The 72,089-nt window shown below is 42.1% G+C and overlaps 2 protein-coding genes across 2 annotated transcripts; both read right to left on the reverse strand.

Moving 5' to 3' along the window:
• Nucleotides 1-5,043: 5,043 nt before the first annotated feature.
• LOC149284678 (zinc finger protein 106-like) lies at nt 5,044-20,774 on the reverse strand. Its single transcript, XM_089496308.1, has 21 exons — nt 20,721-20,774; nt 20,173-20,234; nt 17,929-18,123; nt 15,237-17,198; nt 14,357-14,930; nt 13,949-14,021; nt 13,396-13,550; nt 12,999-13,062; nt 12,105-12,419; nt 11,105-11,825; nt 10,736-10,767; nt 10,477-10,622; nt 9,689-9,823; nt 9,022-9,138; nt 8,441-8,632; nt 7,817-7,879; nt 7,359-7,478; nt 6,718-6,789; nt 6,077-6,148; nt 5,617-5,763; nt 5,044-5,100 (listed from the first exon to the last, which is right to left on the reverse strand). Exons 1-21 carry the CDS (start codon nt 20,772-20,774, stop codon nt 5,044-5,046), a joined length of 5,328 nt encoding a protein of 1,775 aa, XP_089352434.1.
• An 11,525-nt stretch (nt 20,775-32,299) lies between these two features.
• Nucleotides 32,300-58,568, reverse strand: LOC149284679 (inositol-trisphosphate 3-kinase A-like). Its single transcript, XM_089496309.1, has 7 exons — nt 58,092-58,568; nt 39,229-39,319; nt 36,750-36,963; nt 34,756-34,960; nt 33,146-33,247; nt 32,959-33,030; nt 32,300-32,500 (listed from the first exon to the last, which is right to left on the reverse strand). The coding sequence occupies exons 1-7, from the start codon at nt 58,566-58,568 to the stop codon at nt 32,300-32,302; spliced, it is 1,362 nt and encodes a 453-aa protein (XP_089352435.1).
• Between the last annotated feature and the right edge of the window lie 13,521 nt (nt 58,569-72,089).

Consider the following 72,089-nt stretch of genomic DNA (forward strand, 5'->3'; position numbering starts at 1 on the left):
TTTTGCTGTGGTCTTCTTGAGCAACAGCAAGGTTATAACAGGATGATAAATAAGGAAATAATTACAAAGGGCCCTTGAAACTGAATTTATTAACATCGTATTTCCCTGTAGCCTTATGCCTGTCCCTCTTTGTATTAATTTATTATTTGGTGACTTTGTAAGCATAGTATCACCATCGTACAATGTTAAACATTGGAGTAAGTAATCGAACAAAATACCCCGGGACTTGGAAGGCTGGCAGCAAAATACAAAAAAACCCCCACAGAAACACAAAAACGTACGTGCAGATACAAATTGTAGTTTTTATTGCTTGACTTTTATATAGTTTTTTTTTTTTTTTTTTTTTAAATGTTAACACTTACTGAGTTTAATGTTCACAGTCTGCATAATACTGAGAGAACAGTCAGCATTGCTATTAAACATGATGGATTATTCACAAACACTGGGATGCTACAACACAATCCAGATTTGATGAGCGCTGTAAGAAGTGTAATGTATAGAAACCGTTAAAAGTTACACTCGGGTAAAAAATAATAATGCAAAAGAAAACGAAAATGTTTTATTTTGATTTGTTCCTCCCCGTTAGACAGCTGTTTCCTGGGAAGAGAGTTGGCAACATAAAAGACGTAATGTGATCCTTGTAGAGCTGATGATGAGACATTTTTAATTTCTTAACAGTGGGCCTTACTCACTAAAATGTGACCCGTGGTTTGTTGGCGGCACAGAATCTGAGTAATAGTTGGAGTTTCTAATGGTTATTTAAATATCTAAATACTCGCGGCCAACTCTGCCCTTTAACGTTAAGACATTCAGATGTCTGCTGGCCCCCCTTTTGGACTCTAGTTCAATAACAAGGTGAGAGCTCCACATACATGTTACCCCCCTCTTACTAGGAAGCTCTGAGGGCCTTGGTGCGGAGGGCTGTATGTTCTCAACAGACAGCGTCTTAGAGTATTCACTAAGATGGAAAGTAACCCGGCTTAAGTCTGTGACTTTACAGCAATATGCCCAGCAGAGAGGGCGCGTAACCCTGGGGTAGTAGTGTGGGAGCTTGCGAGCAGCACTGAAGATAGGCTCTGCAGAAGGTAAAAGGGAAAGAAAATGGGTGTGTGTGTAAGTGTACAGTGTTAGAGAGTGTGTGTAAGTGTATGGTGTATTGTGTTAGAGGGTGTGTGTGTAAGTGTATGGTGTATTGTGTTAGAGGGTGTGTGTGTAAGTGTATGGTGTGTTGTGTTAGAGGGTGTGTAAGTGTATGGTGTTAGAGGGTGTGTGTGTGTGTGTGTAAGTGTATGGTGTATTGTGTTAGAGTGTGTGTGAATATACGCCATAGCGGCTGTTTTCACGCATGGTACAAATGTTAGCTCTCCGTGACACTGGAGTTACATTTTGATGGCTAAGTAACTCCTGAAGCGGCTGATGTGTGCATATTCTGCTGGATCTGCTTGTCGTGTAGGTCCTAAAGCAGAGCTATCCGGCTGTGGCCCTTACCCTGTTACTAAGTTAGCCCCAAAAAAGATGGGGATGAGTTTTGTAAAGCAGGAGAGAGGAGAAGAAGACATTAGGGGGTTTTTTTCCCCCAACCACACAAATATTATAAAAAATAAATAAAAAACAAGGCAAACAAAACACCTCGCCGTACGACGAGACCCAACAGAAGCTGATACTGCATGTTCAAACATGGAGAGTAAAGGGCAAGGTGCGGGCATAGAATACACACAGGCTGAACCAGAACCATGTACGTACTTCATATCATACGCAGAAGTCATGGAACCACCAGCCAGAAGAAAAACACATTAACGGGAGAGGCGGCCTGAGCGCACCATTTATACGCTTATCATCTGGCCTATATCATCAGTTTAACCAAGTGGGGGCCAGAGGAGTAAATATTGCATTGTCTTCTTCATCGAATAAAGGCCAAAACATAATGGGTCGGAGAGAGAGATGCTATGAAAACAAACAGGTAGTAAAAAATGAAATTGTGTTTGGCCGGAAGCAATCTCTCTCCGCATTCTCGTGCGATCTTACACTGTTACGCGCTCACCTACTCTGAATAAACCTATAAAAAACCGTATGGTTTCATTACAACCACAACCAATCTTATTTTTCTGAAGACTTGTACTTTAGAACATTTAGCAACTGTCCTAACGCCATGCAGAATGGACTGGGGGGGTTTACAAAACATAACTAACCCCCCCCTATATGTGAACATTATAGTTGTTACAGCTATAAATCACTCAAACAAACCACTTGCAAATGTGAGCATTTCTATATATTTAAGGCAAACTGCCTTAAAAGAACAGTCAGAAGCGATACTCCCAGACTACCTGTATGTCTTACTATATCCTTAGAGCACGTCAACATAACACATGCCACAGCACACACGTATGATCTCAATACCCGAATGGACCGCTAGCGTGTCAGGACCTGGTACCGGCACCTGGGCTCGGACCCTATTCCTCACGGGATAAAGCATAGAAACCCGCGCTGGCAGCGACTGATGGACCGAGAGTTACCTAGCCTGTCTTCACCATCGTTACCGTCCTTCCATACCAAGGGATGGTAACCAAACCCTGGCCTGTGATTTTATTATAGACCCCTTGCCTTTGAAGTAACTCTTAGAAAGGTCCGGGGGGGGTGAGAAGCTGGGCGACAGCAGCTCTTTTGCCAACAGTGATGGTATTTAACCCGATCTGCCGAACAGAAGGAATAAAAGGAACTTTGGATGGCGGCGGGTCTGCAACAAAACATCCGAACAATGTGTGAACTTCTCAAACAATACAACAACCCAAAAGTTCACTTAAATTTCACTAGGGAGAGAAAAAAAAAAAAAAAAAAAAAAAAAAGACCACCTTACAATTGGAAGACACATTAAAAGAACTAAAATACAACCCAAACTTACACACCAGTCACACATAACCCCTTAATAACAAAATCTGATCACGTCACGACTATCTTGCTAGACTTCAGTAAATACGATTAATAATAGTTTGTAGCCTCCTTCAAGGGATCCCGACTGCACCTGATCGTTAACGTTACGGGATATGCATTCCCCGGGGTTAATGCCCACAGTAACTGCCCCCCCTGAAGCGGCCGATAATACTTTGTTTTTGGAGATGGGCGGCTTTTGTTCAGCTCTACACAGAAACGCCGCACCCAGCGGAAAATTAAATGTCAATTAAATTAAACTAATAAACATTTAAATAAAAAAAAACAGAGGCCCTTAACGAACACATCGTTTTACATGAAATGTATATAGTTTGATTAAAATGAGGCAAAAAAATAATAAAAAAAAATGTTAAACGGTTAACTTGGGGTCTTAGGTGGGAAGAAGAACCTGCCATTTAATCCAAGCGGCAGGTAATTATGAAAACACAGACACACCTTTTGCACACTCTTACAAACCAAACTCAAAAAAAATAAGCACCCTTATCTGAATAAAAACTCATGTTTCTGCGGATGTTTTGTAACAATTGAATGCCTTCCTTTTGAACATGCCGTACCGTCAGCTTCTGGTTGGTGTCCCACCGCCCGGTATTGAGCTACAAGACAAACCGGCATTCACCCGTCTCCTGACATGCGGTTAAGCAAACGGTCATCGGAAGACAAAGGAATACAAGTAGATATCCAAGCTACCCCATGCCGAGGAAATGATTTAACACTCAAAATCCGCTACCTGCCCGTGATGGCCTCCTCTTTCTGAAGACAGGGGGCGGCCATTTAAAATGGTATAGTAGCGATACCCACGCTGGTCAGTGGTGCTGGGGAAAGTCTTGTAACGATAAATGTATGTGCCCACAGGGAAAAAAAACAACACGCAAACAACAAAAACTCAAACAGGTATTTAGGAGTCGCTCTTATGACAAAAAAACAGCGGCCATTTTTTAAATGGAAGCGCCGTCTGGCTTTTTTTCAGTACTGCAATGATCGGTGAAGGGTGGGTTCTCCCCTTTACTCAAGATATGAGCAGACAAATCAATAGTACCAGATGCAACCCAAGCGGTGAGAGAGGCCCGAGACAAAACTCACCCTCACGTCATCACCACTCGGTTTAGAGTCACGCATGCGTTCCCAGCCTTCTAAACAGCTGCGAAGCAGGTCATCTGGTCAGTTTCAAAGAGTGTTCCCCTCCACCAATCTAACATAATTATCACTTGGAGTACCTATACTTAGCAGGTACTTGGGTACTTGGGTCTCTCTTGAGATGCCCACGTGCCTTGTTATTCTTGGGGGCTTGACATCAGGTTGTTTCAAACACAAAGCTACAGCCATGTCCTCAGAAGCCCGATACTTCCGTTAACCAATATTCTGTTTTGTTACCCATTCTTTCATTATCGAGGCAAACTAAAAGGTGTCATGTTCTAAGTTTTCTTTAACAGAGAACCAGTGGTATGCATAGTACAAACATTTCACACTCAAGGAGGGGGAAACATTACCACATCATTTTTTGCTTGTTTTTTTTTTTTTTTAGATTTCCAGCCATTTATACATTAATGAAAAAAAAAAAAAAGGAAATATTGAGAAGGTCCTGTGAGAATAAACAAAACTTCTAACAAAAAGTATTAGCAGGACTGCTCTTAAGCCCACCAGTTAGTAACATCATATATATATATATATATAAACGGATAACAGTACCCTTCTAAAGCTAACCTTAGAAAAATGGTGGAGAAGTGGTTTGTTTTTTTAAACATTGCTAAGGCAATCAGTTTAAAAAAAATGTGTTTTTTTTCCCCATGCTGTGCCCATGAAAAGAAAAAAAAAATGAAATTAAATGAGATATTTTTGGTCAGCTGCTTTAGAACAAGGTTGTGTAACAGAACAATGGATTTTCAAAGCTTACCAACAACGGAACCAGTTGGCGCTTTGGAAGCTGTTGCTTTGTGCGGCGATTGGCATATAGATCGGGGCCGTGACTTGCGAGTTTTCCCGTCGACGAGGGAATGTTTGCGAATCACAAGACGGCCAAGGTCTGTAAAACAGCTCGACGCTTTTTTTTTTTTTTTGTTTAAATACAAAACTTCCCAATATGGGAGGAGATGCGCTTGATTAAATGTTTAATCTGCTGTCCTCGTCTGCATGACGTTCCATGTGTCCTACCGCATCCTGCCGAGAGAAGACGTCCGTTGGGGGTTAGATACGCAGACAAAGGCGTTCCGAGTTATAGATTCACATAAAAACCATGTCTTACATGTCTGGTACAGGAGAGCCCTCCAGTAACGCATTGGGGGTCCCAGCTAGAAAGTAAGTGCAGCCCCGTTGCTATTTTTTGACCATTGGACTTGGTGCTGTGGTGGGCAATAAGATCACTTTTCAATCTTTGGCTCGAGAATCCTTTTTTTTTTTCTTTTTCTTTTACTAAACACATTTGGGTTTATTTACCCCAAAGGGAGACTTTGCAGGAGAATTACTATTCATTATGAAGGAACGTCACTGGCAAGAGCTGGCTGAGCTGGTCCTGCATAATGTATAATTTAGGTCTGAAGAAATAATGTTTAACTACACATTGCACAGGGCCAGGCAAGCTCTCTTGGTCCTTGGGGTTGGCCCTTTACTATGTATAATGAAGCTAACGAGCTGGAATCCAACTAGAGCGGGCTACATTTCATTGTGAATTCCTACCTGCTTGGAGCCCCTTCGAGCCGTGAAGAAGGCATCACAGTTTTTCCATCGGCATTTCAGCGTCTGGAAGTTGGGGTTGGTGTGATCAGTAAGCAGATGCTGCTTCAGGTGGTCCACAACACCAAATATAAGGGAGCAGCCGTGCCACTACCAAAAAAAAAAAAAGAAGAACTCACGCTAGTAACGTCTTACATGCTGGGGGTTCTTTTTTCTTGGCTTTAAAGGTCACTTTTGTCGCCCCGTGTATTTGTATTTCTGAACATAAATGGTTTCATAAACGTCATCACAAACACTTTGGTTAATTCATATGTTTTCTTTAACCCAAGCAAAAACAAAACTTAATCTAAAATATTTCTAACATGATGACTAGAAAATGTGATTTTTTTTTTGAAGGAGAGACATCACGTGTCCAGGAACCCTGCGTGCTCCGTCACAGATGTTTCTACGAGATTAGCCTTACCCCGCAGCGGTAATTCTGCATTAGGTTCAGGCGCACAGCTTGCACACTGCCGTCGTAACAACCGGTGTAGATCTACAAGAAAGGAGGAATTGGTAAAAGCAGAAATACGCATAACATTAAAACACACAACGACACACACTATCCCCCTCTACCGTGCACCACTAACCTAACCCCAACCCCTAACCTAACCCCAATTAACACACACACTAACACCATACACACGCATGCTTACATCACACACTAACACCATACACACGCATGCTTACATCACACACACTAATACCATACACACGCATGCTTACATCACACACTAATACCATTTCCCCATAAGCCCTGGCATCTGTAGGAGGTAAGTCCTTTCATAGAAAAGGATGTAGAATCACAGAACATTAGGACCCTCGGATGTCTCTTGTGAAGTCACAAATGCCCTTGAGACTCTACATATTCGTTTATATTGTCCCAATAAAAGTTATCCTCGTGGACCAGTGAGGCTATATCTGTTTTCCTATAAGCCCGGTTAGCCAGGGTAAATTTGCAACTCTAAGGGTACATTATATTATGAACAAAAATGTGTACGTATTTATGCGTGTACCAAAACAACGTGAAAACAAACAAAAAAAAAATACAAATAAGTCACCTACCATGCTTTTGTGAATCACCATACACATGATCATGTCTGAATGTCCACCGTATACTTGTAATCGATCATGGGACTTGTGGAGAGAAAGACAAATCATTTTACCACCAGGCACAAGTCAAAGCGAGTTACACTATTTTGGGTAGAAATGATATTAAATATATATTATATCATATAGTTCATGTCCTTAGGCCTGTATGATGCGTCCACAACATTTATATGCAATCAAGAGTTGCTGCTGTATTTATAAACAGGTCTAGGGCAGCAAAGCCCATAAATATATCACTGACCGGTTGGCCTTTCGCTTGCCGAGTACACTCATTACAGCTTAAGTGTTATAAATAAATGCTTGCTAGCCAGAAGTAAGCATTTTGAAGCACCCTCCACCTCGTGCAGAGGTGAAAACATTAGTCAGCGTGACTAGGACCGTAAGGTTTCCATTGCTTTCTACGAAGAGAAGCGATTTTCTGTAAAGCATGCCAGCTATTTAAAGGTAAGGGGCTCAAAGCATCCTCGTGCAGCGGCCCCTTGGCAGAATCCAACCCTACGGGAAAGGGCATTTAAAAACGCACAGAGTATTTTAAATGCATTTACAGGGTGGAATACCGAGAGAGAGTAACACGGACATAGAGCCATCCTCTTTACCTGCAGCTCATAGACACGAACAAGTTTATCCAAGCAGGCTGTCACCATGACCTTCCCCAAGATATTGACCACCGTCACGGCATGATTGTGCCCTTTATAAATGCGCACCAACTCCCCGGTCTGAGACAAAAAGAAATGGATGAAAATTAGGATGAAAAGTCATCTAATTATAGATGCCAGCAAATGTCACAACTCATCGGAGATCTGTTGAGAAGGAAGAGGAGCACTTGTCCAAAGGCTCATATCAGATGTTAACATTTCATCTTATTTACGCAGTTCAAGGTCAATAAATACACCCACGAAACATTACCGAAGCCAGCTTCTAACTGCCTACTCGGAGCACTCAATGCTATGATCAACACAATTCATTAGCGTGTAACAAATAATAGAGGGCCACAGTAGCTTTATTTAGGTCTAGGTGTCTGGAACACGTCTCAGTGCGTGATCCATATACTTACATGGATGTTGTGGGCATGAACCGTCTGGTCGCTGGATCCGCTGAACACGAGATCATTGACGACCTGTAAGAACGAAACCGTTCTGAAAAACGCCTTTTCTTATGTGCGTAACAGGCAAGATTTATAAATGTATATATTCTTATTGGATAAAGATATACAATCCATATGTGTAAGCAAAGAAAAATGACACCTCTATTCATCCATTCTTTTAAACTGCCCTACGATAAAGAAAATGTCATTAAACATGAGTCGTAGTCCTCAGATGTTGCGCCACGCGAACGGGAATATACTTAGATTGATGTATCTGGGCTTTATCGGCTAAACTAAGAGTCTGTAGACAAGCAAAGCGTTTCAAGCCTCCGACTTGTAGGGGCGGCCTCTCATGGAGACCTTGAGCCGACACCACGTAGTACCATGGGTAAATCTGACAGCATATCTAATAGCTCTCGCGTATTATTCTATGCGACAGGACAAATGGCTCGCCCACCCTGTTACCGCATAGCGACAAACACTTGAGCATGAAAGCATTTAAAAGCCGAGATCAATACGCGACATCATGCGGCATAACAGGCCATAGTCTGGATAATGTGCAGGGAAAAGCCAGCAAGCGCCAGCGCTCCTCACCTTCATGCAGAGGACGGTCTTTGTATGTCCTTCAAGAGTTCGAAGTAGGAGACCATTCCGAGCATCTCTGACGCTGATGGTACAATCGTAGGATCCCACGAGCAGCAGTCGACGAGCCCCCTCTTGTGCCGTTGCCAAGCAGCTAACCGCCCGGGGGCCGTGACACTCAAATACATCAATCTGCTTGTTGTTCTTGAAAGACAAAGAAAGAAAAGTAATTGATTTTATCCCCTCTTCTGCTCAAAGGCACAGGCGTTCAGTACCGCATCAACATCAAGGCCTCCTGTACACAAACTGTAGTCTTCCTCCCCCCTGCACATCTCTGATGGCGTTTCAAGGGAGGTCACTTTTTCTTTGGCCCGTTTTGTCCATTGATAAAACCTCACCGGCTTCCTTCACAATCCCGTTGTCTTTGAGCTCTTCCATGAAACCACCAGCACCTTCCCGCTTGCTTCCATCGAACATTCAGTACTTACTCCCTTTTCAGCAGCATCAAGAAGGCTCCTTACAGCAAGTACTACATCTTACGTCGCTGATCACAAAGGCGCTTGTACGTTTCTTCTGCCACGAGAGCTACTCACCTTAAGGGAAAAAGTAACCACGGTCCCGTTGGCAAGGCCCGCATAAAGGATTCTCCATCGCACGTGCAGACAGAGGACTCGTTCCCCGAGCTCGATCTGCTCGACAAACTTGTGAGTCTACAGAAGATGGAAATCCAGGTCAACAAAGAAACAAATTCACCCAACGACTCAAATTCACAAAAGGGGCCACAAAAACATCCTAACGCGGGGGGACTGGCTCCTACCTTTGAGACCCAACACTAGTCAATTGACACAAAACCAGATGTTTGGTCACAATAATAATGCAGCCGACATACTATCCTACTTGGATCAAACCACTAAACAACTAGTAAGAAGCTGGCACAGACAATGTCTTTCGCCTTAAGACGCCTCTTCTCACGGGCGGCCATGTATAAGTATAATGTGGATCTAAAGCAAAGAGGCCACTGGTTTGGTTAAGCATATTAAGGTAGAAAATGGAAATACGGTGCGGGTGACAGGTCCACGTTAAGTGGAGATTTTATTGTAGTTCCTTAAAAAATACTTTAATTTTTACATTTAGCAATGAGCTGCTTTATGGAGCGGGACCGAATAGGATTTAAATTAACAGTAACAGGAAAAAAAAAAAAAAAAGCCATCTATATTGTGCAAGAGGATCCAAATATAACAGCGGCAGGAGAAAGAATACCTTGACGGAGTAGCAGCGGACAGTGCAGTCGCTAGAACCTGTAAAGAGCATCGCAGACTTTCCGTAAGTGTGCGTTACCAGAAGACAGTTCACTTTCGATGTGTGGCCTTCAAAGACACCCACGCACTGCCGATTCTGAAATTCAAACAGATTAAGAAACACGACTGAAGATGTCGCAAGAGACATTAGCACAATATACCTACTGATCAGATTATTTTAATGAAAAAACAGATATATATTATATATGCTACCATCAGCCCATTTGGCAGCCATATTTTTTAATGCTTATCAGCTGGACAGCAGCATAGAAACAAACTCAGTTTAACTTTTTAAAGGTAAACTTTTTTTTTTTTTTTTTTTTTTTTTTAACTATTTAAGATATGCGAGCTCAGCTTTTCGTAAAAATCTCTTCCACGCACAGGACAGGCTACTGTTTATTTTTAAATTACCTATATTCATCAGTTTTTGTTTTTTTTTTTGTTTTTTTGTTTTTTAAAAGTCTTAGCCGTTGATTTTTCCTTCAACATCCTGATTTATTGGCAATAAAACAACAAAATAAAAAAAATAACATACAAAATCAGAACTCTGATTAAGACTTTACCCAAATACATCTTGCTTTATAGCAATGTTGCAAACTAAGGGGATGCCCATCGGACCCCATCTATGTTTCTCATTATGGGTGCCATGAATTTACTATGGTTGGGGGGGGGGGGGCAAACACGATTTGCTTCGCTGATGAGCAAGCTTACTGAAATCCTATTATTACGCAGAATTCTGTTCTAACCCACCACAAGGTTATAAGCGCGGACAGTTTTGTCCGCAGAGCAGGTATAAAGCAAGCCTTCGAATATCTGGATGGCGTTAACAGAAGCATGGTGTCCTTCAAAGCGGCCTTCTGTAGGATCGTCGTCTTCTCCGGGTTCTGATGATACGTCTGCGAAAAAGAACGTAGATTTACTAAGAGGGATGGTTAAAAAAAAAACTAAAACAAAAAAAAAACAAACCCCCTTAGATCTTTAAAGACTTGTGTTTGAACAAAATACTAACCCGAGGAATTCTTTGCCCTGGTGAGCGATACTCTTCGATTATTGGGCGCACTGCAAAAAGTTACAGAAGAATAAAGAAATCTGGTTACCGGTCATATGAAATAAATGCCAGTATAAGAAGCCATTGAAAGGAAGAAACAAACTAAAAAGAATATTGGTTTTTGTTAATATATTTTTTATCACTTCAGTTGGTAGTCAGTGGGTGCGTCGAAGATCTTTTAAATATGATCAAAAGACACACGTACATAATAGTTATGAAAAGCTCATAGGAGATACTAATATCAAGTCAAACGGGGCGCACGGAAGTACCGGAGGAGCTGCACGCAGGCGGTAGATAAGCTATAAGTGTGGGATTTATACTCGTACTCACTTGGGTTCCTCCGTGTAATTTGAGCCGAACTCACTGGTGGACGTCACTTCGTCATTCGCCTCTGTACTCCTGCCCATTGAACCCACGACGTCCATTTTGAACGGGCTGTCTGGTTTGTCGTCGTCGTCAGAATGAGAGTCTATCGGCACCACTTCCAACTGCTGACTTGGAATCTCCACCAGCTGGACGCTGGAATCGCTGTCACAGTTCCCTCCACCCTTCTCCGATATACGTCCAAGCTCTTGGCCTAGGGGCGTCGAAGTGCTGACCGCAGTCTCCTTTGAAAGTTTCCAGCCCCTAATCTTCCGTATTGGTTTACTGGTACAGGTGTCTTGCTCGGTGTCGCTGTTTTCAGGAACATGCGCGGCTCTCAACGTCTTCTTCTTGCGCAGTTTCTTTTTTTTCTTGCCCGCTTTATTCTTGGTCCTGTTAAAAGTTGATTCTGCTCGTGGCTCTTCGGGCGGACGTGGCGAGCAGCTGTTTGCTTCTTGCGGCTGGCTACGAGAAGGTCTTTTCGGGAAGACCGACTGGATTTCAGAGCTGCACATTGCTTGTTCTATGTTGGTTGATGAACAGGACATGGAAGTCGTCGGGACATCGGAACTTGTAGGCCGATCGACGGACAGAGGCATATCGAGTTGGGGAAAACCTCTGGTTAGCTCCGAAATAGACATGGTAGCCGTAATGATCGGATATACGGAAGAGTTCCGACAAGCTTCACCTAGTAAAGGGAAAGAACGTGGCCCAAAATTAACACAAAAGGAAGAAATCTCACCCAAGAAACACATTTCTTATTTAATTAAAAAGGAGAAAAGGTGACAAGCTGTCAGAACAAACTACTGAGGGCTAGATATTGGCTGGACAGATTATTTTTTATTATGAATAAGCATTTGCTATGATATGAGAGGAAGCCGCTTCGGTTAGCAGGACCCATTTTTGCCTAAAATGATCCTTCCGCATTTCCGCACGTATGTTAAAACGTTTCATGAGAACGCCATACCATCGCTTTCACATGGTGGGTCAGCTTGATCTGGGCTTGTGACCATGTTGTCTTCCTCCATTTCAGGTGCGCCTGGCTCCTGTTTTATGGATCCCGATGAATCGGGGAACGTGTCAGCGACAGAGGACGCCTGGGGCGTAGGTGGTGTGAACGCGCGGCCTGGATCTAGAAGGGCCGAACCTGATAGTGATGCCTGGGGAGCAACGTACGGCGTCTCCAGGAGAAAAGAAAAGAAACTTCCAGGAGAGACAACTGGTGTTGCTGGTTCTTGGCTGGTAACTTGCTTTGATATTTTGCTGGCTGGTTCAGAAGATCCTGTTTAAAGATAAAAAAAAAAAAAGGAAGTTTTATGGGTCTACACAAAAAATACTATTATTGGTTTACATAGCATCATTATATACCACACGCAACTGGAAAACAGGACACAATAAGCACAGTATTATTTACGGACACGATAGGCGCTCAAGTGAGCTTGCAATCTAAAAACACATTCTTAAATAACGATGCAATATATTTTAAACTAACATGAGCGTTAAAAATGAAGCCTCGCTTTGAAATGTAGTTACAGTAACAAGTAAGACAGGCAGCTGGAAGTCCTGATTACATGAAATCAATCTGAAGACGTTTAGACTTTTCTTAATGGAGAAATGGCACACTAGGACCACTGAGCATGGAAACACAGAGAGGAGCGGCAGTAGAGTTTGCAGGGGGGCTGAGGTTTCATCTTCCTGACATAATTAAAAGGCCCCGCAGCTTGGATAGCCTTGCATAAAGCAAAGGGAGACTATGGGGGGGGGGGACCAACAATATTTAAAGCCTTTTCCAAATAAATGACATCTTCCCGCCGAGCAGACCTCGGCACGCACACACATGCGATTCTAAGTACAGTCTCACCTTGCTGAAGTCCCTGCAGGATCTGTATTCTCTGCGTCCTCATGGTGCTCATTTCCAAAGCCAGCTGCGCAGAAGACAGAAAGCGGGGAGAACGGTTATTTATTTGACGTGCGTTTTAAGGGAGCGACAGGAAAAATTCAGGATGACGGAATCAATTCCCACATTCGATATACACTTACTGCATAAAATTTACCCCATGGCTTGACCCATTTGTGTTATATATATATATATATATATATATATATATATATATATATATATATATATATATATATATATATATATTCAGCAGCCCTGTACAATGGGTGCCCTGGTTGACAGTGGTTTGTGTTCTAATGTAACTAACATTACTAAAGGCATATATTGTTGGATAGACAAAATAAAGACAACACCATACCGTCTGTTTTGCGACCATTAGGCGCTGGACTTCTATATATGCATTTTGCAGAGCAGTACGAGCCTGTTGAAGACTATTTTCCACACCCAACAGAGAGTTGTTGAGTTCTTCTTCTCTTAAGGAGATACTTAAAAGCTGGTCCACTTGAGAGCGTTCTTTAGAAATAAAAAGCAACACGTAAGGAGATGTCACAATAAAAAAAAAAATAAAAAAAAATATATATTATATATATATATATATATATATATATATATATATACATACATATACATACACACACACAGACACACCACCAAAATAAAATTGAAATATTTACCATAAGCGTGCCAAAAGCGTGTTGGTAATGGGGGGGGGGGGGGACAGTAAGCACGCTAGTGATGGCCAGTTTGGTTTAATAAAATAGTAAATGGGAATTCTGTATTACTTTAATACAGGGCCACATACATGCCCCAGGGCCAAAAAAAAACCCCCAAACATCCAATTCAGCGCTTTTTCAAATTAAACAACCAGAGGAAGTTACGGATTGAAAACATGAAATTTAGGAACAGCTTACCTTTTCTCCTTTTGATTTTTCTTTTTTTACCGTTTCTCTCCAAACTGGGAATTTCTGGACAGGAGGAACCATCCTTCAAAAAAAAAAAAAAAAAACCAAAAAAAAAAAAACCACAACATTTGAACAGGCTTCATCAATGCGAATGAATTAAAGGCCAGCTGTATTCACTAGCACATGGGCTGCAGCCTGCCTGCTTACACATGGATCCTTTTACATGTGTAAAATACAAATTACATTCTAAAGTAAGATATGACTCTAAAGTGTATCCTTCATAAAACTGTCTATTAACCCCCGGGATAACGGCGACTGCCATACAAAGCGATGAAAACCAAGCTCACCGACTAGTGCGGGTCACGAGCTATCATTAGACAGAGGCTAAAGCGCTCCAATGAGCAGTATGTCTCTTACCCCGGTTGCCCTTCTCTTCTTTCCAGCCCCTTGTCCATCATTCTGTTCAGTGGAAGATGCACAGCTATCTGTAGCTACATCCACCGGCGTGCTGGTTGTAAAGCCACCGGCTGCACCGAAATCCACATCTTCGCTAACACCCTGCGACACGTGTGGACCGTCCGAGGCGGTATGAGTTTTAACGTCTTCCATTTGATTTTGAGATGTCTCAGCTAGTGGCAGGTCAGAAAGAACAGTAGCATTGGGTGCCTCAGGAGGTGCTATGGGGACGCTCTCCTCCTCCTGTTTTGAGGGCCGCGTCACGGGGGAACTCTCATTCCGTCCCGACGGCGCTGGTGTCGAATGGGTTGTTGGACTGCTCCGCTCGATACGCGTGTCAGAGCCGTGGCCGGTAAAAATATACACGGAAGCCTTGTCAGTGACGCTGCTCTCAGAAAGGCTCCGCTTCCGTGTTGACAGAGGACACGTAGAGGTTCCTTCCCAGTGGAAGCTTTCAATACCCAAGTCTGCTTCTTCATCAAAGTCAAGACCTTCTTGTTCACTTTGAACCTGTGCCACCATTTCTATACCAAACCTAGAATAAAAGCAAATAGTATATATCAGACCAGATCAAAAAGTTACTTTTTACATATACACAAGTACCTCGAGAACAGTTATGTATTTGGGCAATTTTCCACTGTCACTAAATGGACATTTCCAGGACAGCTGGGGTCACCCAAGCTTCTTATATAGATGTCAATACATATTTGACATTATCAAGGCCTATACTAAGTAGTGTTTTAGAGCAGATAACACATATAGAGTGAAACTATTTATAGAGAGTAACTGCAGGAAGGAAGGAAAAAGGATGGAAGGATGGGAGGAAGGAAGCGTTACAAACCTTGGCAGACCTTTTCCCGACTCTTGCTTCTTCTTCATCACATGATGCATGACCTGTTCCCAGTTTATATTCCTCCGAGACGCGTTCAGAATGTGCCTCAGAGTTGGTTTTATTCCAGAATCCTTGTCCGTTTCGCTTTTTCGATGGCCGCTCACGTTTCGGATTCGCCTTGCGTTGTTAAGGTTAGGCTCCGGAAGATGCGCTCCTGTTTTGCTTCGCGAGCTAATGTGTCTGCTCAGATCTCTTTGGAGGGACGCGGGAAGCCCAAGCTTGCTTAGCTCGGGTAAAATCGCGCCGGAGGAAGAAGTTGCCCCTTTCTGCAGCTCAGATTCGGAAACGGTTTCTGTTCTTCCAGGTTCGCGGAAATCTTGACTTTCATGAGTAATTCTGCTGCCTTCCGCATCAAGATGCTCGGTGCTGTTCTCTGTACCTGTGGATTCTGTTTGATAGGCATCAGGTACGGTGTTGGGGACAACTTGTTCCAGAGAGCTTTCACTATTGCTAGGAGAATGTACAGCAGACTCCAAGGTGCTTTTAGCCTGTAATACATTATCCATCTTTGTCCCATCATGGTCGGCCGTCGGTGCGGTCGGCTGTACCGGATCCTTGGCAGAAGAATTATCTCTGTGGTCGGTAGGCGAGTTCTCCAGACCTACCCCTGCATCCTTCATAGAAGGAAAGTAAGGACTTTGAAGGCACTGACTATTTTCCAGCATTTCCTTGGCTTTTCGGAGCACATCGCCGAGAGTTTCAGCCAGCTCGTTTTGGCCGTTCTCTTGGTTGAAATCAGATGTGTTTTGAGAAGCGCCGTGTAAATCTAAATTTGGGGCATTCGGTTTGTCCTGCCTCTCGCCAACAGGGGACTGGAGTTTTACGCCTTTCAAAGGATTTCTTTGATCTCCTTTGATTGCTGAAGGCTTTGGGTCTGGCACATGGCGAGGTGGCGGTTTTAAAGATGGCATCCTGGGTCTCTTTGGCTCACTTTGTTGAGCCTTTTTTCCGGACACGTCACGTGTTTTGGGGATAACTTTATCTTTCGCTTTGGGAACATTTTGGGTTTGGTCTGGCTTTTTTTCACCGTTTCTTGATGCCGTGACTTGCGATTGGAGGTCCGGTTCTGGAGTGTGCGACGTTTCTGCTCCCTTTTGCTGTGGATATGGAGTCCATCGATGGGTCTTGTCCTTTGTGGCGTTGCTGCCCTTCCCAAGGCAAGTTGGTTTCGCTGTAGAAGAGTTACTGGATTTTTCTAGTGTTTTTGTTTTCGAAAGACTGCCTTCCGGAACCTTTTTACTGCTATGATTCCCTGGCTTCTCAGAGGAAACTTTACTTGAAAGTGTGTGGTGCGGAGCACCAGCGCTGCTCTTAGCGTCTGTATTTTTCCGAGCGAACTTCTCCTTACTGAACGTATTATTTGTTTTATTCCAGCTTTTCTCTTTATCCTGAGTTGAACCGCAATGTCTCACAGGCCTGTTTCGTCCTTGTGGGAAACTCTCAGCAGCGTTACTAAAATTCCACTGGTTGCCGTGGTATGGATTTGGTTGCCAGTTTCCGCCACAGGTTCTAGGATGCATCATCGACGCAAGGTTTCCATTCCCCTCCTGGTGCCAATGGTAGTTTCTGGCCGAGCCGCTATGGTGCCAACTGGTAGAGCCTCCAGCATTTGAGTGCCATGATCCGCCAAGGTTTCCATGGTGAGCAAGATGATTTGGTAGACCATTTAAATGCCAACCGGCACTGCCTCTAGGTCCAGGAAGGTGCAAGTTGTGACCGAGCTTCAGAGAAGGATGCAGTAAATTAACCGGCATTGCGTTAAAACAATCGTTTGGCCATTGCCAGGGCATCTGCGATGGATCACAATGCCAGTTTTGTGGGGCCATCTCCTGAAACACAGGACGCTCATCTCGTCTTTTCTGGTATCTCTCCGCTTCTTGATCTTTGGTGGAGCTGCACTCCTCCTTTTTCCTAAAATAGAAATATATATGATTGAAAATAAGGCTAAACCAGACCATGAACAAGTCTATAAACTCGACCGTCACATATAAAGCGCATATATTAGTGCTGCAGCCACGACAATCATTAGAAAATGCCAAGAACCGTTAGCGCAAAGCGTTAAAATGAAACTTCTTTTGTAAGCATTTAATAATTGTAAGCCTATTTTGGGAAACGGCCCCAAAAATACACGTACAAAACTAGCCCAGGATCCTGCGATTGTCTTGCCGAGTCCATACCCGGGGCTATTACCTAATCAGATACAGCCATGTGCATTCGGGCTTCGAGAGGCTCTGATCTTTATGCTACGCAAGCGGATTCGGAGTCATTAAACAGCATAGGTCCTTTTGACAATAAATGGTGCGTGACTATATGATACAGACGCACACCGGTAACAGACAAATCAATATAAGGCTCGGAAACACCAAGAGGGAAATCTATACTTCAGAGAAAGGAACATGCTGCAATGAGAAGAAAGTCTAACACGAGGTAACATGACACTTTTAGAGCTAAAGACTGCATTAGGAAAAGGTTTTCTAGTATTCTGCCCTATTTACAGACAAGTAACCGCCATCGTCATGTGTTATTTTTGGCATTTGCGGATAATTAAATATTGAATTCCCCAGCCGCTTTCAGTAGGCTAGCGTGCCGACGGCACGGCCGCTCCGGGCTGGGCTCTATCTTAATCTTGTTGCCGACTTACCGGCTCTGTTCTTTCCTTTTGTTTATTAGCTGGATGAGTTCCTTGTCGAAATACACCTCCTCGGCCTCCTCCGCGTCGTCCTCTTTGTCTAGCGCATTGACGTTGGCTTTGTGCAGCTGGCTGGAGATGTGTTTGGCGTACGTCGAGAGCCCCACCACCGTCACTCGGCACACCCGGCACTCGTGGTCGCAGTCTCTGGGGAGAGAGGCAGAAAGTGGGCACTCGATGCTTCCCGCGGGCATTCTAACCTATGCTGTGTCTCCTCCAAGGGCAGGGTCTCCTTTAAGTATAAAACCGAGAAAGCTTCCGGCACAGAAGAAGTTTTATCAGAGTTTACTTTTTGACCAAATTCAGACGAAGTCTCGTGATTTTTTTTTTTTTGAGGATAGATTTTTCTCCAACAATTAAGAGGCAAAAAAACTTACTAAAAAAATAATTAAATAATAAATTTGGGGTTTCTTCTTGAATTGTTGTAGTAAAAATCAGGCCCGAGGAGGAGAACACACAGCATAGAGGAAGAAGGCTTGGAGAGCTAGCGGCACCAGCTCTGAAGCTCACGCATGGTGCCGGCTGCTGTGGCCAGCCTCGGTGACGCGTTCTACTTTTATTCCCCCTCCCTAGAGCTCGCTCCCCGCACGGAGAAGCGGCACGGAGGGGGGTGGGAGACGCGGCCAATCGCCGGCGAGTAAGACGACCCGGGACAGCTGAAGCCTGGGTTGGGAATGTGAAGACTCCAGCCTCGCAGCAGATGACCGGAGAGAGCTGCCCGGGTATATCAGGCGCTCTTATTATAGCTACGAGAGATATGCAGCGAGACCTATTCGCTGGGGGGGGGGGGGGGGGGGGGGAAATCAGCCACACTGGACAAATGTTTGCATCTGTGCAAACCTTCACATAATACGCGTCCTAATGTAAATATGCCGCATGGAACAGTTGTTTTAACACCGACGTAGTGAGAAGTCTATCATGCACCTCGATCGGTGATCTTCTACGCCTGGTCTAAACAGGACCCATTGTACTGCACTACGGAATCTGACGGCGCTATATAAAACTATAAATAATAATCACACGGGGCGGGGGCAAAATGGATATTTTTTACATGAAGAATAATAATACATATTAATAAATGTTTCCGAAATTAAGCGAGTACCCCGCTGGGCAGCTGATTGCCGACTGCAAAGAGATCACAACTTCAAGTGCATTTTAGGACAAATTTACTAAATGTGCGTCTGAATGCATAATTTGACAGATAATGCCTGGATGTTCGCAACGTGGAGCCAATACAGGCCAAAAAAAGCTACTTTCAACTTAATATGTAAATTAGCGATTTAAATACAAATATAACAATACTAGAACTTCTTAGTGAGACGTGGAAAAAACGAAATCTGTACGGAAAATGCTAAAAACAAAGCTTATTTGTCTGTTACGTGTGATGTCATAAGTCAGCGTGACGGTATACACCAGGAGCAAAAATGGTGAGCACATTGCCGATGTTTTTTTTCTTCCTAGAAACGTTTGTATTTGACGAAGGGCTGTATGACGGGTGTATAAAAGTAACCGATTCCCTAGTGAGGAAACTAGTACATCCCCCAGCATCAGGTGGAATATTTATGTGCCCAGGAGAAAAATATTATATATGTTATATAGACTATATTGCTGTTTTGCTAGCAGAAATGTGCCCATTAGGATACTATTTAAATTCATGGAAACCCAGAGTTCATGGCAGAGGTCATATCGGCTGGATGAAGATCACACATCCACATGGGTGCATTCCACCGGGACCGGCCCTATCCAATATGTCGTCCCGGGTGATTTATTTGGAGGCTGTTCCAGATGGGCTGCGTGGGTTCTTTATGAAAGAATGCTGGAGAATTGAATAAACATATAGACGGCAACGGGATACTTCACACTTCTTAAATGCAAGTTGGGACAGGGCAGTACCGCCTGCGCCCACCCTCAATTCTTTCTTGGGAGCATCTCGGGGAATATGATACACTAAAAGATTTTTAGATTTAGAGAATAAGCCCCTTTGATTGTGCTTTGTTCTTGCTTTAGGCACACTTACTCTGCAAATTAGAAGCTGCTCATGAACTGGATTCACCTTCGAGCATTATGTATCGTCATACAATAAATAATTGTTAAAAAAAAATAAAAAAATCTATGTTTTCCCCCAAGAAATCTTATTTTTTTCCCCATGACACAATAAAGAAATGATGCAACGTAAAAACAATACGAGATTATTACCTGCCCGTCAAGTTCTCCAGTTCCCTGTGATGTAGCATGCTGCGCATGTGTGCGTCCATTTCCTAGGAGAATCACAAAAAGGAAAAATGGCTATTTAAAAGCACTCATGTTTTTTTTTTTTTTTGTTATAAGAGGTCAGAATATTCTCCAACCAGGCACAAAGGGTTAAATTATTGAAATTGTCCTCAAAAGAGGGACTTTGGGGTGTCTGCTCAGGTCTACAAATCCCTAGAGCAAGGGTTTCCAACCCGAGGCCCCACAGCTGCAGCAGGACTACATCTCCCATACTCCTCTCCTTTGCCATACCCAAGGCTGAAAGAGCATTATGGGAGATGTAGTCCTGCAGCAGCTGGAGGGCCACAGGCTGGACACCCCTGCCCTAGAGTTTTTACTCCCTGAGTAAACTAAACTGGCACGGCGAATAGTGACGGATCTGGTAAATACCCACCTTTGTCTACACAAAAAAATAATAATTAAATATCTATATTATTGTATAAAAGGGTAATTTTAGGATGAAAAAGTATCCAATATTCCAGTGTATAAGTTACCTTTTTGGAGCTGTACACGATGTGGCACAGGATGCATTTTCGTTCCCGCGCCATTGTTAACACTTAGTGGAAACCTCAAGTCATACCTGCGGAATAAAACAAACGAGAATCGGTTAGAGATGCGGGGCTCGGCAGGGGCAAGCGCGCCGGGGCACCAATTTCAGCCCTCAATGCCATAAAAAGGGTTATCTACTATTATACTATATTTCCTACAACCAATTGGAATCATATAAAGTAATAAAATCTTATCCTAGATGCAAAAAGATCGTTAGGATGATGCAGAAGTATAGCATTGTTTCATCATGATTGTTGATGAGGTCATTCCTCTTAGGATCGGCACTCAGAGGTTAGGAATACATGTAAAGGCACGCGTGAGAGCTAAATCCTGCCACCCATCAATGCTATTTAAAGAGACAGCTGGAAGGAAACTGGTGGTGGGTGGAAGGGATCCACATGCCGCCCGCTTCAAAGAACCCCAGGCCTCGCTAGACAGAATTTTCTCTGCTAAGGGAATAAGAAAACGGACGTTCCTGGTTCTGGGTTTAAAATGTACTAAATGGAAGGCATACGAGTAACTCGGGACACCTTATACAGGTGTGCACATACATGGCACATCACAATGAGTTTGGATGCAGTGCGTGCCAGTCATTATTACTTATGGATTTATATCATGGTCGCCATGGCGATCAGAGACAACTTCCTGGTACCTAGTGTCTTGAGTAGCACTCGGCTGTCAAATACCACGATGGGCACGTCACCAGGACCGTGGAAAGCGTACTCGTAAAGTTAGCGCCACCGAAACCCCTCAACCCTGGGCTGCACTCACTCAGTCCCTGCACGCGGACCGAGTGCGAGGATATGACGTCAATTCTAATCACTCGACCACGCGACCAGCATGAGGGTTCGCGCAAGGGCTGGTGACTTCCCCTTCCTGAGTAAGCAAAAGCAGATTCAAAAAAAATGTATGCGAGTGTAAGTATGTATGTTGTGTGCGTGTTTTTCTAACATACATACTTGCACACATAGAAAAACACGCACACAGTAACACACTATGTATGCAAGTATGTATGTTAGTGTGTTACTGTGTGCGTGTTTTTCTATGTATGCAAGTGTAAGTATGTATGTATGTGTGTTACTGTGTGCGTGTTTTTCTATGTATGCAAGTATAAGTATGTATGTTACTGAGTTACTGTGTGTGTGTTTTTCTATGTATGTATACATGTATGTATACATGTATGTATGTGTTACTGTGTGCGTGTTTTTCTAACATACATACATAGAAAAACATGCACACAGTAACACTAACATACATACTTACACTTGCATACATAGAAAAACACGCACACAGTAACACTAACATACATACATAGAAAAACATGCACACAGTAACATACATACTTACACTTGCATACATAGTGTTACTGTGTGCGTGTTTTTCTATGTATACAAGTATAAGTATGTATGTTAGTGTGTTACTGTGTGCGTGTTTTTCTATGTATGTATGTTAGAAAAACACGCACACAGTAACACACTAACATACATACATGTATACATACATAGAAAAACACGCACACAGTAACACACTATGTATGTATGTGTGTATGTGTGTAACGTTACTGAGAGCGTGTAATATCGGACTTTCAGAAACAAAAGGTAAAGGAGGCAATCATTGCTACAACGGCGCTTGACCACTTGTGAGGAGCTTTGGCGTTTACTTTTGAACATTTTCCTAGCCAATAAAAGGCCCAATGGCCGATTCCAGGCGCCCTCTAGTGGTTCCGCACAGAAGCAGCAGCAGCAAAGTTACAGCTTTCTAAACAAGCTCAATGTTACCAAACAAACGTCATTTTCAAACAAACATTCTAGAACATCCCTAATCATTACTTTATATACAAACGAAGAATGGAATCGAAATATGAAAACAGCCCAAACTCTTACTAGGTTGGTTATGTCCACTACAACTTTATATTTGACCAGCCGTGGCACTAAAAGAGTTAATGCGGCACCTAATGGGAATATCACGAGAGGGAACACTTTTCATTTCTAATGTGCCGTGCGCTACAGGGGAAGAAGCTCTCTCTTATTGATGCAAACACTTTGCCATCATCCTTTGCCCTTTTAATGCATATGATAGTTGAGAGGTCCCTTTAAATTTACATGGAGTGCCTTTTTGTAACGTAAGCATCATTGCTACAAAGAGGGGTCTATTTACACCCCCCCCCCCCGTAAAGCGCTCCCACTGATTTCAATGGGAACCCATTACAACACTGATTGGCAGACCTTGGAGGAAGAGGGCAGCTGCAGGGCTGCAGCTTCTTTCTCGGGTAAGCCAGCCTCCTGCTTTAGCGGGCCATTTAGGGAAGGTAAACCGTTCCAAGTTATAATTCCATCACAAAGACAAATATAGCATGTATGTTGCTGTGTTCTTGGGCCCCAAATCAGATCCTATTCAGAGTTACTGTAACATCCAGTGCTGTGTGCCGGAAGCTTCCACGCCGGAAGCATCAGAAACGCTGCGACTTTTAGCTTAACATTGAGAAACGGCAACATTTCACACGCTGCCACGAGGGTATTAGGGCTCCAAAAGAGGAATCGGAATGGAGCGGTTATGCTATTTCTGTACGTAGTGCACACAGTTTGCTGCCAAGGATTCAGCCAGCAATCTATATCATGAGCGCTCTAAATATATCAAACATCTGCTTGAAACACAAGCAGCAGCGGGCTAATCACCGGCCGCTGCCCCTGGGATCAGGAATAGAAAGAAAAGAAAAAAGGGAAAAGAAAAGAAAAGGGGGGGGGGAAGAAAAAGGAAAGAAGAAAGAAAGATAGCAGCTTGTTGTGCTCTTTTAGAGTCACGGTGACTTCAGTACTGGTTCTCTAATACTGTTATAGAATCCCCAGTACGCTTGATAAACCCGTTACACGGTGTTTTCATATTAAGACATCGATGCATTGAAGACACACCATATATCACATGATTTGCGTGTTTATTCCTCCCCTAGAAAGCACCAGCTATAGTATGCTAAGACAATGCATTGAATGGCGATGAAGTTCCCCGGTGAAATCTCGGTCTCTCTGGGCTCCAATTACTGACATCTTTAATAAAATGAACTGTTATGACATCATCCACCAGCTCCTCGACATGAAGCGCAATCCGATTGGGTGTTGCCATAAAGGCGTTTCTGTTTACATTATGACTTAAATAAGCAGCTCTATCCTTAAATCGCACACTTTTGTTAACAGCACAAATAAGTACCCGAAGGGCAGGTGAACCATCACGCCGCGAGCTTCTCCCGAATCTTAATGGATTAAAGGACATTCTAATGGTATAATCACTTGAGACGCACAGACTTTGTGAAGATCTTCGCGCGCTTGCAGGTTGTGTAAAGTTTTTATAGGACTAACATGTCGTGACCCGGGCAAAGCGAGCGCATCCTCTCAGACAATGAGGACGTTGTCATGCAGTACTTGTGTCAGTCGTATAGCCCTAATGCGCGACTTATGTTTGGGACCGATCTGCTTCTTCTATTCTGCGGGAGAGAAATCCACATTTTTGTTTTTCACTTAGCTTGTGGCCCGCGCTTTATCCTACGTGGACAGAGGGGTATTTCTACAACCAAGACCAGATATGTATATTTTATTTATTATTATTTTTAGGTGCATATGATGACCAGGGTGTCCCTTTATGTGGCTATTTTTTTTTTGTTTATTATTATTTATTTAAAGTGCATATGATAAACAGGGTGTCCCTTTATGTGGCTATATATATATATATTATATATTTAATTATTTATTTTAAGTGCATATGATAAACAGGGTGTCCCTTTATGTGGCTATATATTTAATTTTTTATTATTTATTTATTTTAAGTGGATATGATAAACAGGGTGTCCCTTTATGTGGCTATATATATATATTTTTTTTTATTATTATTATTTATTTATTTTAACGTGCATATGATAAACAGGGTGTCACTTTATGTGGCTCAGACAGCCACAGACCACCACTTATGCCAACTTCAAAAAGTTGAAAATAAATCAAATATCCCAAAATGGACAACGAAAACGCAACAGGTAACAATCAGGCCATGGCTGTCCAGTAAACCCCGACAATTCTTTAAAGGATGAGCCGGCTGTTTCACTTTTGGGAACTTTGCCTAAAAGCAACATGGCGGAGGTCGGCGTCCACTCGCTGGGAACAGAACGATGTTTGAAAAGTCAGTAAAATGTATATTTTACTTTTACGAAGAGCCTGAGAGCATTAATATATTTCCAAAAATAAAAGGGCAAATGCACCAAATGTTTCTCACGTACCAACACATCAACCAATGGATTCCATTAGGGTTACTAAGAGACAAGTGAAATATAAAAGGGTTCTAGCCGTGGTCACAAGAGCTGACAATCTAGTACCTGGCTGAGATCCAAGATCGCCAAGACAAGCAAATGAAAAATTCCCAGGAAATATTTAATTTTGTCATAGAAAAAAAAACTAAAAACTGATGACTCCAGCATTTTTTTGGGTGTACCACTAGACTCATATACACAAAATGTTTTTTTATTTTATTTAAAAAAATATCACTTTTAATTCTAATTAAAAATATTGATATAATTAACAACTAAAACCGACAACTGAATGGTATAAAAAAAGAGCTTTCAAACGGAACCATTTCTTAGAAAATAAAGGCCAATTAGCGAATCGATCCCCCCCATGAAATAAAAATTATATAATATTTTTGCAGATACTGGCTTATCTTATCACATGAGATCAATGCCAGGCAACCAAGTCTACGGAACAAAAGAAATGACCACGAGAGAGAATAAGAGGCTGTGTTTACACCGTGACTAGTCCATGTGTACAGTCCTATCGAATTCTTTTCACAGAGAATGTTTTCTATTGTATTTCTAATTCACTTTACATCGCTCGCTCTGCATATGATCAGCTACGAGGCGATGCGTTTATCGAGACGGAGTATTAATGCGTTCGTTTCCTTTTAAACCAACCAAAAAATTATGGGGCGCAGATACATATAAAGGAAAAAAACTTTATTTAGCCCACGCACCCAAAGTGCATAAAAGCGGGTGCATGGACTAAATGCGAGTGCATCTTTACCGGTGAACTTGATTTTTTACCCAAGATATTGCACTACTTTAGTTTATTTTCTAGATTCAACACGAAGATTATTAAAGATATTATTGCATTCTACTTGGATGGCTCTGAATCATCTATTCCACTTGTGAGTGCAACACTTCACTTTCACCTAAAATTGATCTTACACTCTACACTATATTGTTATGTTTTTTTTCCTTATATGTATCTGCGCCCCATAATTTTTTGGTTGGTTTGAATTTCTACACCCTGAGGAAGGGTGTCTTTTTTGGGCAGCTGCGGTCTTATTTGGGAAGTATTATTTGCATTTACTATTTACTATTTTTATTTTAGCACATGATTTCAGGTTATCTCACGGTTTTCCTTTCCTTTGGAATGACACATTGAATTGTTAAAGTGTGATGCGGAATAACAATACATGATAAATTAACACAAAACATGCGCGTTTACCAATCAGCCGGATCCGGAAAATTCACACAATGCCAAAAATGGGGATTATCATCACCTATATTTAATCTAATTATACACACATTATATATATAATAGATATATATATATATACACACATACACACGCACTTATATAGATCAAATTAGTGATCAGTAACTTAGATGCCTGCTTAATAACAATATATATATATATATATATATATATATATATATAGTGATGAGTAATTTAAATAACATAACTTTAATAACACATACACAACTTAGTGACCAGTAAGTAATGTTTAATAACATTATATATACACACACACACACAACCGTGATCAAAGATGTTGTATTAACACACACACACACACACACACACACACACACACACACACACACACACACACACACACACACACACACACACACACACACACACAACAAATTGGGGCTGAGTAGCCAAATACCAAATGACTATAATATAAACACAAAAGCGAAGCAATAGTTATATCACAATGCAAAGAACATATTACGTAAAATATTGTGTGAGGAATGTATGTCAAAACTAGCGACATAGAGCAATGACAACATACAGAGGACAATAACGACATAAAGCCGAGTAACTCACAGAGCAGCACATTCCTGCCAGTTATAGTTCATGCTGAGGGAGCACATTACATAAACGATTATTAACCCGCCTCGGCCGGCACTCACCTGCACGCCACGACTCATGGATCTTTCTGTTTCTTTTTCTCCTGATGATTTCCCTTTACTCCCGCCAGCCCGACCCGTACGTTTTTCCCACCGCGCACTTCCGCTTCCGGTAACGCGAGGAATCGACGGTTTGTGCAGGGTACAGTTGCCATGGTGACGATGAGTTGAAGCGGAAACAGCGAGGGGAATAATAATAATCAGTTACCGTCAATGCCCTCCTTAACGGCCCCTTCTGATGCCCCTCTTTTCATTTGTCCCTCAATGTTTGCAGGGTATGGGGGCAATAAAGGACACTGTAATTATGTGCATAAGAACACGTGTGTATGAATTAAACTGTGTGTGTATGTATATATATATATATATATATATATATATATATATATATATATATATATATATATACTGTAGTTTGTATATGCCACTATTTACCACCCTCTTAGTTTTTTGTCTGCAAATTCTCTACCTTGTTGTTTTAACCCCTGTTTTAACCCTGTATCAGAACATGTACTGGTTAGTTTTAAACTGTGTTTTTCAGTTGCTTGGTCAGAAATGCGTTTGACTTTATAAAAGGAGGACTCCCGAAAGCTCGTCTATAATTTTAAATACTGTTAGTCCAATAAAAAAGGTATTACAAGATTCTGCAACATTCTGGGTTTTTTTTTGCATTCTTATATATAAGCTCCCCAGGGTCTGCGGGTGAAGAGCTGCTCCCCAGGGTCTGCGGGTGAAGAGCTGCTCCCCAGGGTCTGCGGGTGAAGAGCTGCTCCCCGGGGTCTGCGGGTGAAGAGCTGCTCCCCGTGGTCTGCGGGTGAAGAGCTGCTCCCCCGGGGTCTGCGGGTGAAGAGCTGCTCCCCGGGGTTTGCGGGTGAAGAGCTGCTCCCCGGGGTCTGCGGGTCACTCTTCTCTTTATCCGAGGAAGGAGATCGGCCGTTACCAACCCCGCCACCTAATCCCACTCCTAGCCATTTTAATGTTATTTGTGGCTAGCTAAAATAAGCTTCGCTATCAATGTATCCATCTTTATTACAGCAAAGCATAGGAGTGTTTTTTACGCAGACTACTTAATACTAATCTTCGGAGAGCCGCAAGTAGTGGTTATTCGTTCACAGATAATTCTCTGAGAACGTTGTGGTTCTTCACTAAAGACGGCAGATGTAAAGTGTTTATCTTGTGAAGATCACCAGCAGCGTGGCACAGCTAAATATTAAAGCTCAGACTAAGGTGTTTACCCCAAACCTTTTAACTGAGCCCCAGCGCACAAAGCAAGCTCTATAAAAGACATGGTTGGATGAGTTTGGTTTGGAAGAACTTAACCGGCCGCACAGAGCCCTGACTTCAACCCCTTCGAGATGAACTGGAATGGAGATTGTGAGCCGAACCTTCTCGTTCTCTACAAGTGCTCTACTGGATGAATAGGCTAAAATTCTCACAGAAGCTCCCCAAAATCTTGTGGAAAGCCTTCCCAGAAGAGCGGAAGTGGTTATGGGGACCAACTACATATTAATGTCTATGTATTTGTAATGTGATGTCATTAAAGTACCTGCTGGTGTGATGGCCAGGTGTCCCAATACTTTTGTCCATATAGTTGATTGGTAAGTCCCTATACGCTGTGCAAACCGATACACAATCCACTGTAGCTGTAGACTTTCTTGCAGCAATCGGGTATGAATCACTTCTAACATCTGACTTTTGCATTAATAATATCTTTATAAAAATATATAACTAATTCCACAAAATCAAAAACAGAAATCAAACATTTCTAAAATAAAAAAAAGTTTTATTCTGTTTACATTTAGTGCAAATGTATATATTTCCAGCATTGGACAGCGTTGCTCTTGCCTGTCAGCAGAAGGAACAAAAACAGCTGCAAATATTGACAAGCAACACATAAAAATTACAGTCGTGAAGCAGTTATCTTGGAACATCTGAACCCATTGTGGCAATAACACAGGTATGCATTTAAAACAAGAATATTGTCACTATATAAAATGTAAATGTTGTGATTATAGGGGATACAGTAACTGGGGTTTAGTGTTCGGAAACCATACAGATCCTAGACAATGAACATTAGCAACTGAATTATCCAACGGCTCTTTATTTGAGGCCAAGAAGACAATTTACACGTCAGGCATCGCCAGATTTCACACCCAAAAATTGCACTTTTTTTAAGAATCCGGACCACCAAACGGATCGTTTTTGACCATGTCTGTTTTTTACACCGGTGTCCGTGGCAAGGTTTGTGAAGGTCCACAGAACATCCTTCAATAGACCACCACAGACCCAAGTAAATGGCCACCATGAGCAATGTTGGCACCGACCCCTGTATCAAATCCATCAAAGGGGATTAGCCTCCCTTTTCGAGAGTCTTGCCTCGCTTTATCTTCCTTAAGAAATAAGCGCCATATGTTGTGTGATTTTAGAGGGTAACCATTTTGAAGACCTCAAGCTCGCATGCCCAGATGCGTAATTATTCCCGCGTTAATCCTCCGTTTACCTCTAGCCTTCTCATTCCTATCATTGACGCCACTATGATCTCATCGTTAATTATTAGGTCTGTTGACTTATAAACTCCTAATTCCTTAATAGCTAATACATCAACTACCAATGCAAATGGTAACTTCATTTCCAATTAGAAATAGATCTGGGAGGCGATGCTATGATGGAGGCCACTGGCTAATGAAATAGCGTGCTCGATATGGAAAAAACGTTAACAGACCGTAAGAAATAAACACACGCTAGACTCGGGAGTAAATCTAGAATTCACCAACGTCTGGTTTCTGTGGTTCAAGATCCCATTGAGTTAACCCTGAACGCAAACGCCCCTGAGCTTCACAAATTACCTTTACATGGAACGCACAAAGTTGCCTTTTCAAGTAATTATATATAAATAAATATAATATCCACCTTTTATATTCTCTATTGACTAGACAACTCTTCTATGTCTCATATAGGCACCAAACCGCCATGTTTTTTTCATGCAGACGTGGCAGCAGGTAATAGTTACACAATGAAAACACACTCAGCCGGCCGGACCATAAGACAAGACCAAGGTCCCAGTATGGTTCATATCTTATAAGGTAGCATCAAGGGGGTTTATTCACTTATGAGAGATGTTTTTGATGCCACTATGCACTATGAAGGTCCAATCCCAGTGAACTGCTGCAGAAAGAGCTTGGTTGGCCATGTATAATGTACAATTAAGTGAATGAGATCTCACATGTTGAATTATACATTATACAGGGCCAGCTCAGCCCTTCTTGCTGGAGTAACCTGAAAGCACAACTCTCCCTTTAGTGAATAAACCCCAACGTGCACGACTGCCAGCCTCATTTTGGGTAATAAATCCATATGCTGGAAAAGAAGAATAAGGTGAATTTTAGGATTCCTCATGTTTAGGTAACCCGCCGTCTTGCAGTTGTAGTGTATTCCTGTAACAGCCCCAGCTCACCCTCTCATCTATTCAGTAGAACCATGGGTTCCACACGATAAAGTAGAATCCCGGAGTGTTAGGAGGTATCTTGTTTGCTGGCCTTATGGGACAGCAGGCTCTGAAACGTCAAACATAGAGCTGTCTAGATCATAAGGCAGTTCTTAGATGACATCACAGCTTTGTTTGGTCATTGAACCCATCCACTAAATCTTCTTCTATCTTTCTTTTTTTATATACCTTTGTACAATTTAATGAGAAAAAAAAAATTTAAAGACAATCACAAAAAAAAAAATGCGCATAAAAAAACCCTGTAAAACCTTTTTAAATGTAGATAGCAAGTTAGGTGTGTTTAGGATTACGCTCCCGCTCAGTTTGTTGTCCATGCAACCACATAATCAGTAGTTTGAAGAGCACATAAAATAACAATAGTTTCTTTGTGTCTATAGGTTTAAAACTGTTTGTTCTGAAGCTTCCACAAAAAAAAAAAAAAACAACAAAAACAACCCCAGAAAACAAATGTTTGCAAAACAAAACAAATATACAAACCAAGAGTTATCACTGGCAAAGAAATGCGGAACATGCTATTTTTAAACGTAGAACAGAATAGAATGGCTTTTACAATTATATTGTATTATGCCGTAAATAATGTTCAGTTTCGCCTGATATTTAACCCCTTAATGACAAAGCCCGTACATGTACGGGCTCAAAATGCATTGTTTTCAATGGGTTTAGGGACCCCCCCATTGTCCTTAAGGGGTTTAAAGGGTCTTGCACCCCACTTGGGATCCTCGACTCATTACTACAATGCACTATTTATTGGCGTTGCCAAAGAACGAACCGTCTGTGGTTTCCTTACCGACCTTAGCTTCCCCAGCCACTGCCGCCCCTTGGGGTTGCGGGTAAAATAGCGCGGAAGACCTGAGCTTTCTAGGGACCGAAAAGGTTGAATATTAGTGACAGACGCTCATGGGAAGTTCCCGCTGCCATTTTACGCAGAGAGGAGACCGCTATGGCGAGCATGCAATGAGTGTCCTTAGCTGTTCCTCATTAAAGAGACACTCCAGCCATCCTATGCACTTTACTGTATATGTGTCCCCCTTTAAATTAACATTTTCCCCCTTATGAATGCATGAGGGCATTAATCAGAATCCCCCCTATGCCACTGTTCCCTACCTGCCAGCCTCTTAGCTTGCAGGTGGCCTAAGGAGACCCCCATACACGTATGTGCCCTCCTACATGCGATTGGCTGCTTCGAGCCAAAACTAACATCAATCCCGGACAACGGAGGGGGCAATGTTCTCCTAAAAGTGTGTTCTTTAAGCTAAAGAATGCATGTTGAAGTATTTACAAAGTACTTTAATATGCATTCTCTGCTGATGAGGTTGCATGGCGTGCTGGAGAGTCCCTTTAAGTTGCTGGCTGCTGTAAAACATGTCATGCATTTACTGCACGCTCTAATGATGATGTCGTAAGCCCAGGTTCACGACCCCGTAACAAAAGAGATGTACTGCCGACGTGTAGTCATGTTGTTATACAAGTTCTTATGATGAGAACTATCGTGGTCTTCAAACATCACCATCTCAGAACCTTCACAGTTGGAACAGGGACACTTTCACTCGCATTTGTGGATTATCGATATATAAAATAATCCAGAGTGTTAACGTTCGGTGTGAATGATTTGGTTGTAAATGAAGTCCATACTGTACTAGGTGTCTGTATGGAAAAGTTGTACATCGTAAGCAATTGCGATTCCTCATTTAAAAGCGTCTTCAGTTCCACCACCGTAATGTAAAATCCATGGCTTAATTCACCCCCCCCCACCCCTCCCCGGTTTGCAGCAAAATGTTAAGATGAAACATCTTAATGTAGTGGTCAGTTTCTTCGGTGGAGGATTCTCATCAGGATGCAATGCCGGATAAGATATCAATGAGGTTGTCAAATCCATACAGATAGCCATCCTCGCGGTTCCCCTCTTGCCAGGGGATGCGGTGGTCCAGTGTCTGCCCTTTAGGCAAACCAGTTGTTTTCCCAAAATCAATTAGCCACACATTAGACTTGCCGTTTTTGTCGTGCACAAACAATAAGGAACTTCCGATTACCTAATAAGAAATAAAAGCGATGCTGGTTAGATTAGAAGGAGACATAATATGAGATTATTTTGAGATTAGGTTAAGTATAACAAAATCAACAAAGCCGTCAGGAACTATAGAATGGTACCACCATATCATCATCTCAGCCTAGGATTCTGAGTTGTGTGAGAGCCTCCAGAGGAAAGAGCCGGACATCACTTGTAGCTCATTAACATACCTGCAAAATCCCCAAGGCTGGCTGCCCATGCTTTGCCCCGTCGGCTTCTTAAGGTCGGTAACAGAGCGAGGCTTGGGTGGAGGGGAAAAATGCCAACAGATGTCAGACCCCAATAGACACCAAAAGGGTATAGGAACGGGCAGTGCTGACCCCTTACACATAAAGCCACTTTATCCCCGCTAGACATATGACATAAGCAGATGAACAGAGACCTAATGTAACGTTTTGCAGCTGGAAACCCGTTACCCACCTCATGTTGTTTAAAGAATTCTGACGACTCGACCACAGCTCGGATTTCTTTCAGTCTGCGCAGGTAGTTACTCTGCATAAAAGATGAAAAGGCATCAGGGGTGATTCCGCACAGTCAGTGGAGTTAACCGCTGGCTGGAATAACTGGGATGCAAACATTTTGAAAGCCATCAAATGTTTCCACATACCAGTATCTTCTTGTTGCCATCGATAAACTCAAAGAATGCTTTGTGGATTTGGTCCAGGGTTTTCGTTGTTTTGAAGTTCGTGTTGCACGTCCCATCACCTTTCTAGGTAAGTGCAGAGAGTTATTTCGCACCGCAACCGGTTAGCAAAAACAGCAATTTATACATCAGAAAAACAATGAAACACAACAAAAAAGAGGTGAGCACATTCTCACGTTATTAAAATATACCAATAGGACAGCTATCGGAGACGGCACGGCGACACACGCTGGTTAAAAATGTTATTTATTTTTATTTATTATTTAGATCTGGTCCCTAATGGATGTTTTTTCCTCTTTTTTAATTCTTCCATGTTTCCCAATCTGGTTGCAAAATGTCTTTGCATAATTCCCTACACTATAATTGTATGTCTGCCATTAATTCAGTCGATCACTTGCATTGGGAGAGCAAATTCCATGTTTTCCCAAACCTGCCCTGCGAGTGGCAACCGGCATTTGCATGTCTGCGTCTGTGATCCCAAAACCACCCTGTCGAGGCATCGCCTGCATTTCCTAACATTTTCCTTTACAAAGGGTTACTTGTTCTCCACCCCATTCCCAGAAACATTGGCATTGGGAACCCACCTGCCATGGGACTGATTAAAACCATTTGGCAAATCTATAAGAAGAAAAAAAAAAAAAAGCATGTTTTACGAACAAAACAATGTACCTAGATATAGCTATCTATCTATCTATTTAGATATCTATCTATTTAGATATCTATCTATTTAGATATCTAGATAGATAGATATATCTTGGTACATTGTTTTTGTTCCAGAAGCAGTAATCAAGATGTCTAGTTTCGGATGAAAGTGCCATTTTTTTGCAGCTTGGTGAATTATTAATCACGGTCTTTTCACAAAGGGGGTGATGACGTTTCCAGCTCTGTTTTATGGACAACTAACGGGAAGGAAAGGTGTTGTTGTCCGGTGAAACGTTGTATAGTATTGCATTCACCGCCGTGAGCTCAGGGCTTACTGTTGGGCATGCCAACTGCCAAGGTCATAAAGCACGCGTGAAAAACCACAGACTGAGTTTACCGGCATTGCTTACTCGTCCGGATAAGCAGACAGGGATTTGTCTGGGCATAACGATAATTAACCTCTCTCTATCAAGTAGTTTTCATGACCGAGCGCTTATAAAACTTGTGTATGCAAAATTATTTCCGTGTAAGCTGCAGCTAAACAGAAATGCACGTCTGCATGGATCTTCATATATACCGATATGCTTTTACAAGCCTTTAAAACGTACCCGATCAGGATTATGATTGGTGCGCCACCACTCAACGAGGGGTGATGCCAATACAAAAACAGGTCCAACGTGTTTCTTACAGCGGATAAACACTTAACTGCATGGTGCCAAAAATAAAGAACAGGCAATCTTTTTCCCCCCTTTTTCCCTTAAAATGAAGAATCCAAGATAGTTATTCTTCGGAAACCCAAAGGGTTTTGTTTAAAAGAGGAATGAGAATGTGCTCAACAGTCTCCCCGATATAAACTCTGGACGGAGCGGCAAATTGCCATCATGGGTTGTGCCCCCATATTGAGATTTAAGTGGAGCCTTAAAATCCCTCACCTTTATACCCTCTATCCTAAAGCCCAAGGTTGACGTTGAACTGATGGTCTCTCTCCATTGCATGTATCGTGGCTTTGTCACTGCTTGCTGAGTATGTTCCTCTGGCGTAGGAGCCTCTGGATCCACCTCGATCATTTTCTTGTACATATCCTTCCTCAGTTTTGGCTTTCCGCGGGCCTTTGTCAACTCTTCTTCCAAGTACGTCCTGAAAAATATAAACGTGGACATGAGGTCAGCAGTACTGTTATGTACTTCTATGAAACAGAGTAGTCTCCAGAAGTCAGTTCCTTATGGTGAGAACGCCAACACTTTCAGGGACCTGACCCAAGCTTAAGAGCGATTGGGGCTAATATTCCTCATCATGAAGTTATACATCCTCCGCTAAATATGAATAGCTGTTACTGCGAGACCGGACGGAGCTTTGGTCCAAATGGGTAGATTGAAATCCTCTCTAGGATTGAGACCTGTAGCTGGCTCAAGAGAACTAAGGCATGAGAAAGCTGCGTTAATACAAGTCAAACAGCAGATGGCTGTCTAACACAGCGACACACCAAATACAAAGATGTAGCCCTTTAACAATCAGAACACTGCTTCATTTTAAGTTCCGTTATAGTCAAGTGGGGTCAAGCGTGTTTTTGGAGCCCTAAGCCAAAAGATTTATCGGACTCCAAAAGTTATTTTGAAACCAAATGTATTATAAAGATATCATTTTACAAGCAATCTCTGCCCCACTTTTTTAAGTAAGTCCCCTTCAACCTATTGGATCCTAGGGGCCCTGGGCAGATGCTTAACCTGTTAAACGGCACAAAGGCTACAAAGGATGTGATCAAGCATGGAACTGGTGGAAATGTGGTCTGGTGACCGTAGACAAGCGACTTGGGCATTTAGAATGTAATGGAAAACGCATAGAGCCATCATTAGTTAGAAGGCGTGAGAGGGTTGAAGGTTGGCTCCTTGAAAGGATGGAAAACGGCCGGTTAAAGTGGAGAGCGATGGCTGGACAGGTGAGATGGTGAATGCTTACAAATGCCGCTGTGTCACGCGTGTTGTGGAGGTCGGAGGATTACTAGCCTAAACAAAATTGTTTGAGGAAGAGAACAGTAGAGCTATCTTTGTATGTGGACGAGATATTCATTGAAAAAGTACAGTGCTGCTTCCTTTTTAAGAACATTTAATTCCTAACACGGATGTGAAAGAAGCAGTCACATCATTCTTACTCACTTCCTAATATAACCATTCCCTCAAACTACGGCTTGTACTGAACTCGGCTCGCCCAAAAGCACAAGGAACTCCCCAAGCTGAAGTTGCTTTACTGGACCCTCAAGTCAAGTGACCATCAACCTACTTGTCTCAACCGTCCCGTCTACGCGTTCCTCGTATTTAGAAAATAATTACATGCCTAATACATGCAGCGCGACGCAGATTTCAGAAATTAAATAGATGTCTTATCAAGTCTGATCTTGTACGTCTGCCCTTAGTTAACGCTCCTGGGTTAATTAGTTTGTAGGTGAAGCCACACCACTCCCAAACATAAAACCCTCTAATTACTTAAATTTAACACCATTTTACATATGTTTTGCAGCCCGCGCCCATATTAGCCACGGGACGTGCCGCACCAGGAAAATATTTCTTTTCCTGTTGGTTAGATTTCGTTTAAGGAGGCATCTGACCGGTAATATAACTAGACTCTGGGTCATAGGCGTTTACTGTCATCAGTCCGATCGCCTGGCCTCACACCTTAAACAAGTTTAGACCCACTGGAGGCATAAATCCCCCCCCCCCCCCCCGGGCCCACCGACCGGCCGTCAGATACCAGGGTGGCAGAGCTGCCAGGCCACGAGAGACTCTGGTTCCAGCTGCAGCTTGTATGCAACCGTGGCACGTATTCACAGCCGGGAAAGCATATTATGAAGGATATACTTTTGGGCGGCTGGTAAACAGATGTCATAACACAGATTTTTGGTATTTAACATGCTATATCCATACTATCTCACCTGACCCCCATTTTACAGTCCATAACACACGGCTCCTCGAAGTTGTTGAGCAAGTCATCCAGCTGAATATAACTTTCCCCATCTCGTTCCACCACGCCATGGAACGTGGGAACGCAGCAGCCCAGGGAGTCATTCATCAGCCCCTCGAAGCAGTTCTTCTCGTTCTCAGAATAGCGCTTCAGAATCGTACCTCCCGCCGCCGCTTTAAAGCTTCCTGTGAATGAGAAAAGTAATGTTTTGTTTAACTTTGTGCCAATAAATATCTGCTAACGCAGAACCGGTTCCTAAAATCAGTATCATTGTAAGTTACTCCAACGTAGAATCCCCAATATCAGTTTCAGCTGACCTAGTTCTTACACTAAAGATATGGTTATTGACCCGGGGATAAAAGCAAGGAGGCTTCTGGTGACTTTCCCTTTGAACACCCCCAGGACCCAGCGCAGTCGTGTTGGCAGCTTTAATTATCTTGCGCTAGAATGTGGAATTTTCCCTCCTTTGGAAAAAAAAAAAAAAAAGACTCACTTTTCGTTTAAGTTCCGTTTTCCAGGGGAACACGAAAATACATTCTTCTTCTGATTGTCGTATTCTCTTAGGTCCGACAGACCATATCAGGTAAGTTAAGTTACTGATTACTGCGTTCTGTTCCATGACACGTACAAGACCAAGAGCATAATTAACGCTCGCGTTACCGAGCAAGTCATCCAGAAAACCTAAAATGTTCGTCGTACATTGCGGGCTAGTATCACAAATTGGATGGCAGATCAGACCCGTTCAGCCCATCTAATCTGCCTATTTTGTTATTGTTATTTGAAGCACGTAAAGATCGCATACAATGATGTCTCGTAAGCATACAAATTGCTAGTCCCAGATAAGTAATCATGGTTATAGGCCCGTGGCAGGCTATCGCCGACAGATTATTAGCACTTGCTCCATTTACCTTACAATTCTAAGTAGCCCGTATGACCTCGAGCGTGGACTGTCCCAGTAAATATCTCGTCTTACTGGTTTGCTTCACCAGTAATTGTGAAATAGGAAAACACAGCAATACAAAGCACTTTGTGAGCAATGCGGAAAGGCTTGTGGATAACATTATAAGAACATTACCTAATATTAGGAAACTGTAGCTTACACAAATCAATGCTCTGGCATAGGTCTTGCCCCATAACATAGCTGCATATGAGCCGTTTGTAGGAGTTCTCGCTTCTATTGGACAAACACCCTGACAACAGAATGCCTCCGTCTTATTCACACAGTCGGACACTCTGACTCATCTAAGTTTATGGAGAAACTGACTTCATTAGCATTGCCATAGAGCATCGGCTCAGTGTGGTGCTTCAGTAGGGAATGTCACAGATCTGACAACAATGGCGACCTCCAGGTCTGCAGATAAAGTGAGTTTATTGGTACAAAATGACTGACACTACTGGATACAGCGCTGGGGGTTATTACTGGATACAGCGCTAGGGGTTATTACTGGATACAGCGCTGGGGGTTATACAGAACGGTTTTATGCTAAAGGAGAATACATATTTTTCTATAGGACTTCCCCTTTAGGAGTAGTTTGTTTTTCCCCTTCATCTACAGTCAAGATTAATTGTCTTAGTTTCCTCATTATACCTGTCGAACCCTGGCCAATCATTAACAGGAATCCAAGGTTAGACAGTACGGCTTCTGAACACCAGGTGTTCCCTAGGAACGCTTAATCCATAAAAAGGAAGCCGCGCATATACAAAGCAGACCCATAGCAGTTAGCAAATCATGGCTTACAGCTAATCTCCGAAAGGCAAGGAGCTATGCAAAATGATGGAATCTTCACCTCGGCCAATTAAAGGGTTAATATTCAAAACGAGAGGGTAGGAGTATAGACCGACTGGTTAAGCTGCTATTGGCATTAATAATTAGACTATTATACTACAGAGAGGGGTTCCCTGGTGGTCATTTGGACTAGTGCACTTTACAGCGGTTTGGGTTGAGGGGGAAAGCACCTAAAGTTCCATGGGTTCCTAAAGTAGTAATTTGGAACTTTTGACTTCAAAGGAATTACTTATATTAATTTGGGGGTTTTACATGCATATTTATTTATATAAGTCTTGCGGAAAAAAAAACCCAAAAAACTTTGAGCAGAAAGGAAAAGGAAGCAATGGTGATTCTCCCTACTCTTCAATGAAACTACAGACACCGTTTAACATGCTTGAATTCCGGTTCTGACCCTACGGCATATTCCTTTAGAAGGACGTAGCGTGTCATGGAGAAAAAACACATCAAAATCCATCAAACCTCGTGATTCAAGGTTATAGGGGGAAAAAAAAAATGCCTTTTTCTACGTATAAAACATCAGCAGTGGATAAATGATTTGGTTCGTGACTCACTCGTAAGTCTTAGAGCTCTTGTTAAATAGAGGTGTCCGGGACCGGAAATAAATAAGTCAAGGTCAGGCGCATCTCCCTCGTTGCTTTTATTACACAATGCGCTCACTCACCTGTGTGGCCAGCTAGCTGCACCCAGCGTCTCTTGAATGGACTGATGACGGGGATATTCACAATGGTCCTTATCTTCTGCCAGGATTTACTCTGCAATGTTTGTAAAAAGAAAATTTAATACGAAAAATAAATGTAGGTACAATTACACAAAGTCAGGGATGTTGTAGGCATACAGTTACGTAGGTGTATGAATAATCTATTAAATCTAACAGGTGCTGATGATCACCAATTTAATATGCAAGTTGAGGCGCAATCATTAACTGAAACAGAAACAGGTAGGAGGAATAAAACTGGAAGAAGAACCGCCAAGCTCACTAACACGGTACGGTCGCTGAAGACAGTTTAATGTCAAAGTCTTCCACCATGACAAGACCGAGCACAGCAACAACACACAGGGTATTTATACTGCATCAGCAAGATATCCCCCAGGCAGATATCCAAGCTCATTTGAAGAAGCACAAAGAAAGGGTCAATGTTGAGGACCGTAGACGCAGCGGTTGGCTAATTTAACTCAGTGCAGTTGATGAAAGATACAGCTTGTGTACCTTCCTTCACAATGGGAAGATGCCCGGCAGTGCCATCAGCTCAGCATTGGCATAAAACAGGACCCTGGTACACCCATCTACTGCCTGGAAAAGTCTGGTCAAAGGTGGTCTCCACGGAAGACTTGCGTCCAAAAAGCCATACCTCCCACAGGGAAACAAGCCCAAGGGACTCAACTATTCCTAAAAACACAGGAACCAGGGTGCAGAAAAATGGCAGCAGGCTCTCCGAAGCTGGAGAGCAGTACAAGAATGAGTGTTTGCAGGCAACGTTAAAGCATGGTGGAGGTTTGAGGCTGCATTTCTGCAAATTTATTCTGCAGAATGACAATGACCCCAAACAAATTCTTTAAGAACTATCTTCAACATCAAGACGAACAAGGAGTCCTGGAAGTGATCATATGCCCCCCAGGGTGCCCTGATCTTTACAACATTGCTTAAATTAGCAAACGCAGAGCACCATTGGAACACAGGAGTGATAAAGGGCCATTGGAACCCAGGAGTGATGGGAGTGATAAAGGGCCATTGGAACCCAGGAGTGATGGGAGTGATAAAGGGCCATTGGAACCCAGGAGTGATGAAGGGCCATTGGAACCCAGGAGTGATGATAGTGATAAAGGGCCATTGGAACCCAGGAGTGATGGGAGTGATAAAGGGCTATTGGAACAGATATTAATATCTATTAAGATATCCCATTAAAAATCATCCTTTTCCAGCTACAACAATATACAAAGTTATCATGTTTGTGTGTGCGTGTATATGTATATATCTATTGCATGTGTTTTTAGAAATACATATAATGCCGTGAAAGCAAACAGAAGAAAGGCATTCAAATGTTCCAAAACATATTAAACAACTAATTTGTTACGCTGTATTTTTCTCCCTATTAGTAAATGCTTGTACTGCTGTTGCCTAGGTAACAATACACAGATCTCTATATCTCACTGCGTGACAATAAGGTAATACGAGTTATCTGCAAACCTGACTCATAGAAATGGGAACAACATATTAATGTGCGGACTGGAATAAGCCAAGAGAACCCCTTTTTTGTCAGTATTATTTCATAGAGTTGGAACGATGGACAGCTCCAGATATAAGAATTGTAATTATAGGTTCTAAGGGTAGTAGGGTTCAAGTCCATATTCCCAATCATAAAACCACTGTCGATACAGCTACATACTTTTTACCCGACGCGTGTATGGGGTAAGAATGTGTAATTTATTCCTAAATTTTAATTGTTAATTTAATTTGTTGTTTTTTTTTATCAGAATTTTTATTCTACCGATGCTTTTCCATACTTTCCTCCCACATCGGAAGAGGTCAGGTAAAGTATGCTATTGTCTTTTTTTTATTTTTTTAAAATCACTATTACATTAAATGAAGCAAATACCCACAAGTTCTAATAATATCGGTATTTAGAAATTAATGAAAAATACAAAAAATAAACTAAATTACTGCCGCAGCAAAAAAAAACAAAAGAAAAAAAAAGCCATGCTGTACTTGGCCATTGTCTACCAAGTGTTTGAACAAATATTTCTGTGGTTTTAATACAATAACTGGCATTTCAAGCTATACTTTTAGTGGGCGGGCGGCCTCTTTCATATTGGTATTATTACATGTGTAATTCAAATATTCGCTCTTAAGAGTCACTTTATGGAACAATCAATGCACTCGCTTACAAACCGACCTGAAACAATAGAGAATGGCCTTAAATACAATCCCCGGCATCATGCATCCTCTATCCATTGTTAATGATGTGTGAAAGATGTGAGGCAGGAGACCTGCCAACATTAACAGCAAGCTAAAGTTGGAAGATCCGTGCGGACCAAATCTTGACGAACATGACAAAAACTGTTGGGGCTTGCTTGTGTTTTTCGTATATATCTCGGTTGGGAAAGCAATTATACTCAATATTGGTTAAAACGATCAAAGCTGAATAGAAAAGGACGCTTCGGGACATGTTTAGAACACGGATCACTTGGAAGCTAATGGAATTTACTATAATAATGCCAATGCTTTCAAAGTTCCATACCCAGTAAGCCAAATCCCAAAGGCATAAAAGGTAATGTTCCCCAAACTCTTACGATGGCGTGCAAGGGATACATCTGGTTAGCCTTTTCCATGCTGCTAGGGATCATTTCTAAAGAGAGCATGTACACTTAAAGGGGGCTTTTCTGGAGGCAGACAAGAGATCTGGGGTGTTTTGGTCAATCAGCCAAGAAAGCCTGCCAGTTAATAATAGGAAAGCCTAAAAAATGTCTGCACGTATCTCATTAATGAGCAATACATATAATTGTCTGTTACGTTAGAGAACTGAGTTACGAGGCAAAATCCATCCGTAAAAAAGCGCTTTCTCTGGCTGACCGAGTTGTAAAAGTCAAGCATCGGAAAATTCCAAAATGGAAATAAAAACGAATTTCAATAGACCTCGTAAGCAGATCCTCCTCGTTACTTGTCAGGCTACCGACGTTTTTGCAGAGAGAGAAGCCACAGGCCGGCAGTAGAGTTATCAAAGTGGTCTGTACCTTGGGTACTTGGCAATCGGTTAAGAGAAGCCAGTTAACGAAAATATAAAAGTTTACCTTATTTTCCAGGCTTTGTATCTCGTGGATCTCCATTAGCCCGGATTCTAGAGCCTCCGTTCTGCTTTCACTCCCCATCTTTCATGCTTGTGATATACAAAAGGACTCACTTTCCTGCCATCATTCTGACTCCAGAACATGAGGCGTTTGAATATATAACTTCTCCCCCCCCCCCCGAGAATCATTTTAACCTAAATGAGCCATTGCCAACCCAATACCTGCTGTCCTCGTGCTAATCATGTATTCTAATTACACCGCTACAAAGCCAGCTTTTAAAATAGTAATAGAAATTAAGTGTCGTCCCCAAGTGTAGATGAGAAATAGGGCTTCGGAGAATCTATGTCAGTCTCCACAAAACAATTACTAAACTAAATTCCACTTGAAATCTTTATTAAAGCAGACCTGTTACCTCTTACATTGAATGGGCAGATTCTTGAACCTGCTTTCAGCCTATCAGACGTGCATAACCTTGTTGTCCGTTTTGATGATATCACAGTTCCTTATGATGTCATCATTTTCTGTATGAGATCATTCAGTGAAAAGAAAGTGTTTTGGCTCCAACTTGTTAAAGGAAATCTTAAAAAGATCCACAAAGTGATCGACCACAAAGCAGATGTTTTCTGTTTTCTTCCGCAATGAGAGAGGGAGAATGCGACAGCGTGGGGATCTATCGTTTGTTACTTGGACAGCTAGCAGACCTTCTTTTCTAACTTTAAGCATATGCTTGGGGGGTACATTAGGAGTGTATATCACAGTATTGAAACATGTATTTTATTATGTTCCCAACTCTTTACAATGTGCCCCGTCTCTATTAGAGCTTTCGGGTCAGACGCTGCCCCGGGTGATCAGTGATGGTAAACCCCTAAGAGAATCACTAGAGTACCGTTTTAATAGAGCCTCTTCTTTATATATCTATCTTCCGTGGAGGACTCCATGAAAAGGTGGCCTTCAATGTTCAGACAACGGTATTATAGATTGCCCACGTAACCGATTATGAGGATAGGCTACTGAAACTAAAGTATCCGGTGTAGATACTCTAAATGTTAGATGACACCAGAAAGTTTATAGGAACCACGGCTCCTTGGGTTTAATAAACCTACTACTATAAGGCAGGGTAGCTCAGGTCAGACCCCGACGACAAGAAAGTGTTCAGACTTTGTACCCAAATACCTGCGCTGAACAGATCACGGGTCCCCAGTGTGTTCTGTATACCCACATGCCAATGGCACGTGCTTTTGAGGGCTCTTGCGCTAATGTTTTTTTTTTTTCTTTTTTTTACCGTGGACAATTATGGAACGCTTAGGTAAACATACAGTGGATAAGTGAGGACTGGTTCCTGCCAAGGTAAGAGGCTGGAGAGGCGATACAGTTAAACGTAGAACTCAACCCGTATTTGCTCTTTGGAACTAAGATAACAAGGGAGTTCCCCGAGGTTGGGCTGGAGCAGTCTGGCCGGCCAAACATCCCTATTGAACAGATAAGGATCAGGAAAAACCTGAGTGCAAATTAGTCCTGAGAACCCTCTGTCAGAGAGAAATACCAATAGATGTTAGAACTTTGCTATGGAACTTTTCCTATGTGTCAGGTAGCAACTACTTACATAATAATGTCCGACTTGGCAAGCAGGATTCTGACATCTGACTATTCTTCACAATACACCAAGGAGAGTTGTGTTTCAGCTCTTTGACTTAACCATGCATTATGAAGGACCAGCGCCGGTGATCTTCTGTTCCGCGAGCAGCTTGGCTGGCCCTGTATCGTGTATGATGCGTGTTATAGCCATCAACAGCTGGAGAGCTGCAGGTTGTCCGCCCTGCCTTTGGTCAATAAGAAACTCTGACAAGGATGCCTTCTTCAACAGGATCATCCCAGCCTCCCAGCAGAAGTGGTAGAGGCCGATACGGCGAGGGAATTTCAACATACATGGGACAGACATCAAGCTATCCTGTATCTTTATACCAATGGTTCTTGTCCAGTAGGTGAAAACCAACCCAACTCCCTGACTTCATTATGAAAGGTTAACCGAACTGGCCCTGCATAATGTAATTGCAATTATTTTATATTATGCATTATACAGGGCCAGCTCAACCCTTCTTGCATGAGAAGCTTGCCGAGGTTGGCCCTTTATAATGCATCGGGTTGCCAAGAGCTATCAGAACGGTATTGATAGGATTTATATTTACTAATGGAAGCACATCATGTGATCTAGTCGTTTTGTGGTTGTTTTCGAAATATTACGCTTGCCCGGGCTCTAAGTTAAATATTTACCATAACTAGCCGAGCAAAGGTAAATCCATCGAACAAGCTAAAACCAGAGGAATCGATGTAAGACATTCTGTACAGTAGTAACTGATAAGCTGCTGCAAAGCAATAAGAGGCTCTGATCAAGTAAGCCCAATAAAACAGGATACGAGCCACGATAAGTATTGTAAACTCTGTAACGCGGACTAATGCGAATGTGTTCATTCCAGGAAAACACGGGACTGGATGATGCAAATAGATGCTTGTAACACAGGCTAAGAAGATACAGAGGTTATGATCTTACCAAGATCAAGATATTGATGATGACTGCTGTAAATAGCACCTTTTCCAGACAGACTGAACTGAAAAGCTTTGTGCATTCCAGATGAAAAACTTTAAGACCAAAGAGGTCTGAAAGCACTGACAAAATTACGTCTGGTATTAAACGTAGAAAGTATGTGTTTCTGTGGCATAAATGGGCGACCGGGGAGCTAAGAGGAAGGTGCGGTTCAACACAGAAAAATACAAAGGTGCGCATTTGGCGGAGACAGACATTCATAATTTAAGCCGATAAGACAAGCATCTTGAAAATGCAGTGCGCTTTTGGAAAATGTTTTATGTTAAAATCAATAATTAATAAAAGTAAGTTTTTGTATTCAAAAATCTATATTTCTTTTTTCTTTTTCAACTAGCCCTGCTGTGGGCAAACAGCAGGGTTAGGATCCAGGTCCCCCACAGTGCTGGAGGGGACCTGGATCCTCCTCTTCGGCAGCTGGTGGAAGTCTGAGCGATGCGCGTAGACAACCTCCGCTACCGGCACTTCCACCGTGGTTTCTATAACGGAGCACCGGCGCGACATAACCTTCCGGTGCTCCACCATAGAAGCCCCGTCAGCGGAGGTTGTCTACGCGCATCGCACAGACGTCCACCGGCTGCTGAAGGCCTATAATCGAGCCAATACGGTATATACACATACATGTGGATATCTTTCTTGTGATCTTTTGTACCTAAAATATGTATAAATGGTTATCTTTTTCATCAAAGTTGATGCCAAGCAGCTCACCACCACCACTCCTCTTTTTGGGAACATAACAGCTGGCACCTAGCATGTATTACTAAAGAAGGTATACGTTTTGGGCCAGGTTGGCTGCACCTTTTTGGGTGGGGAATTTATGAGTAACGTAAAGGAATGTCGAATATCAAGGCAGGATTAGACACGTTAAAAATGCAAACATTTCCCTTGATTATAAACATAGTGCCAAACCGTACAAAAACTCTTTTGAGACCTCTGAGAAAAACACCAATTGTACAATAATTACAAAACACAATCAGCAGACTTAACCCAAAATGTTCTCTTTTCTTTCCTTTTTTTTTGGGGGGGGGGGCTCCATTTCTAATTATGGTGCCTATATATACTCAGTACTGAGCTGGCTGGGTTTGTATGGATATTTCTTCAGTAAGCGATTATCGATAGCCACCTAAGCAATGTCGCCAATATCTGACCTCGGACACATAACCCGAGTACTCGTAAGAACGCACCTGTGCGTACCTGCAGGGGTTTCTTTCCCGATGAGAAACAGGTAAATCCTCTTCAAAGTAACGAGCAGCGCCTAGGGTCGTGATACCAGCCATTTGTCTTTTTAATGGAAACGTGTCAGTCGTACATGCTGCCCACCACCGCCATATGTATATGTGGGAAACGCAGAATGACAGAAGGTAACAGATTTTCTTCTATGGGTTTATACATTCCACATAACACCAGCAGTGGGGAAAAAGTGTGCGTGTGGGGGGGGGGAATACGGTCCTGATTAATACAGCATTTGCGTATGGGTCCTTTCCCACACTCAGTAAAGCCTTCATTTATGTACACAAATAGCAGGTTATTGAATTAGAAGTTTGTAAGGAAAGAAATAAAGCTCCTATGATACATACGCCATTATATCTGGGCTTAAGCGATGACGGTCAAAACAAAACCTGTTTTTGCCAACAGATTGTGATAACGTGGAACATTTCAGGACATTGTGGCCGTTACACAGGAAGCGTGTTTATGACACATTTAACTGATGATATAGATTATATATATATATATATATATATATATATATATATATATATATATAATATTCACATCTTGTGAAGCAGCTCCCCCATAAGAGAGGAAGAGCCTACCCTGGAAACGCTGCCATTTCGCATGCATTTATCAATGTCAACGGATAACACGAGCCTGGGGTGGCGGCGGTAGAAGACAAGGAGGTTAGGAGCCCCGCGGCACATACCTTCCAAACTTTCATATAGACAAATGGGAAACACGCATGTTCTGTTTTTCCAGTTGGTGTTGGATGTACGGCCAGGGGGCAGGAAAGTTTCCTTGATGCGATGGCCACACGTAGCAAAGTTAACCACCCCACAAGGTCAACTTCTTTTATTCTCTCTCTCTCTCTATATATATATAATATAATCTATATCTATATATATATAAAGCATTCTCCTGTAGAACCTCGCCGCTATGACAATATTTAGCTTATACATGGATCTGTAACCAGGTTGGCCATTGCCAAATTTTTGAATGTTAAAAGACGCTTGCGTTTGATTTGTTTTATGTTGTTTCTGCTCTCCCCAACAGACAAGGTCATACACGTGTTACTGATCTTCTTCATGAGGGGAAGAATAAAAGAAGGCAGGTGTATCCTTCCTTCATATCCTGTCAGCACCACAACTGCAGCTGCTTTTACCGTCTCACCGCTATTATAAAAGCTGCAGCGTGGAAGTATTTACCTTACAACGTAACACCGTACAGATGACACAGATAACCAAATTACGCAGTCAACGTGAAGCTTTTCTAATAGATGTCAATTTTCAACAAGGACGCCAACACGTTTCTATTCAAAAGGAAGAACAAATAGATTATGGTCTATTCACTAAACGGAGAACTGGCAGGGAGAGTAGGGTTTGACTTACGAAAGGCAGGTTCCTCCAGCATGAGGGACTCAGCTTGCCCTGTATAATAAAGTGATTCATGGTGGCCAGGCATCATCATAACAGTCTTGGGGGGGGTATTCTCAAGTTGAAGTTTCACCAACACAGAAAAAGAAAGTCATGTGAGCTTCCATCTGAAGAAGAGATCTCTTAGGTCACAAAGGCTAACGTTACATCTTCCTCTATGCTGGCCTACTAAAAAGTATCACCTTCAATAAAGACTCCATTTTCTCTTGGGTGAACACAGCTATATTCATGTATCAGGTTTCCCCATTAAACACACCGTGTATATGACCAAACCAAGGGTCCTTTGGGTGACAAAACGGGGGGGACGAGAGTAATGCTAACCTGCGGGCTCCTGTCTAAACACTGGCCACGTTCATATGGATGCCCCCGCTTTGTATTTCACTCTCCATCCCTTCTTCCCTGCGCCCAACTTCACTTTAGTCTTTTAAGTGTTGCTTGACGTTGCTATTCATTTAATATTAAAAAAATAAATAAAAATTAAAAACGATAGAGATCATCAAAACGTTCAGGGTACAAAACGCGCTCTTCTGGTTTTCTAGGTCACAGACACAAAGTCCGGATCCGGGCATACTCGGTGGTTCATTCGGCCGAATATTGCTGCCAAGATGCGTTTTTATCAAACCCAGCCTCTTGGGAAGCATGTAAGGTGAACACAGCCCATCGCCTTGTTATCTAAACGGGTGTTGTGTTTGCTTTTAGAAATAGCCGAAGCCTTTGGTAATCACGCCCTTCGGCCACTAAGTCCCTTTACCGACATTATTACATAATAGCATAACTTGCATTGTTTCTCTTACAGAATTTAAGGGTGCTTTTGTGGTTTATATTTAGAGGCGGATACAGAAGGAGTTCTAAAAGATCGCTTGTACCTGCTCCGTTCACATTTCTTGGATGACTTAAGTAGAATGCTTGTCTAGCAGGTTAGCAGAGAGACTTGCGTTCTGATACAATACACTTTACAGTAAACCTTTAGTATACTGGCAGCACTGGAGTTAACCCAGGTATTATAATAATAAAATCGGCTCGATAATTCTACAGATTCACGCCCATCGGAATACATTTTGTATTCACTCCACTGCCTTCCTTTGGTGTGCAAATCGTTGCATGCAGTTTCTTTTAATAAAAGTTATAAAATAAGACATCTGTCCCCTCCCCGCCTCTTCTTCTACTGAAGGAGGCAGTGTACTTTAGTATGCTACCCACTGAATTCATTTGGGGGAAAAAACCCACAACTTGTGCTTTTCGTTGCACTATTTTAAGGTTTTATACACACAATTATCTTTAAATTTAAAGTCAGATCATACTTTGTATCCTTAGAAAAACTTTCCTGTCCCACAAGCAATATACCCTCAAATAAAGCTTTGACCCTGTACCTTCTCTGGAACAATATGATCGGCTCCTTTCTTGCAGTACCTCGGCATCGTGTTTCATTCTATGACTGCTAGCCTTTTGATTGCGTAGTCAGATGTTACTTGGTCAAGTTACTCCAAAAAATTAAATAAAACATTTCGTGACCTGCTCTCACCCAACTAATTGGCGTGCTGTTAATTACGGGTCATGTTTCCGACGCTAGCTGGAAAAATAATAGGGAAATAAATGATGGTGATTGTCACACGATGCTTATTGTCCCAGCTTATGGATACAAAACATACAAATTTGTCAAAACAATGGAAACCTGCGATCGAAGGAACCCATGTTTCTCGCGGAGCGCTGATGCAAGAACCCAATATACAAAGTCTAAGGCGAGGACATTTATGAGAAATGGGAACAGGCTTGCTTTAACAGGCGTCACCAGAGCAAGAACAACTTATACTGTGAAGACACAGGGTCAGGGAAGATGTTACAGAGGCTTAAACGTCAACTTATTCGTGGTTAAGTATCTAGTCACAATGGAAAGATGGTGCACCTTCCCAACCAGGTGGGGCAAGAATGACTCCTTCTGACATCCGACTGGTATCTGCGTCAGATTCGTACGACGTGCTAACAGGTTAATTGGTTCACATTCGTGAAGTCACTGGACTTTTCATAACAGATGTAAAGTCATGAGCAATTGCTTCAAAATGTAAAAGAATGAAATATATAAAAGTGATAGGGTGACTGGAAAAAAGAGGAGAGATTAGACATGAAACTCAATTGCCCAAAAAAAAAAAAAAAAAAAAAAAAAAAAAAAAAGCAAATGTGACGCGACTTCCATTACATAGCAGGACGGGAATAATGATTGCGTGCGGCCCTCAGCCCCTTAAGATGAATGCCCAAATCCTCCCCAGTCATGTAAAACATGACAATTAATGGGATCACAATTAATGTTGTCTCTAAGTGGAACACGATCTTTAATAACACCAGCCAGACCAGAATGCCCCACACACGGACAAACGTCGAAAATGTTGCATTTAAACGCAGGGGTAATACAAATGGCTTCCAGGCACAAAGACACTTAATTTCTTAAATATCTGGCCTGTGGGCGGCATTTGGCCCTTTAACATAAAACATCCCGGCAAGGAACCAAAGACATAACCCTCACAATTCTAGGCATGTCCAGCCCTTTGACTCCCATCCTTTCATCTCCTCCAATGGTTTGGGCGCATCTCCTGTACGTTCCTCCCGTATAGCTAGTGCAGGCGCCTATACACTAAATACATGTATGGGGTCATCGTGGAGCGGTTTCCTTCACCAGAAGATATCTGAGAAGAACAGAGCAGCGTTTGCCAAATGAAAAGATAAAATAGAAGGAGATATCCAAGGCTAAATGCAGGGGACTGCGGGAATTTAGATGAATGGAAGGTGCGCTAAATGCCAATGACACTAATTGAAAGCGAAGAAAGACGGTGCAAGCGAGGAGCTTTTACAACAGATTTAATGAGTCAAAAAAAAATGCCGCAGACCTACATACTCGTACTCCGGGAAATATGTCTACAGATGCATCATTCCTACGACTGGTGATGAGAGCGATTATCTAGTTGTGAAAGAATAAGGGGAACGCTAAAGTTAAGTGTATTTTCAACATATTTCTAGTAAGCACCGGAAAAACTGAGACCGAGGACTGATCCCATTAGTGACCTTTTTTCCGTGTCACCGAGTAACATTTGGGCAAACGTATTTATATACACACATATTGTCTATTAACGCTACAGTTTAATGTCCCCGAACGCACACTAAAGAAGAATGTTTGGGGGGGGGGGGAGAGAAAAGTGGCAAACACATATATGGGGGATTCCTCTGGCCCTGGCCCGGTTAGTCTAGTGTTTTTGTCACAATAAGATATATAGATGGGTAAGTCACTAGTGCAGCCGCACATGTAAATGTCATGGTCCTTCTATGTGTATCCAGCAAACTGGGTACTTCAATGCAGGTGAACTGCGAAAAATAATCACGCACCATGGAAAAAAAGGTCCATAATAAGAATTAATCATTTTATTATAATCTTGTGGTCATCCATAAGACAGATTTAATTTACTGCAAGGTCTTTGTTTAGGTAACAGAGTCAGAACATTGTCAGACATGTAACAAGTGAATTAAATGTAACATGTTATGGATCGGTGAACTGTATCCTGGAATATTCTTGTGACGGGGTCTGAACAAATGAAATCCACTGCGTGGACTGCTTAACTTTCCAGCACTATCTGTCCGGAGAAAAGAGTCAAGTGCAATACATCGTATCTGCGTGCCGATGCATGAAGCAGACAACGATGAAAGCAAAACATTACGGCTCAGAGAATATTAAAAAAAAATAAAAAACCCTCAAAATTTACATAGCAGAACTTAAAGGGGCACTCCAGCATCATATACACCTTATGCATATGACAGCTGTGTGGACCACTTCATCTTTCCACACCCACCATATAAATGTCCTGCAGGAGACGCGTTGGCCATTCATTTTAACAGGAGCACTTTCGTGCCACTGACTGGATGCTTCAAGTGTGTATGGGTGCAGGGATGTGTATGGGTGCAGGGATGTGTATGGGTGCAGGGATGTGTATGGGTGCAGGGATGTGTATGGGTGCAGGGATGTGTATGGGTGCAGGGATGTGTATGGGTGCAGGGATGTGTATGGGTGCAGGGATGTGTATGGGTGCAGGGATGTGTATGGGTGCAGGGATGTGTATGGGTGCGCGTATAGCCCTAAACAGATATTAAACTCACTCACAAGGACTATTCTGGTATCAGATTACATATTAATAGAAACGAATAATAGAGTATAGATTTTTCTTGACATGGCTGGCGGAAAGACACTTCAGACCATTCCACTCGTGGGCAGAACACTAAATCGTGTAGCTGCGGGCAAAACAGACGAGCCCAACTGAGTTCATATCCCATGAAGATCAATCAGTCTGAAGCCCTTTGATATACTACGTGTTTTTGGATCAATAAACACAAGAAATGAAGGCAATCCCAAATTCCACAAAACAATGCGACTCAAATTATATATTTCAGTCAAACCCCTTTAAGTGCATCACACATTAGATTCTATAAGAATTAGGAGCCATTAAGGCTTGATTTCAATAAATATTTCTAATATAAATAATTTGTTAACACAATTAAAAGGAAACTTAAGTCACAAAGTCCTGACTCCTGTCCCATTTAAACTAACAAGGGACTTCCCCCTTCTTTCTAGTTCAAAAAAAAAAAAAAAAGTGATAATGAAGTTGCTGGGAATAAGAATGTAGATCAAGGTCAAATGTTCCAGATATAACACGCATACTGCGTTGATACATATTTGCTATGGATTATACCGTACTATTCGATTTCTCATCAAAGCGCTCGTGGAGAATTCTCCATCCCAACACAACGTAAGGAAGACCAGATTTCGAGTAATTCTAAAACCAGAATGACGGGTGACAGAAACACGATATTTAAATTGATTTTTATGGTGGATTTAAGGTAGATGTATGCTCGTCCCTGGAGTGGGAGCGGTGAGCCGCTTCACCTCCACCCGGGGCTCAAGAATAACACCGACACATATTAAGATATCAATACACTCCTTCACAACCCGCGCATGGAATGTATAAGTATGCTGGATTCCATCCCCCCAAAAATGTACGAAACCGCTATAATCACTCGTAATATGGAGCCGGCATTGAATGATTGAACATGTCAGTACATACAGTGACCCTTGTCTCTGCAATCTGCAGCACTTCACAGAGCAGACTGATTCACACTGAAAGCCAGTAATTGTCATTAGTTTACAAGAGTAGGTTTCCAGCGACCATATGCAGCGATCTCATTCCTTCATAAGGTTGGCGTCGGTATCGAGGCAACAGATTGTAAAGTAAAACACTGGTGATGCACTGAATACATCGAAAAGCATTTGCACTCTTTAAGCAACACAGTTACAACGGGAACGCCAAACATAATTTGTGCCTATCACAAATATCTATATAGGAAAAATAAAACCTTCTGCGCAGATAATTGATCATTAAACCTGAATCCTTATCTTGTATAAAGATAATATCCAATTATTTTACAGAAAAAGGATCAGGAAGGACTAAAGGATATTGGAGGAAAATAGAAACATAAATACTTAAAAGGGAGGTTTATTTCCTCTAAAATTAGAGAGTCAGAGGTTTAGCGGTAATATTAGGGCGTTTTACTTTATGGAGAGGGTGGTAGATAAGTGGAACAGACTCCCATCAGAAGTGGTAGAAAGTAATACAGCGAGGGAATGTAATTATGCACGGGATTGGCATATGGCTCCTGAATCGAGACAATACTGATTAACGTCTTAGGCTCTACATCATGAATAATGGGCAGACTAGACGGGCTGACAGGTTCTCATCTGCCATTGTATTCCATGTTTTTCTTCGCTGAACGCTAAACAGTTATTTAGGCTTATTGAGTGAAATGCAAAATGACAGGATGTAGGAAAGCTACAGACCCGCTTTAATCCAAGCCTTTGCTTCTGGAATTTTTTTTAGTATTGGCAAGTAGTGAGCAAAGTTTTGTTTTTTGTGGAGCAGGGGTTTTAGTATTGCATAACCCACCATTCACATCAGCACCATGGACAGGGGCTCGTTATCCTTACCACTGTCAAAGGGACACCTGCGAAATCTAAAACCAGTGATCTGGCGCTAGCAACTGTAAATAAATACTGCTCATCATGCTCTTACATACACAGCTTGGCGATCATCAATTATTCCACTACAAAAAGAAAACAAAAAATACGACATAAAGCCATCATGCCTAACATGTATGCAGACCAGCAGAACGTGTGCACTGAAAAAAACCAATACCTTTGTGTTAGAATCACCCCATAGATATGTTTGTTTTTTTAGATTAATAAAACTTTATTACATGATTAAATAGAAAAAATTTGATTGACCTTAAAAGCAGGTCGAGGGGGCTACCTCTAGACACACAAAAAGTCATTCTCCAGCACGCAGGATAGGAAAAACCCCATCTTTGAAGGAAACCTATGGGGGCCCAGACCATAGATATGTTTTAATCACACCCCACAGCTCATTCTGCAGTCATTAAGCAACTACAGCATCTTTATTAACAAATCCAGTATTAGCTCATATTTCCATTAATAAAAGGCTTTCACAATGGGCATCACCAACTTAATGAAAAGTTCTACCATCAAAGACCTTCAAATCATAGCTCAGTCAACGAACCTGCTAACAGGTTTTAAAGTCAGGCCACAGATTCTGGGCAGAGGAAGCGTACATTCGCTGTGAATTCCATATTCATGCACCCATTTCTTTTATAAACCAGACATTTAGAACCTGTTTACGTTATTCTTATCAGTTTAAGAACATTACTAGTTCACTTAAGCAGGTTATCAGGAACTGGGTCCATACAGACTAATGACCCTGAGCGCCCAAAGATGGTGTTAAGGGCCTGATGCAGGGCGGCCGCACCCTCCAGGGCGCCGAGCACCCAGGGTTGTGCAGCCACATACCAGCACCCTGACATAGCAGCTGATGTTAACCAGAACTTGGAGGTATCCTGCAGGCACCCTGGAGCAGGCATGAGACATAGCACTAGACTTATGTGCAGGATGCTGCAGGGACAGAGTAAGGGACAGGGAGACAATGCAAGAAACATAACCAGACAAGATATACATAATACAGGGTACAAGACAAGGAATACGCAAGATCTGACATGAACAAGACAGGACACCCCTCTACTGGGGCTACAAGACACATCACACAAATACAGGAACTAACCTAGGACTGTATGATAACTATTGGAGATTCCGTCACATCCTTTGACCATAGTATGCTTAGCCCACCACTACACCAGAGTACTCCAATGACAGCGGGTCCTAACGCTAAACCCTGCTTACTGAATTACTAATAAACAAAACATTAAATCCAAACACAGACCTGAGAAGGACATACCTTTAGACTGCAGACTGAAACAGAGCACATGTGTGGGGCACACCTTAGAAAGGAAACAGGAGCTGAAGCAAAGAGCAAGACTGGAATCAAGAAATCAGAGGTTCAGGACAGAACATACGGAAATCCAGACATAGACCACAGCAAGACAGGGAAACAAAAGACATGCAGCTCCGCAGCCTGGATGGGGCCTGACACAGACACTACCAATATAATAACACAAAAGGTGCCAGCTTAACATTAAAACTGTTATGTCCGTATCAAGTATTTTATTTATTTTTTTAACCAAGTCAGGACAGTTCACCACTGTGAGCCGATTATAGAGAGTTTTGAAGTTTTACAGGAGGGCATCCCTTAATAAGTTGGACATGAAATGATAGAATAAGGAGCAATAAGACTAGTAAACACCCAAAGATCTTTCTGACATAACAGTCCCAAAAAGAAAGCTCTAATGCATGTTGAAAATCAATAAAATATTATTTCGTTAATTAGTTTCATGTACACACAAACACCACGGTACATGTAACAGCCACGGATAGTCGAGGATCCGTAGCCAAGGATCCACAATGCAGAACCCACGCATGAGCCAGAGGCAGGCGCAATGGTAATGGAGAAGCACACCAAATCAAAACCAGGTAGGAGCTGGAGTAGTCAGAAGGGCCATTAGCCAAAGTCAAGTATTGGAGAAGCCAGGATAGCCGGTAGACATAACCAAAGTCAAGGATTGGAAAAGGCAGGATAACCGTGAGCCAGAACCATGACCCACAAGAAACAAAGCAACAAAAAACTCTTTAACAGGCAATGAGGGGGACAGCTCAGGAGCCCTTAAATAGCCCCAGGCAGATAACCCCGCCTCAAGCTAATTGCATAAATACACAGAGAAATGGCCGGCTATCTTATGAGTGGTGTGCGCATGCGTGGGAATCTTGTCTGGCAGTGTCTGAGGGAGGCTGTTACGGCTGTAGCAGCCGCAGGTACGTTATTAGCTGTTATGCTATACGGTATTGCTATGTGTCCCAATGAAGACCCATTTAATTGGGTCCGAATGTTGCCGGCTGTAAAACACACCATACCTGGGATAAGCACGTCCAGATTAAAGGAAAAAAGAAATGCTCTTTAAACGAGCAGGCAGCCTTCCCATAATACCGAGCAATCACCAAGGCATGTAAAATAATAATAAAATTATATCTTTTGGTACTTTAGCCAGGATTTTACTGTTTTAAGTCAATGGTTTGCATTATTTTATTGGATTTCATTGTAATATTTGGTGAATAACTGCAGCCAGTGCTATAGCTGTATAACTGTCAATGATTAAAGCAACCACAACAGAGGACACAATCAATCATATCAACACAATGACAATTGAGAATGACAATGCCAATAGTGATGTTAACAATACAAAACATGTATATAAAAACCTAGTCACAGGGGAATAGCCACAGAGAGGTTACAAGAATACAATATCAAAAAACACAGAAACAAACAAAAAAAATACTACATCACTTTTTAAGATTGTCTTTAAAGCCATGCATAGTATATTAAAGGTGCTGCCCACTACTTAATGCAATAACAGGCCCTGGTTATAGCCATAGAGCCTGAAAAGGCTTGTTGAAAGTTTTTTTGTTGTTGTTATATCATTGTTTAAATGCAGCGCTATTCAATGTAAACTGGTTTACTTCCTTGGTGCTCATTTTAGAAGAAGACGTAATCTAAAGGGTCAGACGATTGGAAGTAATGTAAGGAAGCTTTGATTTACTGAGAGGGTGGTAGATAAGTGGGACAGCTTCCCAGCAGAAGTGGTAGAGGCTAATACATTGAGGGAATTTACACATGCATGGGATAGGCATATGCCTCTTGAATCGATTAAGGTTTGAGTCTTTACAGCGAGACACATAGGCAGAGTAGATGGGTGAATGGGCCTGATCTGCCATTAACAAGAGAACCAAACTGTCACTAATACCCTAAACGGAACTAGCAAGATTGGTGGGGTGATAACCGACCGGGCGATAACAGACAAGCGGCTAAGATCTTCCTCCCCCTGCCTGGTTTTGCTGGAGAGTCCTTTAAGCTGGGCAGAAGCATTGAGCTGCAGCTTCATTGTTAACTCCTAGAGCACAGAGTATCTGCCAGACATCAGAAACTTTCCAGCCACCAGGAGTTCTCTATCGCCAGTAACTGACGTCACGTCTGCCCTCTATCAATACCTACGTAGGCAGCATGTCAATAACGCTGGTACTGTACATATCAGCGTCTCCCTGCCGCAGCAGGTGTCTGCGACATTTCATATTCCCTGAAAGGCAATGTGGTTCCCAACAAGTACTCTTTCCATCACCAAACACCCCCCCCCCCCCCCCCCGTCACATACACCACCATTCAAAGGTTTGGAGTCACTGTCGCTGTTTTCACGGAAACATTTCTAGCTGTAACATAATTGCAGAAGGGTTTTCAAAAGATCAATGAGCCTTTTTAACATGCCGTTGGAACACAGGAGCGATAAAAGGCAGTTGGAGCATTAACCCTGTCTGCGCTGGATGCCTGATCCATTTCATGTTTTAACAGACAAAATCTGCTTTTCTTTCAAAGACAAGGGCATTTCTAAGTGACCCCAAACTTTTGAACCATAGTGTAAATATTTAAATACCCCATTTTTATTTTTTTTTATTCCACCCAATTTTCAGTTCCTTTAGCCATTGAGTCCCTTTATATATCTTAAGCGTAACAGCTCTGTTTATACTGTTTATATATATATATATAATAAATCAGCCGGTGATAACAATAACATCTGTATACTTTTGTATCTACTTTATCTGTTTGTAAATATACGTTTTCTTACGTAAGGTCCGCAGCAGATTTCGAACCCACGCAAACTACGTTACTAATTAAGTTTAGAGTTTGTGATGAGACGAGTCCGAGCTGCAGTTCTCTCTCGCTCTTGAGCTGAGGGGCCCCTGAATCTATAGGGCCCCGAGCGCTAAGGTGCTTCCTATGCCCCGTTTTCTATACAACACGTTAAGTCGATGCAAGTGGACATTAATCATTAAGGGTCATCAGGTGTGCAGCACGCAGGTGAGGCTCTGCTTTACGGCAGGTACCTGCTACCTTGTGCTCCAAGTGCATGAATATGATGCCAGGGTCCCCCTCGCAGCCCTGAGTGCCCACTCACCAATCCCTGCTCCTCACTGTGCTCCAGGTCCACGTGGCCCTGGCTCTTGCTCTCGGAGTCGCTCAGCAGGTCGTCCTCGGAGTCCTCCAGTGCCGAGGAGGAGCCGGTGGATGACAGGGAGTTGGTGGATACGGACAGCCTCCGGCTGGTGAGTTTCAGTAAGCCTTCCGTCCCCAGGCCGAGCACCGCGACCGGGCTGGGGGGAAGCGTGGGCTCCTCAGAACTTGTCACCGTCAGCTGAGGGATAACAGGGGGCTCCCAGCTCCCCCGCCTCGGCTCCTCGGACACTTCCCCGTTGCTCCGGTGCCAGCTGCCGCTGCCCATCCTTCTCCTTCTCCGGGGCTCCCTCTGCCCGTTCCTCTCAGCCGAGCACCGAGCTTCGAAGTACAAGCGCAGCTCTCCTACGCTCAGTCGCTTCCTCCCGCAGCTTGGGCTAAGGGAAGGAGTGGGCTCCCCCGAGCCCCCCGCATGGTTCATCCCAGTGCTGCTGGGAACCTCAGTAGGAATCATCCAAAACGCTCAACGCAGGGGGGGTTTGGGGACAGCGTGCTTTTGTGAAGTGACTGCAGTTAGTCATAGAGAGCCGTGCGCCTCAGCAGCACGGTGAGGTGTAGTAGCTGCAGTTAACCTAGTACTCACTTCCTCCTTTCTCAACCTGTTCGAGGGCTTGTGTGGGAGGGCTGGGTTTCTCTTGTGTGAACAGTAGAGCTTGGGTTGTGCTGCAGTGTGAAGGCTTTGTGTACGAGGCGGGTTTTACAACTTGTGAGTAAAGTTGTAAAGTTACCCCAGGGCTTGGGGCAACCGAGTAGCTAAATAATGTCCTCCTCTTTCTAGGAGCTGTAAGAGACCAAACTAGCATTTCCAGAGAAAAAAAATGACCCCCCCCCTTTTTTCTTTTTTTGGCTGAAAAAGTGACAAGGAGGCTAAAGTACTGTGTACTATGACATCATATTACAAGTGCCACCAGTTACCCGAGGTATGGACACAGGCGCATAGTAGTGTGAATCCATGAACAGTCCCGGGCTCTCCAGGGGTTGGGCAAATAGTGCCTGCGGCCCATGGGCTTTCTTGGGTTCATGGACAAGGAATTAAACTGTGTCCTGCCCATAGAGGGTGAGCAGGAACATGCTACCACTACTACAGGTTTAATCCGTCACAATTCACCTCAAGGCACCGCTCCGGGTGTAGTTTACCATTTTTTCTTCCACTTCTCCCTCCGTGAGTTTAAATGGGTCAGCAGTCCCCTTAACTTAATGCAAACTTTTAAAAACGGAACGTGGGTTTTTCTTATCTCAAAGTTCCATGAAGTAGCGCTCGTTAACATACGACACTTCCCTTTAAAAACTTCTCCGTTGTATTCTACTTACGGATTATTTTTTTTTCCCCCCCTGTGTGCTTATGATAAATGGTTGTTTTTTGTTGACGTTTCCTAAATTTGTTGCAGTAGCCTTTGTTACTGTTTCTTTCACCATTGAGGTTAAGCACAGCAGACAGGACACATGTTGTCTTTTCTGTTAGCAGCGATCGGTTGATCCATATTTACCTTTAGATTCACTAGTAATCACTGAAGATCTACCTGTTCTCCAGAGGCCAGCTAGGGCCAAAAGTTTTCCCTGGCATTTAAAGCACAGTAGCCCACGAGTCAAGTCTTTGTGTTTCACTGGGTCATCTGCATACCTGGGAACTGGGTGAGCACTGCGTCTCCGAGTCACACCCGAATCCTCCAGGTCGCGGGAGCGGGGTCTTGACACGGCCATTTTTCCTTTAACGTCAGCGGGACGGACCTGCCGACGCCAGCGAGACCGCCCACATTTGCTATGACATCATTTCCATACCTGGGAACTTCTGGGCTCCGGCTACCCGGAGCCTTCCCTTGTAGGGACACGGCCGGGACCGCCCGCTGAAGTCAGTAATGTATGGAGGCATTTCTGGCCATGCCACGGGGCAAAGAAGGCCCTCTCCAACCCTCATGTGATGCACTCATCAGGGCTATTCTTACATTCAAAATACCAGTAGGAACATATAATGTGTGTCGGGGAGCAACTTGCTGCCTGGGGTGCTATTTATTCAAGGATTGATCCTGAATATTGATATTCTCTTTGCATTTGTGAGATAAGTCAAAGCCCGGTGGCATTTGCCATATTTGCCCTTCAGCCAGTCCATCCCCTGTTAAACTCTCGTTCTTATTGGCCTATGTGGTTAAAAGTGAGCACTATTGCATTAATATGCAATAAACATTTTTTCAAAAGAAAAGGGTCAGCTCATTTACTTTTTGTAAATAATGATACGTTTGTGCATATTCTGGGAGACAGTAATACTGTGTTGTCCCGTAGTGACACCTGCTGGTATGCACAAACATGGCTGCCACGGAACAAGCCTCGCTTCTGACTTGGCCCTTTGTGGATTCTCTTGCCGTGTCCCATTTTTGCATACTTGGCAACTCTCGGCTTTTATACCCAGGGTCTCAGGGTTTTCTCCCCAATCTCCAGGTCTCAGGGTGATGGGGTAATTTCTCTGGGTCACAACGTCTAGGGCTGGCTCCTTCCTATTCTACACTGCCGGGATCATTTGGAAGACTCCCAGCTCGTGCTTTTGCTGCCAGTATGTTATGGTTGATATCTTTGCTTGAATTCAGGTGGCTCAATGAAGTGTATCTTTAAATGTTTGTTTTTTTTCCTGGAAGAGCGACACTAGAGGGATTTGGTTAACACATTGGGCAAGTAATACATAGAATCTTCATGATTGGATATTAAAGGGTTAATACTTCAAGAGTCACGGGGTCAGCTCATTTATATAGTTCCCGGGCATGCGTATTTGTGGGTGTCCTTTAATTCTAGTGAAAATGGTAGGATTTTAGTAAAATTGAAAAGTAGCCTGCTGTGAAGCACAATGTATACGGCATAAATGGGTTTAAAGTACATTAATAGACATGCTTAAGTTATTCTATTAATTTCAGTGGATTTTGCTCTTCTCCTTTATTTTCGTTCGAACATAAAAATGAAAACAAAATAAAACATGAGCAAGTAGAAATGAGCGCCTATGAGGGCTCCATAGCAAATGATATATAGTATGTCTAAGATATGTCCATCAATCAATAAAGATTGATCGGCAGGAACTCTGTTCGTTTAAATGGTTAATGTTCAACATCTGGAAATATACCCCCCGAAATAAAATTTTGCAAACAGGCCACCCTATGCCCCCAAAGAGCATATTCCAGCCATCTATGAGGCAACACTTCAGAGAGGAGGCTACCCGGAGTTTTGCGAGGGGGCAGGTCTAGCTGTGGGAGGGGTGGGGCCAGCCTTAAGTACCATCTGGTTGGTGTGGGAAGAGGATTGGGCGGGGCGTGGGGGGTGGCTAAACCTCAGAGAACAAGGAGAGTGTGCAGGAGACCCAAGGGATGCAGCCCTTCTCCCAGAGACTCCAGGTCCACTGCAAGCGAGGATGATTGTGGGTCACTTGGTGTAAATAAACTGCTTTAATGCCTTGTGTAGTTGATACTATTAGGTTATGCTGGCAGGACATGGCCGGGCCAATTCGGTAAAATATGACTATTCCTTAGGATTTTGGAACCGGTTCCTGTTGGTTACATCAGGCCAGATTAAAGTTGGCTGACCTGATGTAAGCGTTGGAAAGATGCAATGACCTTATCTTTCTATGGAATCCCAGGAAGAAGATTAAAAAAAAACCTCATTTATTGAATGATGTATTTACAAAATACTAGTATTATAATGTACAGTAGGCATTGTGTGTAACTTATTCATGTGCTCTATTGTTTCCAGGTTCAACGGTGAAGACGATAAGGCTCTGTTTGCCGTGATTGAGAGACAAAAGCGAATGTAAGTTATCTGAGGATAATGCTCTAAGTAACAAGCGAGTTATTGTTTGCGTGTAACATGAGTTATGTACATGGTAATCTCTCCTTCAGGCTAATTTTTTTCAAACAGTGTGAGTAACGAAAAATACAATATTTATCAGCAAAGGATTTTGTTATTCATGGGCTTTATCTAAACTGTGGTTGACATTTATTTACTTTCATTTTCGTTTTTGTTTTTTTTACCTATGTTTTTATTGAAAGGACTTTCAAGTATCGTTGTTTTTATTTTATTTTTTTTAATAAATACGACATTGACCGGATAATAGTCTCTGATTTGGCCATGACATCGCTGTATGACATCATGTTAAGTTAGCAATGCTTAAAGATACAGAGTATAAGATGTGATCAATTTTGATAATTTGTTAAATTTTAACAGACGATAGAATAATTAGATATATATAATATATAAAGTATCCATGTGCTGAACTTTAACATCAGTAAACCTGAAATTCAAGTTTACTAAGTTCAGTAAAATGAGGATAGAATTTGCATTACCCCTTGAAGATGACTGGCGTTGGGGTAATTGCCACCTGGGCTGCTCAAATTTGAAGAGCAAGAAGCATCCAAATAGAGTCACCAGGGTGGCTGAATATTTTGCCTGCCAAAACCTCTTGGCTGCCATATTACTATATTATCGACACCATTCTGATCCCAGTTTGTGGACAGGAATCTGTGCCGACTATTCTAAAATATTTTTTAATGGTGAACCCGCTCAGCAAAAACCATATCTTACCGCTGTGCACATGTGGCTTCTGAAAAACTGATTTTTTTTTTTTTGTTATACTACCTAAATCCCCCTCCATTCATCAACCGTGGCAGACATACAGTAGGATCAAACATTGAGCTACTTTAAGCATATTAAAGTGAGGGATATATTTTACTCTTCTGGGTAGGGCATGTTGTGAGATGAATGAGGACCATTTCTGTCCGGGCCGAGTAGACATTGACTATTTTGACTCTGGTTACTCCCCGGCATCCGTTGTTCAATCAGATGCCACCTGGGATTCTTAATTATCCTCAATTACTGTACATTGCTTTGTCTAGAGAGAGAAAAATGATTGGTTTTAGCAAAAAATTTTTTTTAAAATACACAATTCATAGACTGAAACATAGAAGACATCAAACCTGCTGGACATGGGAAGGTCTGGCGATAGGAGTCTTCACCTCAGTGGTTAAGAGTTCAATTTTAACCCCCCCCCCCCAATTGCTGATGTTTATGCACCTAAGGAAATTTTACCTAGTTTTTTCCTTTTTCTTTTGAATTTATTATTTTATTTGTTAAATATGTATATCATGAAAGTTTTAGAATCTAAGGAACGGTCACTTATAGGATAAAGCCATAACTATAGCGGGCTCTATAAATCGTATATCATTGCTGCTGTTTTATTATATATAGTTACATGTTAAGATGCAATCTGCCTCCCCCAAAGGCATTATGGATCTTTCGTGCAAATTTTGCCCATTTCTCACAGCTGCTATGTGGGCATATTTGTCAAAATTGGGTATATGTGCCGTCTCTGCCGTCCTGAATCGGACACCTTGTCAAGCTGTCGGAGCCTCATCGTACAAATGTAAAGGTCATAAGTTACTCATTCTAAAGGCATAAAGAGTAGAGTGTAGGGGCAAGGAGAACTCCTGAAAGCTCCAGGAGGTGGGAAAGTCCCGTAGTGACTCGACCCGCTCCGCAAAACACACCGGCAGACTAGACGGACGAAGGGGTTCTTTTCAGCCGTCGGATTCCATTTTTCTCCTTTCACAACCAGATCTGGCTACTCGGTTCTATACGATTCTGTGTTTCTTGTTACTGTTAAGAAAAGGGATTAGAAATAGGAAAAGCAGAGTAATTTGGCCCGTGACTTGTGCAATTTGCTTGTGGTGTCGCTTTACTGACAGGGTGACTTTAGGAGCTGTGCGCGTATGTAAAGTGTTCTTGGAATGTTTGCGATGTATTTTAATTCCGTGCAGCGTTTTGCCTGTTGCCATCCTGCCACTGATTGTTTATTTGCATGAATTGTGTCTAATTTTAGTGTAAGATTGTGCTCTCCTTTACACGGTGTGTTACAGCAAAGGTAAAATGAATCCAAACATGTATGATATATAACGTACACATATAACTCCCCACTAAAACATGTTTACGGAGCAAAACCTCAAAAACCTATTGACCTCCCCTGCCCTGTGCCTTTTAATTCAGTCCATGGCATTTGTGCCGACTTGGCAGTCTTTCCTAGTGTAAATGGGTTGTGTGGTGTCTTGGTGTGCAAATGACCTGCACGTTTTGGGACGAATTTGTGTTGTGTGGGTGCTTAGGAGGAACTCGGGTCCGGTTCTAGAGTTCAAAGGGGGCAACTATGCTTTTTCCTTTTAACCGTTTAGTTCCCCTCAGGATAGGAAAGGTCCCATTTATCTCATTTTGTCGTGGTTCACGTTTGAAGTGAAGGATTATATTCGTGATGAGGATCTCCTAGTACCTTGGACAGCACTTGGAACGTGCAAAGCTAGCAGAGCCGTCTACAAATAATGCTGTCCACTGTTCCTGTATGTATTATCTGCTGTTAATAAATACGTATTAACTGAAAGGGTTGGTTTTTCGACGCATCGAGTCAATTAACTCCTTTTATTTATGGAAGGGTCTTCAGAGAAATCCTGAAGAGACCTCGGAGGTGCAAATATGGCGGTTCTACAGAATCCCCCCCATGAACTTGCGGAAGGGACACCACCAAAATTGAAACGGAAGTTAATGGCTTGGAGCGTCTCCTTTAAATTAGGAAGAAAGCGTTGACTTTGCAAATCCCAAACCATAACATCATCTCAGAGACAAAGCTGATCCGGATGTCATGGAATGACTTCGCTGCAGCCAGATGTTCTGGATATCGATATGCAAACAAATATACTTCGCGGGGAACTTTATTTCTTCGTGTTTTTCTTTTGGGACATTGCCGCAGATAGTTCGCCTCTTTGTTTGCTTGCGCATCTAAGCCTAGATGTAATATATGACGAGTCCCACAGCAGATCTATTCTTGTATTTGATGCTTTGAGTAAAGATTGCCTGGGATTCTACATCTTGATGGGCTAAGGGTGAGCATATCATACCAGTGGGCCTGAGCAATTGGAGAATATTTGAATAAAGATGATTTTAACTACCCTATTGAATTTTTTTGTGAATTTAAAGTCAACTGCAATATAAGGTGAAGTCTGGCCGAGCTTCAGTCACTTCTAATTGTCCAAAACATTCTTAATTTACATTGGTTTTGAAGAGTGTGGTTACAGTAGAGAGAGCGGGGCTTTACCCAATCTTTTCATTTTCACAATTACTGATCTCGGCATTTCTGAAGAGATCAGGCCTTGGTGACCATTGTTTTTACTTCATCTTGTTAACAGAATAGCTACAGATCGGTCTGTGGCTTTTCTTGATGGAGCTGCAGCATTTAGGTGAAGTCTTGTGTACCCGTAAATGAATGAACATTCAGCCAGCAGAGGCAAGGAAAGGTCACACATCGGGTTAGCAGCTACATATGTGTGTGTATATAATTAATGTGTATTATATAATATTATATTATTATATTATAATATTATTATAATATTAATAAGTGTTTAACTTAACACAAGAAAGATGAAAACTCCGTAAAGGGACAGTCCAGCCCTTGTGTGTACTACATTTTATATCTATATATACATATAAAACATGATAGCTTTCATTTGTTTTGTTATCCAGCTGTAGTTATCATAATTACAAATCTCAAGAACAAATATCAAAAAAACAATGACAGATGCCATTGTAGACTTTCCCAAAATTACGACCACATACAAACACACACGTATATTTCGGTCCACCAAAAAATGCTGTATGGACTCAAAAATGGTTAATTGTAAGCCAAGATGTCTTTATCCAAATATTGCTTTATGGGAGAACCAGAAGAGTACAAAATACATACAAAACAAATCCCATGATCTACCCAAGCTAAAACAAGAATATTTTCCACAGGTCATACATAAATGTGCCACTAGATGCCGCTCTAACTTAGTGCAAATATATATATATATTTTTTATTTTTTATTTTTATACAAAAGTCCAAAAAAACGTATACATACTTATACATATAAAAAGACTTATACATATAAATATATAAATAAGAAGAAGACAGACAGTTACAGACAATACAAAGTTGGATTCCAGTTGTCAATATGTTAAGAAAAAAATAAATAGTGCTTCCTAAATGTTACTGACTCAAGTGGGGTATCATCTGCTATTATTTATTCAAGGAAGAGTTTTCAAACTTTGCGGAATGCTAAATATTACCAATCCATTTTACCTTCTAAGAGGATTTTTATCCATTTTCCCAGGCATCGTAGCTTTTATTTTTATTCTATCTGTCATGGGTATTAATCAATTTCTCCATATAACATTGATGTAATATTTGAGGTTTAATCTTTTTGTCCAAATTTATTGGATCTGAAGTTTTCCAATTTCTAGCTATAGTCATCTTAGTTGCGGTCAACAGATGTAATAAAAATTGTATGTTCTGAATTGAGGAGTTGGGTAAGTTTATGTGCAATGACGCTCTTTCTGGTGTTAATCCCCATTGTGGTCCAAATAGTTCTGTAAGCTTGTTAGAGATTTTCAACCAGACTCTATTTATCGGGACCAACTCCACCAAATATGTAGTGTCTCCTTTTAAAGTAACCACATCTCCAACAGTTCGATATGTTATTTGGAAACATTTTCGCCAATTTTGTAGGTACCAAGTACCACCGGTTCATCGATTTATATTGCAACTCATTTAGGTTTAAGCAATGTATATTTTTATAAAATAAATTTAGTGCTTTATTCCATTCCTCTCTTTTAATTGAGGTTTCTAGATCTCTCTCCCGTTTTTGTTGGGTTTTTTTTAACGCTAGAGGGGTATATTCCTTTTTAAGTAGCGTTATCAAATTTACAGATTTTGAGAGCAGTTTTCTCTGTATCCCCTTCTATTGGATCACATAAGAGTTTTTTTGAATTTTAAGATTAAGATTCCAATGTATCGATTTTGTTAAAAAAAACCCAAACTCTTAACCCTTAAATAATTGTAGGATTCGTTATATGGGAGTTTAAATTCTGATTGGAGCTGTGTAAATGTTTTAGTATTGTTCCCATCCATCGGGTCCTTTATTTTTTTGTATACCTCCTTGTTTCCAAGTTTTTAGATTTATATTATCTATTACATTTTCTAAGGTATGAAGCGATAAATCTATTATCTTGTCTTTAAGGCCTGCTTTTTTTTTTTTACCCAGGTCCAGTTCTTATAGATCTGTCTTAAGATTGGGCTGTTTATTGTTTACATTATTTCTGCCACTCTCCTAGAGGAAATCCAAAAGAGAGTTTGGAGATCTTTATAGGGGTAATTTTTTGGGATCTCTCCCCTATACCATGGCTCTTGTATAGCGTCCTTTCTCTGCGTGATGCATGCTTGAACTAATAAGGCTGCTTTTTAAGTGCAAATATTACACTTGCCATCTGCTGTTTGTTTTGTTTTTTTTTAAAAGGGAAAAACTGTCCCTACCATACATACCGTACCATAACCTACAAAGAACATTACCCCAGCACCCCGTGCAGCAACCACACGCATTTACATAATGCCATCCCATTTACAAATCTTTGCCCTGCGCTATTACAGGTAAAAAGGACACACTCTGGTGTTCCAGGCGGCCCCTTTGAACAATGAATGCATATAATTGTACTTTGTAGGTACTTTCATATGTATTCGTATACCTGCAAACCAAAAAAAAGGAAATATTCTTCTTAGGGAGAAGCTGCAGCACCGGAGCTTCAGTAGAATGCCCCACTGTGATTCTGCATCACTGATTGCCAGGCCCGGACTGGGACAAAAAATAGGCCCGGGCAGTTAAGCCCGAGCAGCCCATATTTATTTATTTATTGTTAAAGCTCACCCTTCATGTACCATCTTTGCATTTACTCATTCACACAAATCATTAACACATTCATTAATGCTGTCTCACAAATCATTCAAGCAATTCATCCACACATGAATTCATTCATTCTCATACGCATTCACACAATTCATCCACACATTTATTCATTCTCATACGCATTCACACTACCCCCTCTCCCCATATTATCTGCCCCTTCTCACTGTGTTCCCCCTTTTCACTATGTACCCCCTCACTATCTATCCCCTCTCCCAATTTCTCACTATCTAACCCCCCTCTGCCCCTTCTCACTGCACCCCCCGCCCTCACCCTACTTACCTTGTTGCCGGAGCAAGCAGCAACTGTGGCCGGGCCCGCGGCAGGACCGGACTGACTGGGCCTATGCGGCCTCTACGGCCACATTAACGCACCTGCCCCTTCAGCCCCCCGCAACTGCGACCGGGTCCGCCACTCTAAGGGGCCGGGAAGCCCCCACCAGGGCCGGCCTTAGGGGTCTGCGGCTGCACAGGGCTTACATTAAAACATCGGGGGATTTTTTTTAACTTTATTTAACATCCTCCATGTTAAAGTTAACAAAAACTTGGCTTGCTAAGCACAGGTGCCCCTTATGCCCTGCGTTAATGCGGCCGTAGAGGACGCATAGGCCCGGTCGGTTCGGTCCTGACTGGGCCTATTTTAAGGTAGGGGCCTGGAGCTGCAGCTCTATCAGCCCGTAAGTCAATCCGCCCCCCCCCCGATGGCCAGTCCGGGCCTGCTGATTGCGTTATATGCTTTAAGGTGCATGTTAACTACACACAAGGATGTTTTACACGCCAGCGTTACATATGCTAAACACACTCACACTCACACACACACTCACACAGACATGTTCTGTACTCGGCAGTAGAGAGGTCGATTACATATACGTATAGATGCCTTTCACTTCGACACTTAAGAGGTTATCTAAACTCACTGGAGCAGACTGGAAAGGCAGTGTACTTAGTTATTTACCAATGTGATCTTTAAGTTGTATCGTTTGCTAGTTGAAGGGAGGCTGCGTCTGTGTTGTGTAAATACAAGCATCGTAAGAATGTATCTTCTGTCTTGTGAGACAAGTCTCTCTATAGAGCAGGTCCAGGTATCCAGCCGGCTACTTGACCTTCACCAAACAAAATGGTCATTTATGGTCAAATACAGGTCCCTTAGCAGCCCCATAATGAGACCATCATTGACACGTTACTTTCAATAGCTTTTTATTAATTTTCAAAGAAATAAGAAGTACAAATAACACCAATAGTAATACATGAGAGAAAGTCACAGCTGTCAGTTGTGATCAAACCAAGACAGTCGCAGCCGTCATTACATTGAAAATTGAAACCATCTTGATAAGCATGTATCTCAGTTACATTGTAACGTTATAAGGTAATAAAAAACGTAAACAAGAAAACTTCCCTGTAAAGGAAGAGGAACAGAACAGTATGCCTGAGTGAATTTTTTTTAAAAAAAAGTGTATATCTGCTCAAGTATTTTATAGTGAATAGTTTTAATAGTTGACATGCCATACCAGTGAGGATGACTGTAGTTACAGATAGCATAGAGAGTAGGTCTGGAATCCTTAAATATACTAAAGAACCTCAAATATCTATACAATAGGATGAAGAATACCACATCATTGACACGTTAATAACGTCTGTTGGGTCTCATAATATTTGAATATAGAATGCAGTGCCCTGCGGTAATTTACCCAAATCCCAGGTTTGCATTTTTCATGTTTCTAATCACGCATATCCATGTATTCTTTTCACATAAAAAAAATCAAGAATAAAGGAACGGTATAACACAGTAACAACTAGGAGGTACAAAGCACTTCTGAGTATCATGCGTTTCATCCTGGCAGGTACCACTCCAGCTCTAAACTGCGTGCACACAGAGCTTCACTCACATACATCGCGAGACGGCGTTCCCCGTGCTTTCTTCCTTGAGGCTGAGTTCTGGATTGAATCCTGCTGCTACGTGTCCCACTAACCACGTGAAATAAAGCATCGAGCCAAAAAGGTCTGCAGGCGTGGGAGGATTTCTTATAGGAAGCGTATTAGATTTCAGATAATGGCGCAAGCGCGTAAAAGTGAATTACTGCTCCTTTTTCTCAAAGGTATCCATTGCACGTGGGAAATACGGCATTTTTTTTCATCCTTTACTGAACACATTTTGGGAAAGGACCAAACTTGTTGAATGAACAATTGGGTATTTATACAGTAGCAACAAAAAATATATAAAATATATCAAATTTTATAAAAAATGGATAGATTAGAGAAGCAATGGGTATTTTGAATCCAGGGGATGGTTTGGTGCCATCCAGACCATTCCCTCCCATCACTTTTGTTATTTTAGAGAAGCTTGCTTTTGCTCGTTAATGTTCTCTAATTTCTTTTAATCTTTGCATAATCTTTTGAATTATATCTGAATACCTAATCTGAATTATACATGACAACTGTGGGAAAGTTAGTGTATTTTTTTGTTTGCGTTTAATATTATTTTTAGGATGAATGATGGATACCTTTTCATAATAAAGAAAAATATAGTCCCCAAAGCCAGCATTCAACAATAGACCATAATGGTACACGGACAATGTAATGTGAGAGATATGCGTTTGATTGTTTGTGTAAAAAATAATGGCGTGGTTGACCTGACATACAAAGGAACATTTAATAAGTTCCCATGTCCTAGGGATACTCTATGTTTTTATTTTCCTATTACACTTCATCAGTTCCAAATTTTAGTCTTTTATATCAGGAGATGACTGGCGTGTGAACGGTCAACAAGAAAAACAGGTTTTATGAAATCCACGTTAACTCCCTTTAGCCTCTTTATCCATCGTAAATTAATATCATGCCTTGAGCTTAATATTTAAATACCTATTTTTTTAATGACGTACAGGTAGAAAGCGTATGTAAGAGAAAATAGGTCAGAATCTAAAACGAGAATCGGTTCCCCATGCTAAACGGCTTCTTTATGACAGTGCTATAAAGTCCCTTCTTAGACCAATTAGACAGTCTGACTGAGTGACTAACACATTCTGTTTACCAATAGAATAACAGCATGATAAGCAATCAGGGTGTTTGTCTAGTAGATTGGATCCATATATCAAGAAGTGATAAAAGTTACAAGTTGGGGACAGAGGTTACAGTGGGATGCTGTTTGGAGACATTGTTGGTGCTGTTAAGCTGTTTGGGGGTGAATATGGCCCAGGTTTTAGGGCAAACATGGTATATACAAGCCGTGTAGCGGCAAAGCTGGCACTGCTAAGCCGTGTAGGGGCAAAGGTGGCACTGTTAAGCTTTTTGGGCACAAAGATGGCACTGTTAAGCTTTTTGGGCACAATGATGGCACTGGCAAATGACAAGCATCAAAAACCTTTTTACCTCTAATGGGGAGGCGTCAGCTCAGTCTTTAAGAGGAACTTAATGTCGAATGCCCTTTTGGCTCTGCCCCTGTGGACTGATTATGACCTGTGACTATGGCCAGTATTTTTTTCTTTCTTTAAAGAAATGGTGACACGCCTAATGATTAACTTTGACACTCCAGTTACTGTGGGCTACAGTTCATTGTGCTTAGCAAGCCATTTAATACGAAAGACTAGATGTGTTGATATGTAGCTGGCACATATGTCTTGTATGTATGGCGCAAGTAATGTGTGAATGTACAGTAACAGCGAGGAAAGCCTTGGTGTGGCATTACTGCTCACGTCATGGACTAACCACGTACTCAAACCAATTTGAGTTTACCTTGACCGATCCTAGTGAAAATACTTGAATGGTGCTCAAAATGTACAGGTAGGTACTCGGTAGCCAAGCTTAATATACAGAGAAATGGTTTGGATCATAAACAGGAAGGTTTTGGGGCACAGTAGTTTAGATTCCTCTAGTGGAGGCAAGGAGTTAGGTCACCCATGGTGAGGCTGGAGAATTGAGTCCGTTTATAATGTGCAAGAAAAGGCTGTTGGAAACCAATTGTTTTAACAACTATATCAGAACCAGCAAGAGGGAGGCTGGGAAAAAAAGGTGCTGTCATCAGAGAAGTTACTATACTCTGAGCTGTTTAGATTGGAAGGTTGTTCAAACTACAGTTATGGCATATTCAGTGCACAGGTGTGTTTAGTCTTTGCCCTAAAGAGGCTCCATGAGAGGGCCCTTTGGCATTGTCTCTTCTGACAC

The sequence above is a fragment of the Sceloporus occidentalis genome, unplaced genomic scaffold (assembly GCF_023333645.1).
Source record: "Sceloporus occidentalis isolate IW3139 unplaced genomic scaffold, rSceOcc1.0.p SCAF_89, whole genome shotgun sequence".
In the NCBI taxonomy this organism is placed as follows: Eukaryota; Metazoa; Chordata; class Lepidosauria; order Squamata; family Phrynosomatidae; genus Sceloporus; species Sceloporus occidentalis.

Bases quoted from the DNA above. Each gene is read 5' to 3' on its own strand.
- LOC149284679 (XM_089496309.1), bottom strand. From the start codon at position 58,568: ATGAACCATGCGGGGGGCTCGGGGGAGCCCACTCCTTCCCTTAGCCCA. The intron at 36,964-39,228 runs GTGAGTGAGCGC...TCTCATTCACAG, and splicing joins GCAGCTAGCTGGCCACACAG to GAAGCTTTAAAGCGGCGGCG. The intron at 32,501-32,958 runs GTGGGTAACGGG...ATTTCTTATTAG, and splicing joins AATTCTTTAAACAACATGAG to GTAATCGGAAGTTCCTTATT.
- LOC149284678 (XM_089496308.1), bottom strand. From the start codon at position 20,774: ATGGCGCGGGAACGAAAATGCATCCTGTGCCACATCGTGTACAGCTCC. The intron at 13,551-13,948 runs GTAAGCTGTTCC...TTATTTCTAAAG, and splicing joins AAAAATCAAAAGGAGAAAAG to AACGCTCTCAAGTGGACCAG. The intron at 5,101-5,616 runs GTAGGAATTCAC...TTCTCTCGGCAG, and splicing joins CTCGAAGGGGCTCCAAGCAG to GATGCGGTAGGACACATGGA.